We start from the raw sequence: 71,868 nt of genomic DNA, 5'->3' as shown, positions 1-71,868 counted from the left end.
TCGAGTGGGAGGCGAGGATTTGTCTGTGAGCACTGCAAAGTCGCCCTTGAGGTGTAGTAGTAGTACTACTAATCAGGTGTGCAGTGGATCAATCGGAATCCAGCTGATGAATTTGACAGTTCGTTTCGTTGTAACCTCGCAGGCATCAAATGCACGGTCCTAGAGAGAAGCATGGAGTTCACTCGGCACCCCCGAGCGCATTTCATCAACAACCGCACCATGGAGGTGTGTCGTCTGTCGAATGCACCCCAACATTGCCAATTCCGCCTTCTGTGTGTACCGTGGATGGTGATTTAATAGGTGGGGTGTTGTTGTCAGATCTTCCGCAAGTTCGACGGCCTGGCCGGGGACATCGAGAGGGCTCAGCCGCCGGTGGATCTGTGGAGGAAGTTCATATACTGTACATCGCTCTCCGGATCCATTCTCGGTTCGGTTGATCACATGAAGCAGGAAGGCATGTCAAGTGTGTGATGTTTTTGCATATCGCTGCATACGTCGAACGGCTGACAATTGTTTTGTGCAGATTTTGACAAGGTTGTTAGTCCTATATCGGTTGCACACTTCTCGCAGTACAAGCTAGTGGATTTGCTACTCAAGAAACTGGATGGCGTTGGCTTTCAGACGTGCTTTCCTGACGAGCTAGGTGGTAGCTCTGCTCAAGATTTGCTGCTGGAAAACAAGATACTGATGGGACACGAGTGTAGCTCCATTGAGCTGACCGATGATGGTATTTTGGTTGGAGCATCGTTTAACAATGGGGGGAGGATGCAGGAGAGGAAGCTTCACTGTGGCCTTCTTCTAGGGGCAGATGGCGCTAGAAGCAAAGTGCGTGAGTTGGCTGGTATATCTATGAAAGGTGAAAGGGACTTGCAGAAATTGGTCAGTGTTCATTTTGTGAGCAGGGATCTTGGAAAGTATTTATCTAGTGAGAGGCCTGGCATGCTGTTCTTTATTTTCAACCCTGATGCAATTGGTGTGCTGGTGGCACATGACCTGGAGCATGGGGAATTTGTGTTGCAGGTATATCAAAATAGCAGACTGTTGTGCGTCAGATGCCCTTTATGCTGAAGGAAGTAGGATGATTAGTTATCTAGCTGTTAAATTATCTTCTGTTTCATGTTCAGGTTCCATTTTATCCGCCTCAGCAGATGTTTGAGGATTTTAGTGCAAAGGTGAATATTTTTCTCAATTTCTAGTTTTTGGCATTTCCCACCTCATTCACCTGTGAACGTCTACTAAAAATTATCTCGGCACCCAGTCTGTATAGCCTTGTCTTTGTGAAATGCTTGTTCTGTGAAATTCTTTCAAGAAGTTATTTGCAGTCCTTACAGTTCTGAAATACTTGTTATGTAGATTTCTAGTCTGCAGAGTAAATTTTATGCCAATATTTACCAGCCTCCTTACTCTTTTCCTCCGTATGTATTTCCCCTTTGGTTCTAGGTGTGCGAGCAAATTATTGTCAAATTGGTTGGATGGGAGCCAGCAGATATTCAGGTTTTAGACATAAAACCATGGGCAATGCATGCTGAAGTTGCAGAGAAGTATGTTGGCTGCGACAATCGTGTAATCCTAGTTGGTGATGCTGCTCACCGCTTTCCTCCTGCTGGTGGTTTTGGTTAGTAGTTATTTTCAAATTTGATACTGCAATATTACCATGTTGAGCTCTTTATTATGTGTCTGAAGTTCAAATGTATAAAGAAATGTGAACTTCCTGATTTCTTTTCGCAGGAATGAACACTGGTGTTCAGGATGCACATAATTTGGCTTGGAAATTGTGTTTACTTCTGAATGGCATCGCTGACCCATCAATTATACAAACTTATGAGTCAGAGCGTAAACCTGTTAGATTCTTCTTGCATGCCTTCTGTTCGTTCAATGTTAACATCTCTGCTACAAATATACTGAAATAGCATTCATGCTTCTTTATGACAGGTTGCCACTTTTAACACAGAACTTAGTTTGGAAAACTTCAAGGCAGCAATGTCTATTCCTGCTACCCTTGGCCTTGATCCAACAATTGCAAACTCAGGTAAAGTACCCTGCTCCTGCAAGAAGGCTGTGCACAATTTATTGCTATTCTCTTTGAAAAGTAAATATTGACAACATGTACAACTATGGTTAAGTTACAGTTGAATGTTTGTAACTTGCCCCTTATACGCATCCCTCACATGTTTCTATCAGTGCACAGAGTAATCAACAGCAGCCTAGGATCAATCATTCCAAGAAATTTACAGAAGGTGGTTCTGGAAGGATTATTTTCCATTGGTCGGACACAAGTCTCGGACTACATTTTGAGTGAGAACAATCCCCTTGGATCCTTGAGACTGGCAAGATTGAGAAGTATTCTTGATGAAGGAAAAAGTCTACAGCTGCAGTTCCCTGCAGAGGATCTTGGCTTCCGGTTAGCCTCCTTACTGTGAATGATTCTTCAAAAGAACTTTAGAATTTATCTTCCTTTTCAGTTTAGTTGATGGAATACATGAGTAGATCCCTTCGGGCAATAATGCTATATTCTCACCAAGTATAATCAAATAGGCAAGTTTCTGACCTAGATCTAATCTGTGCACTTTCAGATATGGAAAAGGAGCCCTAGTTGCTGAAGATTGTGCTGAGAGCACTTATCAAGCAGAAGACCTGAAGCATTCTAAGAGGTCATCAGGAGAGTACATCCCTTCTGCTAAGGTTGGTTCACGGCTACCACACATGCTGGTGAGACCACTGTCCGCTTCGAGTGAGGTTCGACCCTTTGACACCTAATTGACAGCACATTCTTTTTTAGCCATTCCTGTACCTTCGTGTAAACCGTGTGCGTGATGACTCCTTACAGGGCGTGTTCTCAACACTGGACCTAGTAAGTGGGGATAAAATTGAGTTTGTTATCATCATCGCACCACTGAAAGAGTCATATAAGCTTGCCCAGGCTATGCTGAGGATAGCAGATGAATTCGAGCTATCAGCCAAAGTTTGTGTCATGTGGCCACAAGGTTCAAGGGACGTGGAAGCGAAAGGGAGCATATCTGAGTTGGCACCCTGGACAAACTATGTCGATGTCGAGGAAATACCAAGGGCAACTGTGAACTCATCATGGTGGGAGATGTGTCAGGTAAGTAACAGAAGTGTTATTTTGGTTAGGCCTGATGAGCACATAGCATGGAGAACAGAACCTGACATGGTGAGAGATGCTTATTCAGACGTTAGGAGAGTCTTTTCTCAGATTTTGAGTTTAAATAGGCCCCAGGTGTAAGAATGCCCAGATATACATTCAGTAACTGACTGGGTTCCAGTGCCAAACTTAGAACTTCGGCCACTAGACGTGGACATTAACCGTTCCATGCTGCATTATTTGCATGTACATGACCGTCAGGTTTGTTTCTTGATATCTTCTCACACATGTTGGTTACATTATCATACATTTGACATGAACTTCCCGGAGATGTTACATCAATGTGAATAAAATTATCTTTGTTCCATCAGGCTTTAGATATGTTGGCTGTCCAGCTTCATGTACAAATCAACAGGGAGTGTTTGGACCAAGTGTTTTTGTTGTGATTTGTTTGTTACACTGTACACTGAACCCCAAGAATCGGGATACAGATCCATATCTTCCCCCAAAAAAGGTGAGTTTTATTATGCACTAAACCCCATGAATTCTAACCCGAGCCATCCCTATCTAAACAGGCGTAAAGAACAAAATTAGCGAGACATTATAACTAGTGACGCATCCACTTTCTAGCTTTCACCAGAGCAATGAAGTTATCGAATAGATATTCTGTACATCAAGCCTGAGAACATCACCTGAACATACAATTAGGTGCTATCAAAACTTGATTCTCAACAGCACTACAGCACAACATTACACATCGAACCGATACCTAAGTCACAGAAACACCAGAGAAGCTTCTTCTTCTCAGGTCTCTGCAAACACTAGCAATTCTCCTGCACCTTGAGACACGGCAAGCATCATACAACACTTGTCACTGCAATGATAATTTGCCCTGCAATACCTATCATACACCCAAGCACCGCACCGGCGACAACCTGTGAGCAAAGTTGAGTGAGCGATAAGTTTTTTGTTATGATCATGGAAGGGCAAACCTCCCAGAACGGGCAATAAGCTCAGCTGGCGACCGGGCGATCGCGGTAAAAATATGGCATCGCTTTCAAACTGCCAAACTATACGAAAAATGGAGAATGAAAAGGACACTTGAGCAGACCTGGGTCGGGGTATGGCCTAAAAGTTCACGCAATGGTCTTGTTTCAGCCAAGGGATGTTCAGCCGGTAGTTCACAGACTATTTGGTTCAACACCTAAAGAATGGAGAAAATGAGGAAAAAGCTCAGCATAGTTGCAAAACTCAGAACATCAAAGCATATATAATCACAGAAATCAGAGCAGTTGTTACATACCGCTGCTTGCTTTCCAGCATGCAATCTGACACCAGAAGCATCGTACATCACCTGCCAATCATCATGAATTAGCACAGAGGAATTAAGTATAAAATCTTACAGGATGCTTGCACTCAACATTTTAATGTCCAACTCATGGTAGAACTCTTATGTCCAAGAAGAGGCAACATCGTTTTTTTTCATAAACAAACAGGTGATGCGTGATGAGATGAGATGGATAACCTACCACACTTGCGAATATCGTTGATGTGGCAAAGAGGGCACTGCCGAAGCCCTCTTGGAAGCCAATGGCTACTGATAATGCTGTAACGGTCGCGGAATGCGACGACGGCATGCCACCGGAGCCGATAAGCCGCTTAGGATCCCATCTCTTCTCCTTATACCTTCATCAGTCAAGAAGTAATGCACATCAAACCTATTGCAGCAGCATTTGTCTATGAAAACTTGCTGCAACAATTAACAAGCACAGAAGTGTTCAATGGGGAATTAATCACAAAATCCATTGCTTATGTCAGATCAAGCTAACGCCCAAATTTATTGAATTTCTCGCTTGTTTTTGTCTAGTATGAATATCTTCTTTTTTGGATGATCAAGGTTAAGGGCCTCTTAATGAAAGTGAAACGAAACACGCAGTATGAGAACATGTGGATTGCAACGTTTGTTTAGATGTGTGAAGTGCAATATAGCAATGCATTCAAGCTGAAGAAATGCAAATTTCACCCCATAACAGGCACGGACCCACCAAATCTCATGCTTAATTTGAAGAGATCACGGCGATTTCTCTTATTATGCTCCCAGACCAAAAAAAAAAGAATCCCCTGAGATAAGATGGAAGTAAATAATTCCACAGGGAATCGCATTCTCCAGCCTAGCCTAGCATCCCCAGCGAGCAGAGCAGAGCAGAATCAGAGGATGGGAGGGAACCAGATCGGAGTGGCTCAACGATTCCCCACGCTGAGCGAGCGTAACAAGCGAGTGAAGACCAGCTTTGACCCGGGCCCGCGATTCGGCGGTCAAACACCACCAGACCACGCGCGAGGAAGGCGCTGCTATGGCCAGGGGAGGAGGAAGCAGAAGGCCAAATGGGGAGGAGGAGGAGTGAATGATTGATTGATTGGTTTACCTGGTGAGGAAGAACTTGATGGACTGCGCGATGGCGAAGCCGAGCAGCGCGGCGACGAGGGGGAAGTTGTGGAAGACGGCGAGGTAGGAGAACCCCGGGGCGGCCGCGGCGGCCGGCGGCGACGAGGAGGCGGCGGCGCCATCACCACCACCACCGTCCCCCATGGCTGGTTTCTTTCCTCCCGGACGGACGGTCGGTCGGACGGCCGGCTATTCCCGGTATAGAGCGTTTACTTATAGCGATTCCCCTATATACTCGCAGCACTAAATTTATAGCCTTCCCTCCCTCCCTCCCTCCTACTATTCCAAAAAGTTATGTGCGCCAATGGGCGGCGATTCACCCTACTTATACTTCTCTTTCCCCCTATCTCGCTCTAGAAAAAAAAGGAAACTATTATAACTCTCTTGGATCCCCCCCCCCCCCCCCTCTCTCTCTCCTAATTAAACTTGCTCTGCTATATTTTTTAACTGGGGAGGTGATGCTGACGCTGCCGGAGATGATTGGGGGGTCGGGGGTGGCATCGCAGGGGAAGCCGCCGCAGCTGATGCCGATGCCGATGCGATGCCGGTTGGGGGATCAGGGGTGGGGTGGAGGCGAATATGCTGGGGGCCGATCGTTGCCGCCAATTAACAAACAATCAGCTCAAGGTTTTGTCCGATTAATTAGCTCCCTGCCTTTTGTTTGGAAAAAAAAGGCAGGCAGGCGCGCTTTGCGTGACTTGGAAAATGACTCAACGGAACGGCGACGGCGACTGACCTCAGCCGACGGCGACGGTGCCAAGGTGATGATGGCCCGCCCCGCCCCAATCATGAGATCGGCAGCGTCGGCATGGCAACTGCATGAGCGGCTGCTGTGAGAGCCGGCCAGGAACGCGTGCCCCTATCTTCACTCGGTTCAGGTCCATGGCCCATGGGCACAAAACGAGTACGATGATTTGGTTGGGTCACGGGCTATGTTTTTTTTTAAGGGAAAACCAAGTTTTATTACCACAGAATGTGGGATACATCGTTGTTCATGGGAGTGGTCAAACCAAATGTGCCGTCCCGGACCACGAGTAAGAGAATACTTGGCTAGTTTATGAGCCTCAACATTAACCCTACGACTTTCAAAAATAAAATTACAGTTGAAAAGAGTTGCTTGGAGCTTGACCTCCTTAATGATCGCTCCATATCTTCCTGCCGAATCGCTCTTTATGTCCATGATCACTTGCTTGCAATCCGAAGATACCACCAAGTTATGAATATGCATATCCGCCGCAAGTGATAGAGCTTCCCTCACAGCGATGGCTTCAAGTGTTGCTGGATCCTGAACACCTACTATCACCAGAGCTGAACTGCCAACGAAGTTGCCGTTGCCATCTCTACAAACAGCTGAAACGGCTCCACCTCTGCCTTGGCGTGTTGTTGCATCCACATGGATTTTATGAAAGCCCGTAGGTGGTCGCCTGGGTCTCGGCGCTCGTCCCTGCACTGGAGGTTCAGTTGGCCTCATCTCTTCCTTTCCAAAAATCATTCCTAGTTCTTCAATATACCTATTGACAAAGGAGTATGTAGCGTGAGGGCTTTGAAATATGCCTTCATGTATAGCCTTCCGACGGGTTGTCCAGATCGCCCATAATGTAACTGAAAGTTTGACAAACATTTCATGTGACAAAAGCTCCATCAATGTGAACAGCCAGTTCTTGGCGCTGGGCTCCGTGGTTGATATCAATTGTTGTGCCATCTCATCATCAACCAGGGCCCAAATGCAACGTGACATCGTACAATTGATCAGTGAATGTCTCCATGAATCTGGCGAGCCACAGATACCGCAAGCAGGGGAGTCTGTCATGTGCCTATGAGCTCTCACGTCATTTGTGGGTAGCGATTGCTTGGACAAGCGCCACAAGAACATTCTGACCTTTCCAGGCACCTTAATCTTCCACAGGTTTTTTCATGAGTTCTCCTCCACAGCCGTCCTAGAGGGACCGGCGTTACCGTCGAGCCACGCCTCTCTCCTCTGTTTAATAGTCACCAACATTCTGTATGCCGATTTCACCGTGAAATTACCCTTCTTTTCAAAGTTCCAGCTCCAGAAGTCCGGAATGTTTCTTGTACAGAGGGGGATCCCAAGAATAATTGGGACATCCATTGGCATGAACACCTCCTCCACTCGTTCTCTGATCCAGCTAGCAGAAGTAGGGTCGATGAGCTCAAAGACAAAAGTAGGGGGGTTTGGAGACACGCTGCCATAAGGACGCAGCATTTCATCACGGGGAAGCCAATTATCTGTCCAGATGTTTGTTGATTGTCCATTCCCTATGCGCTTGATCAGGCCAAGTTTCAGGGTATCCCTTCCATCTATCATGGCCCTCCAGATCTGGCTCGGGTGTGTACCCAGCTCGGCTTCCAATATGGTGCTGTTAGGGAAGTAAACTCCCTTTAATATTCGGCCGCTTAGGGAGTCTGGGTTAAGCAAGAGTCGCCATGCCTGGCGAGCTAACATAGCAAGATTAAACAACTCAAAATCCTTGAAACCTAACCCACCCATACCTTTTGGTTGCGTCATAGAATTCCATGAAACCCAATGCGGTTTGCGCTGGCCATCTTTGCTTCCCCACCAGAACTTTCTGATCAACTTATTCAGATGCTCACATAAACCTCTGGGGAGTTTGAAACACGACATGGAAAAAACAGGGACTGCTTGAGCAACCGATTTTACTAGTACCTCTTTGTCGGCTGATGACAAAGCTTTAGCTATCCAGCCCTGTATTTTGCTCCAGAGACGATCTTTGAGATATTTAAAAGCACCATTTTTGGAACCCCCGATGTCAGATGGCATACCAAGATACTTCTCATTCAAAGTTTCGTTCTGTACATTCAGCAAGTTCTTTATGTCTTGCCTCGTACTATCTGGCACCCCTTTGCTGAAGAAGATAGATGATTTTGCATTATTAACTCGCTGCCCCGACGCTTGACAATATTGGTCCAAAACCAGGTTCACCTCATTAGCTCCCTCACCGTTTGCCTTGAAGAACAGCAGGCTGTCATCAGCGAATAGCAAATGGTTCACCGGTGGCGCTGAGGGTGCCACCTGTAGACCTTGCAAGTTGGATGACTCTCTTCTGGATTTTAATAGGCACGAAAGGCCCTCTGCTGCTATCAAGAACAAATATGGAGAGATTGGGTCCCCTTGTCTTATCCCCCTTGATGGTTCAAACTCTTCAAGTTTCTTACCATTGAACATCATTGAAAATTTAACTGTGGTAACCAGACTCATAACGATGTCCACCCACCTATTGGTGAAGCTAAGTTTAAGCATAATCGCCCTCAGATAAGTCCATTCCAGTCTATCATAGGCTTTCATCATATCAAGCTTCAACGCACAGGACTGGTGCTTTTTCGCCTTGTTCCTCTTCATAAAGTGTAGGCACTCGTAGGCAGTGATAATGTTATCAGTTATTAACCTTCCTGGGACGAAAGCTGACTGCTCCTCAGATATGATGTCAGGCAAGACTACTTTCAGATGGTTAGCGACCACCTTAGAAGCAATCTTATATAGAACATTACACAAGCTTATAGGACGAAACTGTGTGAGTAGCGTAGGGTTTTTTACCTTCGGGATCAGAACCAAGACTGTCTCATTGATAGACTCAGCCGATTCGTGTCCTTCCACAATTTTCAACACCACATTTGTCACTTCATCCTTGCAAATTTCCCAATGTCTCTGGAAGAAGTGAGCTGAAAAACCATCTGGGCCAGGTGCCTTGGTTGGAAACATCTGGAATAAAGCATTTTTGACCTCCTCTTGACTATAAGGTGCATTTAAGGCTAAGTTCATATCTGGGGTTACCTTACGAGGAACTGTCGCTAGCACCTGTTCCATGTTATGAGTACCTTCTGTAGTGTATAACTCCTTATAAAAAGCTGTGGTTATGGTCTCCATCTCATTAGCGTCCTCGGTTAGCTGTCCATCTAGACGCTGTAATGCTTTAATTTGATTCTTTCTTCTGCGCCTACTAGCTCTTAGATGAAAAAATAGGTGTTTTTGTCCCATGCACTAGCCAGTCGATTCTCGCCCGTTGGCGCCAAAGAATCTCTTCTCTGTGAAAAAGTTCGACAAGCCTATCAGTCACTTTCAACTCTGCATGGCTCTGACCTGCACGTCCTGGCATCTGTCGCATCAACTCGAGCTGCCGCTTTAGCTGGCCAATTTCCCGCCTGACGCTACCAAAATGATTGCGATCCCAGTGTGTCAAGTCATCAGCCAACCCATTCAGCTTTGCATGGATTGATTCGACCGAATCTCCCGGGATCTGTGCCCATGCACTCTCCACTACTGCATGTAACACCGGATCTCTTTCCACAATTCGTATTTAAAAGGGCGTGGACCCCTTCTGCATGCATGCACGTCGCGCAGCTGCAGTAGTATGGGACTGTGATCCGACGACGCCGCGCTCTTGTGCTCAACGTTGGCACTGGGAAAAGCTGAGATAAATGAAGAATTTGCAACTCCTCTATCAAGCCGTACTCTGGTATAGGTCCCTCCCGCTACCTTTTTCTCAAAAGTCCAACTTGTGCCCGTGTATCCAATGTCAGTTAGCCCGCAGGTGTCAAGAGCGTCCCGGAATAAATCCATCTGGGCCTGACTTCTGTTTCCCACCCCGTCGTGTTCATGGGCGTAGATGACCTCATTGAAATCACCCAATGCTACCCATGGTAATGAGCTTACTCCTGTAATCCCTCGGAGCATATCCCATGTTTTATATCTCTGGTTCACCTGTGCCTCACCATAGACAAAAGTTACTCGTATCTGTGACTCAACAAGATCCTCAACAGAAACGTCAATATGGTACTCAGAGTAACCCAGAACTTCAACTTTTATTGCATCATTCCAAAAAAATCCTAAACCTCCGCTTCTACCAGAACTGCTAACTGCATAGCTATTATTAAAACCAAGATTACCTACCAAGCTCTCAACACGAGATCCCTCTATTTGAGTTTCTAAGATACATAATATAGAGGGGGCATACTGCTTCGTTAGATCACGAAGCTCTCGAACTGTCGCGGGTTTGCCAGCCCCACGACAGTTCCAACAAAGTATACTCATTGCGCTAGGCGCGACTCCCCTTGGGAGCCCGCCAAAAGCGCATTTGTTGGTTTGTTTGCTGCAGGATTCTTCTCCTTTGGCTTGACAGGGATCTGTGGTGTTGACTTGTTTCTCTTTGCCTCCTGCTTTGAAGAGGGGCTCTCCGGCATTGTTGGCGGCGGGAGGGCAAGGAGCTTGCTACCTCCCGGAGTTTGGTTGCTACCTGGCACTGACGCTACCGTAGCTTGGGAGGCTACACGCTTTCTGTTTCGATCCACCTCTTCCATCTCCGCATCTGCAGAGTTTCCCATAGCCGGTTCATCGTCATATAATGGGCGATCTTGATTATTCCCCCTGCCTCGTCCTCTACCTGAACCCGAACGGCCTCTGCCTCGTCCACCACCAGATTCCCTGCCTTCACCTGGACCACGCCCTGGTCCTCTGAACCATGCTGCCTGAAGGTCTTTGTATACCAGAGCTCCCGGAAGGTGGATTCCATCACCACATTCCTTGTATTTGTGGCCCAAGTGACCACACACAGCGCACCAGTCCGGCAATCTTTCATACTTAACCCTGAAGATCAATCTGACAAACTCCTTCTGCTTCTTGATGACAAGCGAGACAACATTCTTGAGGGGCTTTGTGACATCTATCTTGATACGCACTCTAAAGAAGTTACCTTCAAAGTCTTGGGATTTTGGCTCAGCATAGATAAATTCACCCACAGTAGAGGACAGCGATTTTATCTTGCAGAAGTAGCCCTCAGGCAAGTCATGGATTTGGATCCATATATCCACTTTGTTTAGCTCAATTGCAGATGGTTTTGTGAAGCCATCATATGGTGCAATCACCACTGTTTTACCCTTGAAGGTCCAGGGGCCCTCCTCCATTACACGTTCCCAGTCGCCGAGGCACGAGAATTGGAGGGTGTAAAGATTCTCTTCTAGTGGACGAAATTTCACCTCTTGTGCAAGATCCCACGCCACGCGCATGTTACGGAAGAACCAATATTGGCTATAGGGCTTATCTGTGTGGACACGGGCCAGCGCCATCCACCTGGTGGCATCCTCTGGTAGCTCATCTTCCTCGATCACCACATCTTCTAGGTCATCCTCCTTCAGACCTAATTCCTTCATCATCGCCTCCATATCGCTCATGGCCGTAGCCGAGCTTGAAGACGGATCTGACATCTGTTGTTTCTCTTGCCCGAAGAAAGACACGGTTTCCGCGAGCGGGGGTTCCCTAGCGTCTCCGTCAGCCTCGTCGCCCCGCAGCAAAGCCCCGGAGATCGACGGCCGGCAAGGAGGGCAGGGGAGCGAAATTCTCCAAGGCGGCCGTCGTCGCCTGGAGGAGGGGAACCCTAACGTGAGGGGATAGAAAACCCTAACGTGAGGGGACGGTCACGGGCTATGTGAAACCGCACCTCACATGCTGGACATGTAACGGTCCTGGTAAACGACTTGGGTCAAGCATCAGGGACAGGGACGCCGTACAAGCGCCCATTCTTTTTTTTTTGAAACGGAGGCAAAAGCTTTGCCTCATCCATTAATTAAGAGAGAAAAGAGTTTGTTACAAGTCACTGGCATGAGATCACTCTCGCAAAATAAGAGACCCTAATTTTTTTGCACCGGCGATGACCCAAAGGTGGGCCTCAGTATTGATGGAGTCAAGCAATGCAGGTGGAGGGGCGCTCTTGTGCTTGAAGACCCTTGCGTTTCGCTCATTCCAGACGGTCCACGTAACAAGCATGGTGAGAGACGCCTTGGCTTGGCGGTTTGGCGTGCCATTGTCGCAAGCGCCCATTCTTGCGAGCACAAGCATTTGCATGCACGCACACACGGAGACGGAACGTCATACGCCCGCACCAAGCTTCACGCATGAACCAACAAACATCTTCTGGCGGCCGTCTCGTTATTATATTAAATTAAAAATAATAACAATGTGAGCGTACCTAACCCGTCTGGTTGATTTTCTAAAAAGGGCCTCAAAATGCAGCCTGGTCACAACACCGGATCGCTCTCTCTTTGCTCATGGCTACTCTACAAAACCAACCAACCAACCATTTCTTATACTAGTACTACCAGAGCAGAGGCAGGGTTTGATCCATTCCAAACCAGGTAAGGTTCGCCTGCTTTGACCTGGAACTGTCCCTTCCTAAATTCCCCTTTGCATTTGATCAGAAAAGTCACCATAGGCACGCACGGCACAACCGTACAATTGAGTGCCAAACCATAGCTTTATCACAGACACGAAGCTACCAAATATTCACAACTCTCGCACACAACAGAACAACAACTACTACACCTAAAATCTCTACGCCACGCCATCTTTTCATTTCGTGATGTAGAACCGGTTGTGCGGGGCGCGGGGGTCGGTCATCTTCTCGAAGTCGAGGTCCATGTCGTCGTCGTACTCCTCCTCCTCCTGCGGCTCCGCCGCCCTCCTCCGCCGCTCCCGGGACTCGGCGGCCTCCCGCAGCGCCTTCTTCCGGACGTAGTCCTCGTACGACGTCTCGCACCACTTCTTGGCGTCCCCGATGATCTGCTGGTTGTGCCGCTCCACGTCCCGCTCCAGCTTCACCTTCTCCGTGTTGCGCGGCTCGCCCCAGTAGTCGTACCGGTACATCGGCTTCGACGGGTCGTAGTAGTCCTTGCCGTACACCACCGTCTCGTCCACGTCGTACCGCCCCGGCTCCTCGATGGGGAGGCCCAGGGCCTTCCGGCTGCCGGTTTATATAGATGTTAGTAATGAGAGCGTGTGTGTTGAGTGTGATGAAACCTGTTGTTCAGTTGCAGTTACCAGCATATGTCTCTGAGCAGAGCCTCCCTCTCTTCGTAGGAGCGACGCCACTGCAGCAGATCGTACTCGTCCATTTCTATGTTCCGTCGCATCTTCCCGATTTTGTACTCCTCTCCTCTTTCTTGTGCTTCCGCTTTGAGCCTTTTAATCTCCTGCGTCAGTTAAGTTTCAGCATCAGTAAAGGAATGGCAGAGTGGCTAAACAAAATCCAGCTAAAGATGGAAGAAACGGTACCTCACGCTCAGCACGAGCAGCCTTCATATCGAGTTCTTTGATGTTTACATTCTACAACAGAGAAAGTTCAGAACCACAATGGGCATATCATTAAGGGATCGCTGTACTGTGAAATAAACACCCAACGATGATCAAAGTAATCACGACACACAAATGCGTACCACAACTTTCTTTTTAAGCACTGTTTCTTTGACACGCCCTTCAGTGTATTGAATCCTATTTTCTTCGTCGAACGAGGATGTATCAACTGTTGACTCGTACGTCACATCCCTGAATTTATCTGGATTTTCATCCTCGTGGTCTAAAATCATCTGCTCCGCATTATGCCATTCCCAAAGCTGCAAGCAAATAAAAAACATTCCTGTTAAACCTATCGAATGGGAACTAAGTGTAAACACTAGGAGGGAGCAAGAGACATAAGCATGTTAGCGGTAGATATATGGCTACCGTTTCAACAAAGGGGTGGTCTGACACCAAAGGTTCTGTTTCCATGTCTGTCAAAGGCTTTTTCCTAGGAATGGGCGGCCTTCCACCTTCGCGCTGTCAGTGCATATAAAGGTAAGAAGCACACACAAGCACATAGCACTGATGAAGTAAGAACAAAAATAATGTGAAAATACTTGAGGGAATTACTAGATTTAACGAAGTAGCAGAAAACAGAATCAAGAGAGCAAATGTTAAATCAATTGAAAAGTCGTACCCACAGCTGCTCTTCGTTTGTATCCTCCTTACGGTGAAATATTGGTGGGAAGTCAAACCTATTAAATCTGCAGCAAGGAAGAAGATAGACAACCCTGAGTCAAAAGAGACTGAAGGTAAATCGAAGCAATGCATAACACAACGGACATTAAAGCCGTCACACAATCAGGACTCGTCAGAGTGACCGAGGATAAGGATAGTGAGTTAGTGACGGCACTCACACTAGGTGATCAATGTTAGGATAGACAAGGCGCATTTCAAGTGGGAAACGAAACCGATATGGGTCTCGTTTGGCCTGCAAAATAATAGATAGTTATAATTCACTAGTAAGGCATATCTACGAAAGTTACTGAAATTCCAGGGTCCAGGTTGCAAAGAAAAATATATATATCTTATAAAAAAAAACTACTCCCGATCCATATTACTTGTCGCAGCTTAGTATAAAGTTGTACTAAAGCTGTGACAAGTAATATGGATCAGAGGGAGTAACAAAATTGTACTTGAAAGTGCTCATTTGATCCCGAGCTCACATGCTCTCTGATGAACAGTAAAATCATAAAAAAAATCTGATTTTTTTTGTGATAAACATTGATGAAAGTTTTAACATCCTGCAAAATATCGTGATGAAATAACATTCGTGGAGGTCTGGACAAAAAAAATCAATGCTTCCAACAATAGTCTTTTCAGAGCATCGATTTTGATTATTTTTTTTGGCCCAGACCCACATGAATGTCATTTCATCACAAAAAATTGCAGGCGGTAAAAACATTCATCAATGTTTATCACAAAAAAAACAGATTTTTTTTATTTTGCTTACTATTTTTTCGGATGTTACTGTTCATCAGGGACATGCGAGCTCGGGTTCAAATACTCGAGGTCCAATTGTACTTTGGTAATGCCAAAGCACCACTAACATATCATAATGCAATGTGGATAACCAGGCATTCCTCCACTACATATTGTTTACCATTAGATATCTTCAGAAGCAGCAACAGAAATTGGAAAATGAACTTCAAGGATAACTAACCAGAATTTCCACATAGACATTCATGCCAGGTTTGATATGGTGGCGGATCCAATACCAATCGTTTCCTTTTATTGGCACCCACCTAAACATATAAAGAGATGCAGCCACACAAATTAAATATTTTCTTTACTATAACAAGTTATGTAAAAACAGTAGAATATTCTAAGAAGGCAAAGTTAGGCCTGAGTGCCATTCATTAATCATCATTCAACATAATGCTATTGGTAGAATATTGTGATGCAGTTTCGTGCCAACATGCAGATGCCCTTAATATTTCCATGTAGTATTATTCACCGTAGCTAACAGGTCACATTTGAAAGCAAGACAACAACAAAATGTTACTAAAATATCAGCCATGGTAACTCCACAATTGCGCAGAAGATTTAGAGGAGTACATACCCATCATGTGTGCCACCAATATCCACAAAAGCTCCTTGATGGAGGTGAATAGAGATCACTTTACCGTAACATATCTGCATGTGGTAGATTGAACCATTTATCAAAGGTTAAAATGGTAACAGTCAGCAAGTTACTGAAGAGGGAAGGTACAATCAAAAGTTTAAGTGGAACCTGTCCAGGGTAGAAGAATGGAAGTTCCAGCTGCACAAAAGCAATCAACAAATCAGCAATTAACAGGACCAGGAAAAATAGAACTAAATTAGGCAGCAAATTCAAGAGCAAATGGACATACCATATCTTCTCGGTAGTCCTTACCTCTTTTTCGTCTACCAGGGTAGTAATCCTGATCAAACTGCATAACAAAAATAGCCAAGTAGAATATTACTGCTCAGTCCTGAAATGATGAGAATGGCTACAAACACTTGAGGAGATGACAAGCCAGACTCAAAATCATTGTGATAATCCAAGTATATGAAGAAACCAGAACATTTGAAGGAACCAAAACCAGTTGACTAGCTTGCAGGGCTATCATTAAAAGGCTGTGTTTCTTAAGTGAAATGCAACCATCGCTAGCCTGGATAGTAATAATGGCAAAATACAATCATTATTAGCTGTATAGCTTATAGGAAATCATAGTGCTATGTCCACAATAGTAACGTCCATAACCCGACAAATAACAATTTAGGCTAGTGGCTCCAAAGTTCAGTTACTGGGGAAAGTATGAAGTTAACACTTATTGAATATTTTGCAGTCCAGGGCAAATGCAAAACAGATATCTTAAGTTCATCTCAAAATAAATAATAATGCACCGCCAGCCAACACCAATCACAAGAGTTGAAAGTCGAAACAAAGGTGTACACGGAATGCGGAGCAACATTGTTCACAACCAATGTGCAACTAAACAGGCACATAACAGGTTACTGAATAGTGTATACCAACATGATACCATGTTACTGCATTTGAGCATTTCTACAGCCTACTTGAACAAGGAAATATATCATGGAACAACTATCACAATGCATCACTATGATCATTCTACAAGGGTCCTCTTGAACTAATTAATAACCATTGAAATAATACTACAGGTCCTTTTTGAACTAATCGCGAGAAGGCACTTCCTTTTGAAATTATCAAGGGTGATAAAATACTGGGGAGCAGTGATCAAACACATTTCATGACAATTATGTGGCTCAAGAAGCTCCCCTGTATGTGGGCTGCAGACTTGCAGTCCACAACAATCATTTAACTACAAGCAGACCGGAAAATTATAAAGCCACCTTCGATTGCATCATAGCAGAACAAATTCACAATGCTCTGCTGCAATGACAGAACTATTTTCTCATAGAATCATCATGGCCAGTGCGGATTTGCGAGTACTGGACACGGATAATCGATTGAGTTATAGTGATATGTACTACCTTGTAGGACTCCTCCTCAAGCCTGTCCCTGTTGGTATCCACCCACTCCTTGTACTGCTTCAGGAACACCTTGTACCGCTCCAGCGCCAGATCCTGCGGCGCGTCCTCCACCTTCTCCACGTTGGTCACCCCCTTGGCGGCCGCCGCCTCCATGTCCACCCGCTCCGACGCCGCCCTGTGAGCCTCCCGTATGAACGCCAGCTCGTCCTGGTCCACCTCCCAGCCGGGCGGCGGCCAGTCCCGAGGCGGGATGAGCCGCAGCGGGAGCTGGCCGGCCCACGCGGTCTCGAGGGGCTCGGGCGTCTCGCGCATGGAGAAGAGGCGCTCCAGGTACCCCGGCTCGGACTCCACCTTCTCGCGGTAGGCCGGGGTGAGCATGCGGAACGCCTCGACGGACTCCGGCGAGGTGAGCGGCACCTCCTCGCCCTCGTTGAGGCTGTGGCGCGCGAAGGCCACCTCGGGGCTCATCGCCTCCTCCCAGGGCGCCCAGCCGTGCTCGACCCAGCTCCGGCGGCGCGCCACGTCCTCGGGCTCGGTGTTCTTGACGAGGATGGAGGGGAGCACGGGCGGGTCGTCGGCGGGGATCTCGTCGGGGCCCGAGGGGGAGACGGACAGGGCGAGGCGGCGGAGGCGGGGCCGGAGTACGGGCTTGGGGCGGAGGCCCGGAGGGGCGAGGAGGTGGAGGAAGGTGGCGCTGGTCGCCATTTTCTGCGGGGTTTGGGAGGACGGCGCGGCGGTCGGTCGGTCGTCCCGCCGAGGGGTTTAAGACGCCGGGAGGATAAGGTGCGGCTGCTGGGAGCCACCTGTCAGCGAGCGATCCAGCTCCATTATTACCAGTTATTTTTATTTCAGAATCTCGCCTTTTCTTTTCCAAACTCCCGTTACTCTCACTCACTCGTTCCTGCTACCTCCGTCCTGGTTTACAGTTCGCTTACATTTTGGATCATATTTTAATTAATAAAATATAAGTTATACGTAGCAAATCATTATAAACTATTGCATTTGAATACTACCAATCTAATAATATATAATTTTGTGACATGTGTTAACATTTTGCTAGTCAAATATAATGTCAGACTTTGATCGAAAATAATAAGATTCCCCCGCAAATATATATGATAGAGATTAATAAACCCAGATGAAGGTGATAATAGAGTAGTGAGAGTAGTGCATATGATATATTAACCTCGAGAAGTATTTATTTTTAAAAGTCAATCTTTGTCAAAGATTGTCTTTTCATATATACGCATTTATATTTTGAAACGGATGGAAAAAGTGTTGTTAGAATTGATCCACACGTCGATCTACCGAGGACCAAACAATCACACGAGTACGAACCGAGATTTGTTAACGAGGTTCGCCGATATGGCTACATCCCCGGCCCTGACTACGGGCGCTCTTCCCCATGACACCGCTACAATACCGCACTCCAGTCGCCCGGGCGCTAGCACACGCCGCCGGCTACCCCACGTGCCTGTGCTATTATGTGGCATATGTTACATAGTCTGTCTACCCCCGCACTATATGAGAGGCCTAGGATACAAATGTCCTATTATGACACAACTCTATATCCTGTCTACACGGCGTACGACTCAGAGTTCAATTGTAACCTACCTTACAATAATATTTGACACAACTCTAACAAGTGTTACTTTCACATAATTATATACTTCCTCCACTAGCATCCTTAAGCGTAATTATGTCTCAATTTTCATTTTTCCCGATGGATAAGGCGGACATCATCAGCACGTCTTTGCTTATTGTAGTGCACGTGATAGAGCTGTTGGGGAACGTAGTATTTCAAAAAAATCCTACGACCACGCAAGATCTATTTAGGAGAAGCATAGCAACGAGCGGGGAGAATGTGTCCACGTAACCTCGTAGACCGAAAGCGGAAGCGTTTAGTAACGCGGTTGATGTAGTCGAACGTCTTCGCGATCCAACCAATCAAGTACCGAACGCACGGCACCTCCGTGATCTGCACACGTTCAGCTCGGTGACGTCCCTCAAACTCTTGAACCAGTTGAGGCCGAGGGAGAGTTTCGTCAGCACGACGGCGTGGTGACGGTGATGATGAAGTTACCGACGCAGGGCTTCGCCTAAGCACTACGACAATATGATCGAGGTGGAAAATTGTGGAGGGGGCACCGCACACGGCTAAAGATTAACTTGTGTGTCTATGGGGTGCCCCTCCCCCGTATATAAAGAAGGGGAGGAGGAGGCCGACCGGCCACAAGGGGCGCGCCAAGGGGGGAGGAATCCTACTCCTAGTAGGAGTAGGTTTCCCCCTTTCCTAGTCCAAGAAGGAGAAGAAGGGAAAGAGGAGAGAAGAGAAGGAAGGAGGGGGGGCGCCCCCCTTCCTCTTGTCCAATTCAGACTGGGCAATGGGGGGGCGCCACCTCTGGCCGGCCCTCTCTCTTCTCCACCAAGGCCCATTAATTCCCGGGGGGTTCCGGTAACCTCCCGGTACTCCGGAAAATACCCGAACTTCTCCGGAACCATTCCGGTGTCCGAATATAGCCTTCCAATATATCAATCTTTATGTCTCGACCATTTCGAGACTCCTCGTCATGTCCGTGATCTCATCCGGGACTCCGAACAACCTTCGGTACATCAAATCACATAACTCATAATACAAATCGTCATCGAACGTTAAGCGTGCGGACCCTACGGGTTCGAGAACTATGTAGACATGACCGAGACACTTCTCCGGTCAATAACCAATAGCGGAACCTGGATGCTCATATTGGTTCCTACATATTCTACGAAGATCTTTATCGGTCAAACCGCACAACAACATACGTTGTTCCCTTTGTCATCGGTATGTTACTTGCCCGAGATTCGATCGTCGGTATCATCATACCTAGTTCAATCTCGTTACCGGCAAGTCTCTTTACTCGTTCCGTAATGCATCATCCCGTGACTAACTCATTAGTCACATTGCTTGCAAGGCTTATAGTGAGGTGCATTACCGAGAGAGCCCAGAGATACCTCTCCGAAACACGGAGTGACAAATCCTAATCTCAATCTATGCCAACCCAACAAACACCATCGGAGACACTTGTAGAGCATATTTATAATCACCCAGTTACGTTGTGACGTTTGATAGCACACTAAGTGTTCCTCCGGTATTCGGGAGTTGCATAATCTCATAGTCATAGAAACATGTATAAGTCATGAAGAAACCAATAGCAATAAATTAAACGATCATAGTGCTAAGCTAACGGATGGGTCTTGTCCATCACATCATTCTCTAATGATGTGATCCCGTTCATCAAATGACAACACATGTCTATGGCTAGGAAACTTAACCATCTTTGATTAACGAGCTAGTCAAGTAGAGGCATAATGGGGACACTCTGTTTGTCTATGTATTCACACATGTATCAAGTTTTCGGTTAATACAATTCTAGCATGAATAATAAACATTTACCATGATATAAGGAAATATAAATAACAACTTTATTATTGCCTCTAGGGCATATTTCCTTCAGTCTCCCACTTGCACAAGAGTCAATAATCTAGATTACATTGTAATGATTCTAACACACATGGAGTCTTGGTGTTGATCATGTTTTGCTCGTGAGAGAGGCTTAGTCAACGGGTCTGCAACATTCAGATCCGTATGTATCTTGCAAATCTCTATGTCCCCTTCCGACACTTGATGACGAATGGAATTGAAGCGTGTCTTGATGTGCTTGGTTCTCTTGTGAAATCTGGATTCCTTCGCCAAGGCAATTGCTCCAGTATTGTCACAAAAGATTTTCATTGGACCCGATGCACTAGGTATGACACCTAGCTCGGATATGAACTCCTTCATACAGACTCCTTCATTTGCTGCTTCTGAAGCAGCTATGTATTCCGCTTCACACGTAGATCCCGCCACGATGCTCTGCTTAGAACTGCACCAACTGACAGCTCCACCATTCAATATAAACACGTATCCGGTTTGTGACTTAGAGTCATCCGAATCAGTGTCAAAGCTTGCATCGACGTAATCATTTATGACGAGCTCTTTGTCACCTCCATAAACGAGAAACATATGCTTAGTCCTTTTCAGGTATTTCGGGATGTTCTTGACCGTTGTCCAGTGATCCACTCTTGGATTACTTTGGTACCTCCCTACTATACTTATAGCAAGGCACACATCAGGTCTGGTACACAGCATTGCATACATGATAGAACCTATGGCTGAAGCATAGGGAATGACTTTCATTTTCTCTCTATCTTCTGTAGTGGTCGGGCATTGAGTCTCACTCAACTTCACACCTTGTAACACAGGCAAGAACCCTTTCTTTGACTGGTCCATTTTGAACTTCTTCAAAATCTTATCAAGGTATGTGCTTTGTGAAAGTCCAATTAAGCGTCTTGATCTATCTCTATAGATCTTGATGCCCAATATATAAGCAGCTTCACCGAGATCTTTCATTGAAAAATTCTCATTCAAGTATCCTTTTATGCTATCCAGAAATACTGTATCATTTCCAATCAACAATATGTCATCCACATATAATATTAGAAATGCTATAGAGCTCCCACTCACTTTCTTGTAAATACAAGCTTCTCCAAAAGTCTGTATAAAACCATATGCTTTGATCACACTATCAAAACGTTTATTCCAACTCCGAGAGGCTTGCACCAGTCCATAAATGGGTCACTGGAGCTTGCACACTTTGTTAGCATCCTTTGGATCGATAAAACCTTCGGGTTGCATCATATACAACTCTTCTTCCAGAAATCCATTCAGGAATGCAGTTTTGACATCCATTTGCCAAATTTCATAACCATAAAATGCGGCAATTGCTAACATGATTCGGACAGACTTAAGCATCGCTACGGGTGAGAAAGTCTCATCGTAGTCAATCCCTTGAACTTGTCGAAAACCTTTTGCAACAAGTCGAGCTTTATAGACAGTAACATTGCCATCAGCGTCAGTCTTCTTCTTGAAGATCCATTTATTCTCGATGGCTTGCCGATCATCAGGCAAGTCAACCAAAGTCCACACTTTGTTCTCAAACATGGATCCCATCTCAGATTTCATGGCCTCAAGCCATTTTGCGGAATCTGGGCTCATCATCGCTTCCTCATAGTTCGTAGGTTCGTGGTCTAGTAACATGACATCCAGAACAGGATTACCGTACCACTCTGGTGCGGATCTTACTCTGGTTGACCTACGAGGTTCGGTAGTAACTTGATCTGAAGTTTCATGATCACTGTCATTAGCTTCCTCACTAATTGGTGTAGGAATCACTGGAACTGATTTCTGTGATGAACTACTCTCCAATAAGGGAGCAGGTACAATTACCTCATCCAGTTCTACTTTCCTCCCACTCACATCTTTCGAGAGAAACTCCTTCTCTAGAAAGGATTCATTTTTAGCAACGAACATCTTGCCTTCGGATCTGTGATAGAAGGTGTACCCAACAGTCTCCTTTGGGTATCCTATGAAGACACATTTCTCCTATTTGGGTTCGAGCTTATCAGGTTGAAGCTTTTTCACATAAGCATTGCAGCCCCAAACTTTAAGAAACGACAACTTGGGTTTCTTGCCAAACCACAGTTCATAAGGTGTCATCTCAACGGATTTAGATGGTGCCCAATTTGATGTGAATGCAGTCGTCTCTAAAGCACAACACCAAAACGATAGCGGTAAATCAGTAAGAGACATCATAGATCGCACCATATCTAATAAAGTGCGGTTACGACGTTCGGACACACCATTACGCTGTGGTGTTCCAGGTGGCGTGAGTTGCGAAACTATTCCATATTGTTTCAAATGAAGACCAAACTCGTAACTCAAATATTCTCCTCCACGATCAGATCGTAGATACTTTATTTTCTTATTACGATGATTTTCCACTTCACTCTGAAATTCTTTGAACTTTTCAAATGTTTCAGGCTTATGTTTCATCAAGTAGATATACCCATATCTACTCAAATCATCTGCGATGGTAAAAAAAAACCGATACCCGCTGCGAGCCTCAACACTCATCGGACCACATACATCAGTATGTATTATTTCCAACAAGTCTGTTGCTCGCTCCATTGTTTCGAAGAACGTAGTCTTAGTCATCTTGCCCATGAGGCATGGTTCGCAAGCATCAAGTGATTCATAAACAAGTGATTCCAAAAGTCCATCAGCATGGAGTTTCTTCATGCGCTTTACACCAATATGACCTAAATGGCAGTGCCACAAATAAGTTGCACTATCATTATTAAACTTACATCTTTTGGCTTCAATACTATGAATATGTGTATCACTACTATCGAGATTCAACAGAAATAGACCACTCATCAAGGGTGCATGACCATAAAAGATATTACTCATATACATAGAACAACCATTATTCTCTGATTTAAATGAATAAACGTCTCGCATCAAACAAGATCCAGATATAATGTTCATGCTCAACGCTGGCACCAAATAACAATTATTTAGGTCTAAAACTAATCCCGAAGGTAGATGTAGAGGTAGCGTGCCGACCGCGATCACATCGACTTTGGAACCATTTCCCACGCGCATCGTCACCTCATCCTTAGCCAATCTTCGCTTAATCCGTAGCCCCTGTTTCGAGTTGCAAATATGAGCAACATAACCAGTATCAAATACCCAGGCGCTACTGCGAGCATTAGTAAGGTACACATGAATAATATGTATATCAAATATACCTTTCACTTTGCCATCCTTCTTATCCGCCAAATACTTGGGGCAGTTCCGTTTCCAGTGACCAGTCCCTTTGCAGTAGAAGCACTCAGTCTCAGGCTTAGGTCCAGACTTGGGTTTCTTGACTTGAGCAGCAACTTGCTTGCCGTTCTTCTTGAAGTTTCCCTTCTTCCCTTTGCCCTTCTTATTGAAACTAGTGGTCTTGTTGACCATCAACACTTGATGCTCCTTCTTGATTTCTACCTCCGCAGCTTTTAGCATTGCGAAGAGCTCGGGAATTGTCTTATCCATCCCTTGCATATTATAGTTCATCACGAAGCTTTTGTAGCTTGGTGGCAGTGATTGAAGAACTCTGTCAATGACACTATCATCAGGAAGATTAACTCCCAGTTGAGGTAGTTTTCAATGGTGAACATCACTATGTTGATCATATCTACTATATGATTCACGCTCGACCTTTCAGTCTCAGTGTTCCGAGGCCATATCTGCATATGCTAGGCTCGCCAAGTTTAACCCGAGTATTCTATGTGTGCAAATCTGGCTTGCACCCGTTGTATATGAACGTAGAGCTTATCACAACCGATCATCACGCGGTGTCTCGGCACGACGAACTGTAGCAACGATGCATACTCAGGGAGAACACTTATACCTTGAAATTTAATGAGAGGTCATCTTATAATGCTACCGCCGTACTAAGAAAAATAAGATGCATAAAGGATAAACATCACATGCAATCAATATAAGTGATATGATATGGCCATCGTCATCTTGCGCCTTTGATCTCCATCTCCAAAGCACCGTCATGATCACCATCGTCACCGGCTTGACACCTTGATCTCCATCGTAGCATCATTGTCGTCTCGCCAACTATTGCTTCTACGACTATCGCTACCGCTTAGTGATGAAGTAAATCAATTACATGGCGATTGCATTTCATGCAATAAAGCGACAACCATATGGCTCCTGCCAGTTGCCGATAACTGTTACAATACATGATCATCTCATACAACAATTTATATATCATCACGTCTTGACCATATATATCACATCACAGCAAGCCCTGCAAAAACAAGTTAGACGTCCTCTACTTTGTTGTTGCAAATTTTACGTGGCTGCTACGGGCTTGCAAGAACCGTTCTTACCTACGCATCAAAACCACAATGATTTTTCGTCAAGTGTGCTGTTTTAACCTTCAACAAGGACCGGGCGTAGTCACACTCGATTCAACTAAAGTTGGAGAAACAGACACCCACTAGCCACCTGTGTGCAAAGCACGGCGGTAGAACCAGTCTCATGAACACGGTCATGTAATGTCGGTCTGGGCCGCTTCATCCAACAATACTGCCGAATCAAAATATGACATGCTGGTAAGCAGTATGACAATTATCGCCCACAACTCTTTGTGTTCTACTCGTGCATATAACATCTACGCATAGACCTGACTCGGATGCCACTGTTGGGGAACGTAGTATTTCAAAAAAATTCCTACGATCACGCAAGATCTATCTAGGAGAAGCATAGCAACGAGCGGGGAGAGTGTGTCCACGTACCCTCGTAGACCGAAAGTGGAAGCGTTTAGTAACGCGGTTGATGTAGTCGAACGTCTTCGCGATCCAACCAATCAAGTACCGAACGCACGGCACCTCCGTGATCTGCACACGTTCAGCTCGGTGACGTCCCTCAAACTCTTGATCCAGTTGAGGCCGAGGGAGAGTTTCGTCAGCACGACGGCGTTGTGATGGTGATGATGAAGTTACCGACGCAGGGCTTCGCCTAAGCACTATGACAATATGACCGAGGTGGAAAACTGTGGAGGGGGGCACCGCACACGGCTAAAGATCAACTTGTGTGTCTGTGGGGTGCCCCCTCCCCCGTATATAAAGAAGGGGAGGAGGAGGCCGGCCGGCCACAAGGGGCGCGCCAAGGGGGGAGGAATCCTACTCCTAGTAGGAGTAGGTTTCCCCCTTTCCTAGTCCAAGAAGGAGAAGAAGGGAAAGAGGAGAGAAGAGAAGGAAGGAGGGGGGCGCCCCCCTTCCCCTTGTCCAATTTAGATTGTGCAAGGGGGGGGGGCGCCACCTCTGGCCGGCCCTCTCTCTTCTCCACTAAGGCCCATTAATTCCCGGGGGGTTCCGGTAACCTCCCGGTACTCCGGAAAATACCCGAACTTCTCCGGAACCATTCCGGTGTCCGAATATAGCCTTCCAATATATCAATCTTTATGTCTCAACCATTTCGAGACTCCTCGTCATGTCCGTGATCTCATCCGGGACTCCGAACAACCTTCGGTACATCAAATCACATAACTCATAATACAAATCGCCATCGAACGTTAAGCGTGCGGACCCTACGGGTTTGAGAACTATGTAGACATGACCGAGACACTTCTCCGGTCAATAACCAATAGCGGAACCTAGATGCTCATATTGGTTCCTACATATTCTACGAAGATCTTTATCGGTCAAACCGCACAACAACATACGTTGTTCCCTTTGTCATCGGTATGTTACTTGCCCGAGATTCGATCGTCGGTATCATCATACCTAGTTCAATCTCGTTACCGGCAAGTCTCTTTACTCGTTCCGTAATGCATCATCCCGTGACTAACTCATTAGTCACATTGCTTGCAAGGCTTATAGTGAGGTGCATTACCGAGAGAGCCCAGAGATACCTCTCCGAAACACGGAGTGACAAATCCTAATCTCGATCTATGCCAACCCAACAAACACCATCGGAGACACCTGTAGAGCATCTTTATAATCACCCAGTTACGTTGTGACATTTGATAGCACACTAAGTGTTCCTCCGGTATTCGGGAGTTGCATAATCTCATAGTCATAGAAACATGTATAAGTCATGAAGAAAGCAATAGCAATAAACTAAATGATCATAGTGCTAAGCTAACAGATGGGTCTTGTCCATCACATCATTCTCTAATGACGTGATCCCGTTCATCAAATGACAACACATGTCTATGGCTAGGAAACTTAACCATCTTTGATTAACGAGCTAGTCAAGCATACTAGGGACACTCTGTTTGTCTATGTATTCACACATGTATCAAGTTTCCGGTTAATACAATTCTAGTATGAATAATAAACATTTATCATGATATAAGGAAATATAAATAACAACTTTATTATTGCCTCTAGGGCATATTTCCTTCAAGAGCATCTATCCCCATAGGTAAATATGTCCCTCCAAATATCTGCATAAGTTTTAGACAGTGTTTAGGTGTGTCCGGTATACGTTCTCACTTTTTCTGTCACATAATTACACCCCCTGTACTTCCCATTCCAACTCATTTCGACGAGTATGTTGTGTGTGACACCTCGAGAGCACGCATGAACAACAACATATGATGGCCGGCACAAGGCCCTCCGAGGTGACCTCCCGTGCGGCGTCTCCGACCAAGGAGGCGGCAACCAAGAGCAGCATGGGCCGCATGCGGCGAGTCGGCGCCAGGCCGACGAGGTTGGGAACAACAGTAGGGCGGGTGGGACATGGTCAACGACGGGTAAAGGGAGACGATGTGTTCGGGCATTTTTTTTAAGAAGACAAGGGAGTGGCTGACATGTGGGTCTAGATGGGCTGGGCTGACATGACAAACGTGCTCGTGCCTATCCAGATGATCCTCTTCCCCGCACAGGTCGGGAAATAGCGATCAAACGCGTACCCCCCACACGCATCGTCCTCTGTATGGGCCGTCCAATCCGGATTTTTGCCCATCGGTGGTCCTTGGATAGGTTTTCCTTTTTCTCCTTTCTTTTCTTCTTTTGGTTTTCTTTTTTCTATGTTTCAAGTTTTTCCTGTTTTGTTTTTTTTCCTTTTTTTCTTTTGGTTATTCGTTTTTAAAATTCGCAATTTTAAAAAAAATCATGAAACAGTTTATGAATTCATGTACTTTTTGAAATTAGGAACAAATTTAATTTTTGCATAATTTTTTGAACTTGAGAATTTTTCTTTATTTTTGAACATTTTTTCAAACACAGGAATATTTTTTGTAAGTCGTGAACATTTTTTAAACTGACAAACATTTTTGAAAGTTATGAAGATTTTTTTTAAATTAGCGAACATTTTTTGAAATTAGTGAATTTTTTTGAAAGTTATGATTTTTTTACAAACTCACAAACATTTATGAAATTCATGCACATTTTTTAAAATTGATGAGTTTTTTGAATCTGTGAACATTTTTTGAATCAGATTTTTTTGAAATCATGAACATATTTTGTATTTACGAAGATATTGTGAATCTGCGAACATTTTTCAAACCATTGAACATTTTATGAATTCATGATTTGTTTTAATCTGCGAACATTTTTCAAAATTCTTAACATTGTTTCAAATTTATTAACCCTTTTCAATTCTTAAACATTCTATGAATTTTATTAGTAAAGAAGGAACAATAGAAAAAAATTATACATGAGCTACCTCACTGATCGAGACGCCCCTATATTGCCATCCATATATGAGCCGAGTTTGGCAGGTTGAATGCTTTTTTTTCTCTCATGTCTCGGACGGGCTTTACGGAGTCCGATTGTAGATGCCGGTTAACGCCTATTTCCCTTCATCTTCCTAGAGCTAGAATTAGTTCACGGGCACATGTTCCTGAGCATGGTTGGAGACGAAAAATGGAGCGTGCGGTGCATTCTTCCACCATCCATTACCGCACTTTTTTGTAGTCCATAAGTGAGGCAAGGCTAAGAGCGAGGAGGTGGCGGCGTTCGGCGGCGAGTTCATGGTCGTGGTGTGGTGCAAGGCACGCTCGGTGGTGGGTCCATGGTCATGGACCAGCACTCGCTCGATGACGAGAGCATGGTCGTGGAGCATGGGGAACGCGGTCTCCAGTCTATGGACTCTAGCGATGAGGGTGTGTGCAAGTTGGCCGGGCTCGGCATGGTGGAAGTTGACTGTCGACACCATTACCGGCTTGGAGGACGGGAATATCGTCTTTGATGCCGCGGCCGGAGAGGCCTAGAAGCCTGGACTCACCGCGCCGACAGTACTCGCCCATTCGTGGAACCTCATCGCATATTTCCTTTATTATTGCTTCTAGGGCATATTTCCTTCAGTCTCCCACTTGCAGTAGAGTCAATAATCTAGACTACACAGTGATGATTCTAACACCCATGGAGTCTTTGTGCTGATCATGTTTTGCTCGTGGAAAAGGCTTAGTCAACGAGTCTGCAACATTCAGATCCGTATGTATCTTGCAAATCTCTATGTCTCCCACCTGGACTTGATCCCGGATGGAATTGAAGCGTCTCTTGATGTGCTTGGTTCTCTTGTGAAATCTGGATTCCTTTGCCAAGGCAATTGCACCAGTATTGTTACAAAAGATTTTCATTGGACCCGATGCACTAGGTATGACACCTAGATCGGATATGGACTCCTTCATCCAGACTCCTTCATTTGCTGCTTCCGAAGCAGCTATGTACTCTGCTTCACACGTAGATCTTGCCATGACGCTTTGTTTAGAACTGCACCAACTGACAGCTCCACCGTTCAATAAAAACACGTATCCGGTTTGTGATTTAGAATCGCCCAGATCAGTGTCAAAGCTTGCATCGACGTAACCATTTACGACGAGCTCTTTGTCACCTCCATAAACGAGAAACATATCCTTAGTCCTTTTCAGGTATTTCAGGATATTCTTGACCGCTGTCCAGTGATCCACTCCTGGATTACTTTGGTACCTCCCTGCTAAACTAATAGCAAGGCTCACATCAGGTCTGGTACACAACATTGCATACATGATAGAGCCTATGGCTGAAGCATAGGGAACACTTTTCATTTTCTCTCTATCTTCTGTAGTGGTCGGGCATTGAGTCCGACTCAACTTCACACCTTGTAACACAGGCAAGAACCCTTTCTTTGCTTGATCCATTTTGAACCTTTTCAAAACTTTATCAAGGTATGTGCTTTGTGAAAGTCCAATTAAGCGTCTTGATCAATCTCTATAGATCTTGATGCCCAATATATAAGCAGCTTCACCGAGGTCTTTCATTCAAAAACTCTTATTCAAGTATCTTTTTATGCTATCCAGAAATTCTATATCATTTTCAATCAACAATATGTCATCCACATATAATATTAGAAATGCTACTGAGCTCCCACTCACTTTCTTATAAATACAGGCTTCTCCAAAAGTATGTATAAAACCATAGGCTTTGATCACACTATCAAAATGTTTATTCCAACTCCGAGAGGCTTGCACCAGTCCATAAATGGATCGCTGGAGCTTGCACACTTTGTTAGCACCCTTTGGATCGACAAAACCTTCGGGTTGCATCATATACAACTCTTCTTCCAGAAATCCATTCAGGAATGCAATTTTGACATCCATTTGCCAAATTTCATAATCATAAAATGCGGCAATTGCTAACATGATTCGGACAGACTTAAGCATCGCTACGGGTGAGAAAGTCTCATCGTAGTCAACCCCTTGAACTTGCCGAAAACCTTTCGCAACAAGTCGAGCTTTGTAGACAGTAACATTACCGTCAGCGTCAGTCTTCTTCTTCTTGAAAATTCATTTATTCTCTATGGCTTGCCGATCATCGGGCAAGTCAACCAAAGTCCACACTTTGTTCTCATACATGGATCCCATCTCAGATTTCATGGCCTCAAGCCGTTTTGCGGAATCTGGGCTCACCATCGCTTCTTCATAGTTCGTAGGTTCGCCATGGTCAAGTAACATGACTTCCAGAATAGGATTACCGTACCACTCTGGTGCGGATCTTACTCTGGTTGACCTACGAGGTTCGGTAGTAACTTGATCTCAAGTTTCATGATCAATATTATTAGCTTCCTCACTAATTGGTGTAGGTGTCACAGGAACCGTTTCTGTGATGAACTACTTTCCAATAAGGGAGCAGGTACAGTTACCTCATCAAGTTCTACTTTCCTCCCACTCACTTCTTTCGAGAGAAACTCCCTCTCTAGAAAGGATCCATTCTTAGCAACAAATGTTTTGCCTTCGGATCTGTGATAGAAGGTGTACCCAAAAGTTTCCTTTGGGTATCCTATGAAGACACATTTGTCCGATTTGGGTTCGAGCTTATCAGGTTGAAGCTTTTTCACATAAGCATCGCAGCCCCAAACTTTAAGAAACGACAACTTTGGTTTCTTGCCAAACCACAGTTCATAAGGCGTCGTCTCAACGGATTTTGATGGTGCCCTATTTAACGTGAATGCAGCCGTCTCTAAAGCATAACCCCAAAACGATAATGGTAAATCAGTAAGAGACATCATAGATCGCACCATATCTAGTAAAGTACGATTACGACGTTCGGACACACCATTACGCTGTGGTGTTCCGGGTGGCGTGAGTTGCGAAACTATTCCGCATTGTTTCAAATGAAGACCAAACTCGTAACTCAAATATTCTCCTCCACGATCAGATCGTAGAAAACTTTATTTTCTTGTTACGATGATTTTCCACTTCACTCTGAAATTCTTTGAACTTTTCAAATGTTTCAGACTTGTGTTTGATTAAGTAGATTGTGACGCCCGGATACTTAGGCTACAGTAATCCCCCGTTGATGATGCCACGTCACCTCTGTCACTGTAGTTAATCTCGCGTTAATTTAAAACCAATTCAAATTCAAATTTGAATTTAAGTCAAATAATAAAAGTTTCCAAACATTAAAACTAAAATGCTCTAAACGTGCCAGGTAATTCATGAGTAATTATGATGAAGAAACCACACTTTATAATATGTTTAAATAATCTAAAATGAATAAAACTTGGGCTAAATCAATTATTTATATGCTTTTAAAATAGTAAACAAATACAAGCTAATTAATTAATGTGCCAAATTAATTGTGACAGTGAAATGCTTGGAAACACTATTTTAGGTGCTACGGTGGCATTTTATAAAACTAAGTTTATTGGAACATAAATAGAAAACGGTAAAAGTAAATAAAAGAAAAAGGAGAAATAGAAAAAAGGAGACCCCTTGGCCAATTGGGCCAACAGGCCCAGCTGGCCACCCACGCGGCCCAGTCGGCCCGCCCCGTCCTCCCTTATCCCCCCGACGCCCCCACAATATCTGCAGATCGCCCTACTCCCCCCACGATCTCCTCTCCTCCCGTCTGGATCGAGATCGAGGCAGCGAGCCCCGACCACCTCGCCGTCGCCCCTCGCCACCTCACAGGCGCCCGCCTCCCCGTCTCCTCCCGCACGGCGCGCCCCGACCCTGCGCCTGCCCCTGACGTCGCCGCCTCCCCGATTCCGTCGTCAGACTGCCCCGCCCCGCCTCTCCATCATCGGTCGTCGCCTCGTCCTCGCCCCGCCGTTGCCGGACCACCCCAAGCCGCCTCGAGCCCACTGCCCCTCCCTACAGCTTCGCGGTGAGCCGCCGCGCCGGTTGCGCCTCCCCTCTCCTCCCCCCTCTCTGCTCCCGTACTCCGCCATGCGCACCGCGCGACCCGGCCACGCTCGATGCGCACGCCCGCGCAACGCCGTCCCCGCCCTGGTGCCGTGCCACTCCTGCGCCGCTCGCCCGAGACCCCCCTGCTGCTGCTCTGCACAGCCCCCTGGCCGCGCTCACGCCCCCTCTGCTCCGCCCGCCACGGATCCGTTCGCCCCGTCGGTGCCCTCGCCCGCCCCGCGCGCTGTACCCCCCTCGCCGGAGCTCCCCTGCCGCCCCGCAGCGCCCGGTCGGGTGCACCTCTGTTCGGGCTGGCGCCCGTGCGCCCGCTGCCCGGCACCCGTGCACCCAGCGCCCGTTAAGGCCATGAGCCTATGACAAGTAGGCCCCACCCCCCAGAACGTTAAAAGAAAAAAGATTTAAAATATATATATAATAATTAATTAATTAATTAAATTAATTAAGTTAATTAATCATGTTTAATTAATCTAATTAACTAGTTAGTTTAATTAAATAGTAATTAGATTAGTTAAATCCTAATTAGACTAAACAGTCAATGACGAGCGGGACCCACACGTCTGTTGACCCAGTCAACAGACGGTTGACTGATGACATCACGCTGACATCATAATTACATTTTATAATTAATTTATTTCTGTTAATTACTGGAAATGAATTAAATGTTTAAAAATTAATATAAAATAATCTATAAGTCGGATGAAAATACTTTGTACATGAAAGTTGCTCACAACGACGAGACGAATCCGAATACGCAGCCCGTTCGTCCGCCACACATCCCTAGCATAGCAAACACACAACTTTCCCCCTCCGGTTCATCTGTCCGAAAACGCGAAACACCGGGAATATCTTCCCGGATGTTTTCCCCTTCGTCGGTATCACCTACTACCGCGTTAGGGCACACCTAGCACCGCATATTGCCATGTTACGCTTTGTGTTGCTTTGATTGCTCTGTTATTTATTGTGTTTCCCCTTCGTTACTTCTTTCCGGTAGACCCCGAGACTGCCGGCGACCCCCAGTTCGACTACGGAGTTGACGACCCCTCCTTCTTACCAGAGCAATCAGGCAAGCCCCCCCCTTGATCACCAGATATCGCCTATTATTCTCTATACTGCTTGCATTAGAAGAGCGTATCATGTTACTGCTTTCGGTTAATCCTATTCTGCTGCATAGTCTGTCATTGTTGCTACAGTTGTTACCCTTACCTGCTATTCTACTGCTTAGTATAGGATGCTAGTGTTCCATCAGTGGCCCTACACTCTTGTCCGTCTGCCATGCTATACTATCGGGCCGTGATCCCTAGGGAGGTGATCACGAGTATATACTATATACTTTATATACATGACACATGTGGTGACTAAAGTCGGGTCAGCTCGTTGAGTACCCGCAAGTGATTCTGATGAGGGGGCTGAAAGGACAGGTGGCTCCATCCCGGTAGAGGTGGGCCTGGGTTCCTGACGGCCCCCGACTGTTACTTTGTGGCGGAGCGACAGGGCAGGTTGAGACCACCTAGGAGAGAGGTGGGCCTGGCCATGGTCGGCGTTCGCGGATACTTAAAAATAACACGCTTAATGAGTTCTTGGTATTTGATCTGAGTCTGGCCATTTGGTCTATACGCACTAACCAACTATGCGGGAACAGTTATGGGCACTCGACGTCGTGGTATCAGCCGAAGCTCTTTTTGACGCGAGCGACGGAGCGGCGCGCCGGATTGGACTGGAACGCCTGCTAGGCTAGGTCTGCTTCCGACCGCCCTTGCAACGTGCAGGTGTGCAATGGGCGATGGGCCCAGACCCCTGCGCGCATAGGATTTAGACCGGCGTGCTGACCTCTCTGTTGAGCCTAGGTGGGGCTGCGACGTGTTGATCTTCCGAGGCCGGGCATGACCCAGGAAAGTGTGTCCGGCCAAATGGGATCAAGCGTGTTGGGTTATGTGGTGCACCCCTGCAGGGAAGTTTATCTATTCGAATAGCCGTGTCCCTCGGTAAAAGGATGACCCGGAGTTGTACCTTGACCTTATGACAACTAGAACCGGATACTTAATAAAACACACCCTTCCAAGTGCCAGATATAACCCGGTGATCGCTCTCTAACAGGGCGACGAGGAGGGGATCGCCGGGTAGGATTATGCTATGCGATGCTACTTGGTGGACTTACCATCTACTCTCTCCTACATGCTGCAAGATGGAGGTGGCCAGAAGCGTAGTCTTCGACAGGATTAGCTATCCCCCTCTTATTCTGGCATTCTGCAGTGCAGTCCACCGATATGGCCCTTTACACATATACCCATGCATATTTAGTGTAGCTCCTTGCTTGCGAGTACTTTGGATGAGTACTCACGGTTGCTTTTCTCCCTCTTTTCCCCTTTCTATACCTGGTTGTCGCAACCAGATGCTGGAGCCCAGGAGCCAGATGCCACCGTCGACGACGACTCCTACTACACCGGAGGTGCCTACTACTACGTGCAGCCCGCTGACGACGACCAGGAGTGGTTAGGAGGATCCCAGGCAGGAGGCCTGCGCCTCTTTCGATCTGTATCCCAGTTTGTGCTAGCCTTCTTAAGGCAAATTTGTTTAACTTATGTCTGTACTCAGATATTGTTGCTTCCGCTGACTCGTCTATGATCGAGCACTTGTATTCGAGCCCTCGAGGCCCTGGGCTTGTATTATGATGCTTGTATGACTTATTTATGTTTTAGAGTTGTGTTGTGATATCTTCCCGTGAGTCCCTGATCTTGATCGTACACGTTTGCGTGCATGATTAGTGTACGATTGAATCGGGGGCGTCACAAGTTGGTATCAGAGCCAACTGCCTGTAGGAATCCCCCTTCCACACCCCTTGGCCGAAGTTGAGTCTAGTCATTGCTAAACTTTTACTAACATGGTTGTGTGGCTTACGGGCCCACGTCGCCATTGGGTGGTACTAGGATCTTTTACTCCTCGACCTTTACTCTGGGACCCTGAGCTCTCTTCTATTCGGGTTAAATGATTTTGCTAAAAACAAAACTAACTTTAGGTTCTCGAAAATACTTTCTCCCGGAGAGCCCCTCACTCCAGATGATCGCTTGCTGCACCAGAAGATTTCGAAGATACTCTCCGATATTATCCCGAGAACTTGTGCTCATTGCGTTTGCAATCCCCTACCCCCGATAACATCCCTATGGATAAATACTTGTTGGAAATATGCCCTAGAGGCAATAATAAATGGTTATTATTATATTTCTTTGTTCATGGTAATTGTCTATTATTCATGCTATAATTGTATTGTCCGGAAATCATAATACATGTGTGAATACATAGACCACAACATGTCCCTAGTAAGCCTCTAGTTGACTAGCTCGTTGATCAACAGATAGTCATGGTTTCCTGACTATGGACATTGGATGTCATTGATAACGGGATCACATCATTAGGAGAATGATGTGATGGACAAGACCCAATCCTAAGCATAGCATAAAAGATCGTGTAGTTTCGTTTGCTAGAGCTTTTCCAATGTCAAGTATCTTTTCCTTAGACCATGAGATCGTGCAACTCCCGGATACCGTAGGAGTGCTTTGGGTGTGCCAAACGTCACAACGTAACTGGGTGACTATAAAGGTGCACTACGGGTATCTCCGAAAGTGTCTGTTGGGTCGGCACGGATCGAGACTGGGATTTGTCACTCCGTATGACGGAGAGGTATCTCTGGCCCACTCGGTACTGCATCATCATAATGAGCTCAATGTGACTAAGGCGTTAGTCACGGGATCATGCATTGCGGTACGAGTAAAGAGACTTGTCGGTAACGAGATTGAACAAGGTATTGGGATACCGACGATCGAATCTCGGGCAAGTAACATACCGATTGACAAAGGGAATTGTATACGGGATTGATTGAATCCTCGACACCGTGGTTCATCCGATGAGATCATCCTGGAACATGTGGGAGCCAACATGGGTATCCAGATCCCGCTGTTGGTTATTGACCGGAGAGGCGTCTCGGTCATGTCTGCATGTCTCCCGAACCCGTAGGGTCTACACACTTAAGGTCCGGTGACGCTAGGGTTGTAGAGATATATGTATGCGGAAACCCGAAAGTTGTTCGGAGTCCCGGATGAGATCCCGGACGTCACGAGAGGTTCCGGAATGGTCCGGAGGTGAAGAATTATATATAGGAAGTCCAGTTTCGGCCACCGGGAAAGTTTCGGGGGTTATCGGTATTGTACCGAGACCACCGGAAGGGTCCCGGGGGTCCACCGGGTGGGGCCACCTGTCCCGGAGGGCCCCGTGGGCTGAAAGTGGAAGGGAACCAGCTCCTAGTGGGCTGGGGCGCCCCCCTTGGGCCTCCCCCCATGCGCCTAGGGTTGGGAACCCTAGGGGGAGTTCCCCCTTGCCTTGGGGGGCAAGGCAACCCCTTCCCCCCCTTGTGGCCGCCGCCCCCCTTGAGATCCCATCTCTTGGGGCTGGCGCACCCCCCCAGGGGCCTATATAAAGGGGGGGAGGGCAGCAATGACACAGCCTTGGGCGCCTCCCTCCTCCCCTGCAACACCTCTCTCTCTCTCGTAGAAGCTTAGCGAAGCCCTGCCGAGACCCGCTACATCCACCACCACGCCGTCGTGCTGCTGGATCTCCATCAACCTCTCCTTTCCCCTTGCTGGATCAAGAAGGAGGAGACGTCGCTGCACCGTACGTGTGTTGAACGCGGAGGTGCCGTCCGTTCGGCACTCGGTCATCGGTGATTTGGATCACGGCGAGTACGACTCCGTCATCCACGTTCATTGGAACGCTTCCGCTCGCGATCTACAAGGGTATGTAGATGCACTCCCTTCCCCTCGTTGCTAGTACACTCCATAGATGCATCTTGGTGAACGTAGGAAAATTTTAAAATTATGCTACGATTCCCAACAGTGGCATCATGAGCCAGGCCTATGCGTAGTTACTATGCACGAGTAGAACACAAAGCAGTTGTGGGCGTTGAGTTTGCCAATTCTTCTTGCCGCTACTAGTCGTTTCTTGTTTCGGCGGCATTGTAGGATGAAGCGGCCCGGACCGACCTTACACGTACGCTTACGTGAGACTGGTTCCACCGACTGACATGCACAAGTTGCATAAGGTGGCTAGCGGGTGTCTGTCTCTCCTACTTTAGTCGGAACGGATTCGATGAAAAGGGTCCTTATGAAGGGTAAATAGAAATTGGCAAATCACGTTGTGGTCATACGTAGGTAAGAAACGTTCTTGCTAGAAACCTACAAACCACGTAAAAACTTGCAACAACAATTAGAGGACGTCTAACTTGTTTTTGCAGCAAGTGCTATGTGATGTGATATGGCCAGAAGATGTGATGAATGATATATGTGATGTATGAGATTGATCATATTCTTGTAATAGGAATCACGACTTGCATGTCGATGAGTATGACAACCGGCAGGAGCCATAGGAGTTGTCTTTATTATTTTGTATGACCTGCGTGTCATTAAATAAACGCCATGTAAATTACTTTACTTTATTGCTAAACGCGTTAGCCATAGAAGTAGAAGTAATCGTTGGCGTGACGACTTCATGAAGACACAATGATGGAGATCATGATGATGGAGATCATGGTGTCATGCCGGTGACAAAGATGATCATGGTGCCCCGAAGATGGAGATCAAAGGAGCATGATGATATTGGCCATATCATGTCACTATTTGATTGCATGTGATGTTTATCATGTTTTTGCATCTTATTTGCTTAGAACGACGGTAGCAAGTAGGATGATCCCTTATAATAATTTCAAGAAAGTGTTCACCCTAACTGTGCACCGTTGCGAAGGTTCGTTGTTTCGAAGCACCACGTGATGATCGGGTGTGATAGATTCTAACGTTCGAATACAACGGGTGTTGACGAGCCTAACATGTACAGACATGGCCTCGGAACACACGCAATACACTTAGGTTCACTTGACGAGCCCAGCATGTACAGACATGGCCTCGGAACATGGAGGACCGAAAGGTCGAGCATGATTCGTATAGAAGATACGATCAACATGGAGATGTTCACCGATCTTGACTAGTCCGTCTCACGTGATGATCGGACACGGCCTAGTCGAATTCGGATCATGTTTCACTTAGATGACTAGAGGGATGTCTATCTGAGTGGGAGTTCATTAAATAATTTGATTATATGAACTTAATTATCATGAACTTAGTCTAAATCTTTACACTATGTATTGTAGATCAAATGGCCCACGTTGTCCTCAATTTCAACGCGTTCCTAGAGAAAACCAAGCTGAAAGATGATGGCAGCAACTATACGGACTGGGTCCGGAACCTGAGGATCATCCTCATAGCAGCCAAGAAAGATTATGTCTTAGAAGCACCGCTAGGTGAAGCACCAATCCCTGAGAACCAAGACGTTATGAATGCTTGGCAGCAGCGTGCTGATGATTACTCCCTCGTTCAGTGCGGCATGCTTTACAGCTTAGAACCGGGTCTCCAAAAGCGTTTTGAGAAACATGGAGCATATGAGATGTTCGAGGAGCTGAAACTGGTTTTTCAAGCTCATGCCCGGGTCGAGAGATATGATGTCTCCGACAAGTTCTTCAGCTGTAAAATGGAGGAGAACAGTTCTGTTAGTGAGCACATACTCAGAATGTCTGGGTTGCACAACCGCTTGTCTCAGCTGGGAGTTAATCTCCCGGATGACGCGGTCATTGACAGAATCCTCCAGTCGCTTCCACCAAGCTACAAGAGCTTTGTGATGAACTACAATATGCAGGGGATGGAAAAGACCATTCCCGAGGTATATTCAATGCTGAAATCAGCTGAGGTAGAGATCAGAAAAGAACATCAAGTGTTGATGGTGAATAAAACCACTAAGTTCAAGAAGGGCAAGGGTAAGAAGAACTTCAAGAAGGACGGCAAGGGAGTTGCCGCGCCCGGTAAGCCAGTTACCGGGAAGAATTCAAAGAATGGACCCCAAGCCCGAGACTGAGTGCTTTTATTGCAAGGGAAGTGGTCACTGGAAGCGGAACTGCCCCAAATACTTAGCGAACAAGAAGAAGGCCGGCAACACCCAAGGTATATGTGATATACTAGTAATTGATGTGTACCTTACCAGTACTCGTAGTAGCTCCTGGGTATTTGATACCGGTGCGGTTGCTCATATTTGTAACTCAAAACAGGAACTACGGAATAAACGGAGACTGGCGAAGGACGAGGTGACGATGCGCGTCGGGAATGGTTCCAAGGTCGATGTGATCGCCGTCGGCACGCTACCTCTGCATCTCCCTACGGGATTAGTTTTAAACCTCAATAATTGTTATTTAGTGCCAGCTTTGAGCATGAACATTGTATCTGGATCTCGTTTAATTCGAGATGGCTACTCATTTAAATCCGAGAATAATGGTTGTTCTATTTATTTGAGAGATATGTTTTATGGTCATGCCCCGCTGGTCAATGGTTTATTTTTGATGAATCTCGAACGTGATGTTACACATGTTCATAGTGTGAATACCAAAAGATGTAAAGTTGATGACGATAGTCCCACATACTTGTGGCACTGCCGCCTTGGTCACATTGGTGTCAAGCGCATGAAGAAGCTCCATGCAGATGGACTTTTGGAGTCTCTTGATTACGAATCATTTGACACGTGCGAACCATGCCTCATGGGTAAGATGACCAAGACCCCGTCCTCCGGAACAATGGAGCAAGCAACCAACTTATTGGAAATCATACATACCGATGTGTGCGGTCCAATGAGTGTTGAGGCTCGCGGAGGATATCGTTATGTTCTCACTCTCACTGATGATTTAAGTAGATATGGATATGTCTACCTAATGAAACACAAGTCTGAAACCTTTGAAAAGTTCAAGGAATTTCAGAGTGAAGTCGAGAATCAACGTGACAGGAAAATAAAATTCTTACGATCAGATCGTGGTGGAGAATATTTAAGTCACGAGTTTGGTGCACACTTAAGGAAATGTGGAATAGTTTCACAACTCACGCCGCCTGGAACACCTCAGAGAAATGGTGTGTCCGAACGTCGTAATCGCACTCTATTGGATATGGTGCGATCTATGATGTCTCTTACCGATTTACCGCTCTCATTTTGGGGCTATGCTTTAGAGACTGCCGCATTCACTTTAAATAGGGCACCGTCTAAATCCGTTGAGACGACACCGTATGAATTATGGTTTGGGAAGAAACCTAAGCTGTCGTTTCTAAAAGTTTGGGGATGCGATGCTTATGTCAAGAAACTTCAACCTGAAAAGCTCGAACCCAAATCGGAAAAATGCGTCTTCATAGGATACCCTAAGGAAACTATTGGGTATACCTTCTACCTCAGATCCGAAGGCAAGATCTTCGTTGCCAAGAACGGGTCCTTTCTAGAGAAGGAGTTTCTCTCGAAAGAATTGAGTGGGAGGAAAGTGGAACTTGATGAGGTGATAGTCACCCCTTCCGAACCGGAAAGTAGCGCAGCGCGGGAAAATGTTCCTGTGGTGCCTACACCGACTGGGGAGGAAGTTAATGATGATGATCATGAAGCTTCAGATCAAGTTGCTGAACTTCGTAGGTCCACAAGGACACGTTCCGCACCAGAGTGGTACGGCAACCCTGTCCTGGAAATCATGTTGTTAGACAACGGTGAACCTTCGAACTATGAAGAAGCGATGGCGGGCCCGGATTCCGACAAATGGCTAGAAGCCATGAAATCCGAGATAGAATCCATGTATGAAAACAAAGTATGGACTTTGACTGACTTGCCCGATGAGCGGCGAGCCATAGAAAACAAATGGATCTTTAAGAAGAAGACGGACGCAGATGGTAATGTGACCATCTACAAAGCTCGACTTGTCGCTAAGGGTTATCGACAAGTTCAAGGGGTTGACTACGATGAGACTTTCTCACCCGTAGCGAAGCTGAAGTCCGTCCGAATCATGTTAGCAATTGCCGCATACTATGATTATGAGATATGGCAGATGGACGTCAAAACGGCATTCCTTAATGGCTTCCTTAAGGAAGAGTTGTATATGATGCAGCCGGAAGGTTTTGTCGATCCTAAGAATGCTAACAAAGTGTGCAAGCTCCAGCGCTCAATCTATGGGCTGGTGCAAGCATCTCGGAGTTGGAACATTCGCTTTGATGAGATGATCAAAGCGTTTGGGTTTACACAGACTTATGGAGAAGCCTGTGTTTACAAGAAAGTGAGTGGGAGCTCTGTAGCATTTCTCATATTATATGTGGATGACATATTATTGATGGGAAATGATATAGAATTCTTGGAAAGTATAAAGGCCTATTTGAATAAGTGTTTTTCAATGAAGGACCTTGGAGAAGCTGCTTATATATTAGGCATCAAGATCTATAGAGATAGATCAAGACGCCTCATTGGTCTTTCACAGAGTACATACCTTGACAAGATATTGAAGAAGTTCAGTATGGATCAGTCCAAGAAGGGGTTCTTGCCTGTATTGCAAGGTGTGCAATTGAGCACGGCTCAATGCCCGACCACGGCAGAAGATATAGAACAGATGAGTGTCATCCCCTATGCCTCGGCCATAGGGTCTATTATGTATGCCATGCTGTGTACCAGACCTGATATAAACCTTGCCGTAAGTTTGGTAGGAAGGTACCAAAGTAATCCCGGCAAGGAACACTGGACAGCGGTCAAGAATATCCTGAAGTACCTGAAGAGGACTAAGGATATGTTTCTCGTTTATGGAGGTGACGAAGAGCTCGTCGTAAAGGGTTACGTCGACGCTAGCTTCGACACAGATCTGGATGACTCGAAGTCACAGACCGGATACGTGTATATTTTGAATAGAGGAGCAGTAAGCTGGTGCAGTTGCAAGCAAAGCGTCGTGGCGGGATCTACATGTGAAGCGGAGTACATGGCAGCCTCAGAGGCAGCACAGGAAGCAGTCTGGATGAAGGAGTTCATTACCGACCTAGGGGTGATTCCCAATGCGTCGGGCCCAATGACTCTCTTCTGTGACAACACTGGAGCTATTGCCCTTGCGAAGGAGCCCAGGTTTCACAGGAAGACCAGGCATATCAAGCGTCGCTTCAACTCCATTCGTGAAAGTGTTCAAAATGGAGACATAGATATTTGTAAAGTACATACGGACCTGAATGTAGCAGATCCGTTGACTAAACCTCTCCCTAGGGCAAAACATGATCAACACCAGGACGCAATGGGTGTTCGATTCATCACAATGTAACTAGATTATTGACTCTAGTGCAAGTGGGAGACTGTTGGAAATATGCCCTAGAGGCAATAATAAATGGTTATTATTATATTTCTTTGTTCATGGTAATTGTCTATTATTCATGCTATAATTGTATTGTCCGGAAATCGTAATACATGTGTGAATACATAGACCACAACGTGTCCCTAGTAAGCCTCTAGTTGACTAGCTCGTTGATCAACAGATAGTCATGGTTTCCTGACTATGGACATTGGATGTCATTGATAACGGGATCACATCATTAGGAGAATGATGTGATGGACAAGACCCAATCCTAAGCATAGCATAAAAGATCGTGTAGTTTCGTTTGCTAGAGCTTTTCCAATGTCAAGTATCTTTTCCTTAGACCATGAGATCGTGCAACTCCCGGATACCGTAGGAGTGCTTTGGGTGTGCCAAACGTCACAACGTAACTGGGTGACTATAAAGGTGCACTACGGGTATCTCCGAAAGTGTCTGTTGGGTTGGCACGGATCGAGACTGGGATTTGTCACTCCGTATGACGGAGAGGTATCTCTGGGCCCACTCGGTAATGCATCATCATAATGAGCTCAATGTGACTAAGGCGTTAGTCACGGGATCATGCATTGCGGTACGAGTAAAGAGACTTGCCGGTAACGAGATTGAACAAGGTATTGGGATACCGACGATCGAATCTCGGGCAAGTAACATACCGATTGACAAAGGGAATTGTATACGGGATTGATTGAATCCTCGACACCGTGGTTCATCCGATGAGATCATCGTGGAACATGTGGGAGCCAACATGGGTATCCAGATCCCGCTGTTGGTTATTGACCGGAGAGGCGTCTCGGTCATGTCTGCATGTCTCCCGAACCCGTAGGGTCTACACACTTAAGGTCCGGTGACGCTAGGGTTGTAGAGATATATGTATGCGGAAACCCGAAAGTTGTTCGGAGTCCCGGATGAGATCCCGGACGTCACGAGAGGTTCCGGAATGGTCCGGAGGTGAAGAATTATATATAGGAAGTCCAGTTTCGGCCACCGGGAAAGTTTCGGGGGTTATCGGTATTGTACCGGGACCACTGGAAGGGTCCCGGGGGTCCACCGGGTGGGGCCACCTATCCCGGAGGGCCCCGTGGGCTGAAAGTGGAAGGGAACCAGCCCCTAGTGGGCTGGGGCACCCCCCTTGGGCCTCCCCCCATGCGCCTAGGGTTGGGAACCCTAGGGGGGAGTTCCCCCTTGCCTTGGGGGGCAAGGCAACCCCTTCCCCTCCTTGTGGCCGCCGCCCCCCTTGAGATCCCATCCTTGGGGCTGGCGCACCCCCCAGGGGCCTATATAAAGGGGGGGGGAGGGCAGCAATGACACAGCCTTGGGCGCCTCCCTCCTCCCCTGCAACACCTCTCTCTCTCTCGTAGAAGCTTAGCGAAGCCCTGCCGAGACCCGCTACATCCACCACCACGCCGTCGTGCTGCTGGATCTCCATCAACCTCTCCTTTCCCCTTGCTGGATCAAGAAGGAGGAGACGTCGCTGCACCGTACGTGTGTTGAACGCGGAGGTGCCGTCCGTTCGGCACTCGGTCATCGGTGATTTGGATCACGGCGAGTACGACTCCGTCATCCACGTTCATTGGAACGCTTCCGCTCGCGATCTACAAGGGTATGTAGATGCACTCCCTTCCCCTCGTTGCTAGTACACTCCATAGATGCATCTTGGTGAACGTAGGAAAATTTTAAAATTATGCTACGATTCCCAACAATACTTACACCTGTCCTTCCTACTTTCATTCCCAGCTGCTCTTGTTATTACAAGATGCATCAAATTATTCTTCGACTTTTAAGAATCTCTTGAGCCACTGCCTTACAGATCTTTGATGCAAGAATACCCCTACGGATAATTCCTCATACTTATCGAGTATCCGTTCATCCACAGTTGATTCCTGTATTTCACAAAAGTCTTCGAAATACCATTCGTTCTTCTAAAAGTCCTTGACATCCTAATGCTCTTGAAATTCTTGCTTACTAGCATTATGATTAATCCCATAAGTCTCGTAATCTTATTGGCATCCTTTGTCATTGTCATTTTGAGTCCATTGATTCAATATGTTGCGAATGCTCGCAATCCTCGATCAGATCCTAGAATTCATCCTTCTGGCTCAGACGTCATTTTTAACATGAGCTGGATCTCGACCAATCAAATCGTCGTCGTTTGTACCCCTAAGGCTATTCAACTTATCCATCCCTAATCAGAGCATTGCTTCTGATTCCTTGTCTTGGAATTCATAATTCTTTTGCAAATGAGCTTTGAAGTAGTCAGTTGTTTCTATCATCTGATCTCCTTACATGCTTTTTTTTCTTCTGGTTGAGTACCGATGCTCACACCAGATTCCTTATGGACCATCAGAACCTTGTTGGATTTTATCCGACAACGTCCTTCATATTCAATCACTTTGGAAGTTCTTTCCCTGATACATAATGCCTTTGGTAAATCCTATTCCTTGATTTGGCCAACCATGCTCTGCTTTCGAGCTGGTGATATTTACTATTGAAGCTTGTGGTATATGTTTCCACGATGCCCCGATGGGTTGAACCTATGCCTTCCATAATATGTGTGAACTCGAAAGTTTTCATGAGTCATACTCTTCTGGTATTTTGCCAGATAAAATTTCAACACTACAACTTATTTAAAAATGAGAAGTGAATGAAAGGTTATGCATTGGAGAAGTGGGAGTCGACCTTGAACCTTTGTGTTCATGCCCATGGACACGATGTAGATCCTATCATGGAAGCTTCTTATAATAATAACTATTTCCCTGGTATAATATCATCCGGTATCGGTGAATTTTTCCTGGGTTTTGAGTGGTTAATCACTCGAGTACCCCGATAATTGAATCGAGTCCGCACTACGGTTCAACAACTTTTAGTAATGTTCCTTACTTACGAGTTTGTACCTGATCGCGTCATTCCTAGCCTGTTTGGCTATATCATTATCTTGATGATTTTAATTGTGCTACCTAGTCCTTCTTCCCGGAGCAAAAGTTTCGACGGTGAGCTAATCTTACGTCGATCTTCCTCGTCATAGAATTTGTCCTTGAATGACAAGTTTGATTTCGAGTTTGTGTCGTACCCTTGGTTCCAATAACCTTTCGCTTCATCATTCCCGTGACTTGATGTCCTCACCGGTTGATTACATCTTCATGAAATCTCTCAACAAATGTGTCATGGTCATCATCAGCATTCTGAGATCTTCTAGGATATCAATTGAATTCATGATGAGAAATACCATCCTTGCCCTCGATGAATTTTATTATCATCGACCACTTTATTGCCTTCCCACCAACACAACTTGTTCGTGTTTGGTGTTATACCTTGAGTGCCCTGCCATCCAGCAATTGTTCTTCTTTACTCGGAACATTACCATCTCTTATGTCATCAATGTTGTGAGAATTACACCACCTCTTAAGAATTTCTGATACAGTGATGCTTCTCACCATCACCATTCTTTTCTTGGTCCCCGTGTTGAGTGAACTCTGTTGTGCAACTTTAATATCTCCAGCAACCCTATTGCTTCAGAGTTATTGGACAATGATTCCAATTTAGTGTGTTGGTTGCTCAATCGCCATTCCGACGTTGGGCGTGCAACCCAACCCACATTTCGGGTGCACCTTTCAACCCATGTTTAATTGTGTATGTTTTCCTCGAGCATACTTCTTATATCATTTGATCTGGCAAATGTTATCTCCTTGTTCACATAATTGTGGCAATCCATCTCTTGGAAATCCCAATGAATTGTCGCTGAGATCATTAGCCACCTCCTCATCCTCTCCTTGGTTTAATGATGAACACATGATTCGGAACTTGCTTCCATAGATCATTTCTTGAGAATCTTACAATGTCATATCGACAATTTGTGTTGCACCTTTCCTCTCCGGCATCCCGAGTCTGAGTTATCCTGACACCAATCAGATCTGAATCTTGGTCAGATATGATGGTTGGAACATATTTCCAAGAGTTATAACATTGGTCTCTACATAACCCGGTAAGGTGGTGTCTTTGCTTAGCACCCCTAGCCAGAGGACCTTTTGTTATAATTTCCTTTTTAGCAAGGTTAACCATTCTTCCATGAGGAAATTGAAAGACTTATTCTATATGTTGTTCCTGATGAATCCTTTTTGTATCCAAGTCCGACCTTTGCTTGAAGACCATGTCAATGCTATCTCGAAGCATGTCTGTGGTACTCCGATTTTCAACAAGAACACTTATCCCAATGCTAATTGTTTCTTGCTCAATTATCCAAACACCGTTGTATGGGTAATGTCATGAAAATTTCTCTCCCCCTACCTAGAGGGTTTTCTACATTATATCCTGTCACGGATATCATGCCCCGCTTGTCCTTGGGAAGGATATACCCTTGAAATATGTGTTTAAACACATTTTCCTTTCCATTGTTCTGTTTACTCTGATAATCATATTTTCCTTTCCATTGTTTTGTTTAACCTTTCTTGTAATCTGACTTAGCTGAGCAGAGATAATTCCCTGCTTAGTTGAGCACCTCGTTGTACCACTCTCTCAGTAGACCATGTTACTTTTGTTGATGACATTTCGGTAGCCACCGATGGATGAGAACTTTGCCTATTGGTCCGCCTCGTTTCAACGAGCAGGGAAATGGTTCTCTTCGTCCCTCGCCTTTGGTACCAACGTGTTGCCGACATAACTGACAGGGTACTCTCTGACATGCCTTGCTATCATGACCGTGCAAGATGTCACTGCTCCTATAAAAAAACCCACATGGTGGGCCCATAACCCACAGTTCCATAGGATCGAAACCTGACTTTCCTGTACACCCCCTGTTCCCAAAGTATTCCTCGCGCGTGGCCTCTTATGTAATTCACGGGCCACCTTCCTAGTGCTCTATTCTGGTATCAGACGCTATACTTACTCTCGCTGCTCTGAACCCCTTTCTCACTCTGGTTCAGACTTCGAGCAACTATCTATCTGCTAGGAACCTCTCATTGTACCTTCGTACCTCACTCTCGATGTAATTTATATGTTCAACTCGAGAGATAATGTTATGCTCATTCATGGGTTAACCCCAGATTGTTTCCCTCATAGGCATTCTGTCGTAGCCGAGCTGCCCCTTACCTATTCGCAGGTACGTTGAAATTCCCGAAGAAAAGGACGACTTCACCATGATGACCTGAAGCAGAGAAATGAAGACGTCAATGCAAGGGAAAGACCTCTTCGAGAAGAGCAACCTAGGCCGAGAAGACTCGTTAGAATTTCGTAACCAGATCCTTTCCCCATTAGTCCCCCTCTTGAATCTTGGGACGAGATTTCTTGTAGTGGAGGAGAATTGTGACGCCCGGATACTGTAACATCCCAAATTTTCAATTTGGAATGTTATACAAAGATCATCATTGCATAGCATATTTTATTGCATTTTGGCAAATCCTCGATAAATCCTAAGCAACTCAAGGACCCTCGGAGAGAGTTGGGGATTTTCTCGATTTTTCATATTTGATTTTATCAAATAATAAAACAAGGATTTTGGTTTTAATTATTTTCTCTCCGGAAAAATATTTCACATTAAAAATAAATGAGAGGAGAAAATATGACTTCTCCAAAACAATGAAAATATTGGAGGAAAAATATTAAAATCATATATTGGATTTTATTCGGATTTTATTTGCAATTTTAGTTGCATTAAAAAAAGGCACATTTTCAAAACTGCATTTTTGTGTCAAAAAATGTTCACCCTGTTCTAATTATTTTAACTAGACGGGGAAAATTTGCTTTATCTTTTTTGGATTTTTATTTATTTTTCTATGAATTTTTTTCGGCGGAATGTTTTAAAGAAAAAAACGCGTCGCGCCCGACAGGGCCGAGGCCCAGCCGCGCCGTCTCCTCCGCGCGCACGCCAGCGCCGCCGCGCCCGTGTCCGGCTCGGACACGCCGGAGCCCCGCCGCCTTGCCCCCTCCTCCAAGCAGCCCCCCTCTCATATATACCCCGTCGCCGCCCCCTCCTCTCACCCCGAGCCCCGCCTCGACCCGCACCCGCCGCCGCCGCCGGAGGCCGAGGAGCCGCCGCCCCGTTCGCCGTTCGCCGCCCCTCGCCACCCCGTCGCACCCCGCCGCCCCTCACCGACCCCCGCCGGAGCCCCGACCCGACGAGGTACCGAGCCGCCGCCGCCGTTTGCTGTTTTTTTTAAAAAAACCGTTCGTTTTTAAAAAAAAACCTAGATCGGTTTATTTCTTCGGTTCTATTATTTAGTGAACGTTCACCGACCCGTTCGTTTTTAACGAACGTGTTCGTCGGATTTTCTCTGTTAACGAACGTCCGTTCTTTAACCGTTCGTTAGTTTTTCTTTTTCGTCGGATTTTTCCCGATTATTTCAGATCTCGATTTCTGATCGGATCTTCGTTTTCGTTTAACTTTTCACTCGTTTATCGGAATCAGGCGATTCAAGCGCCTAGAGTTTCATCTCGAAATTCTCTTTCCGTTTAACCTACTCAAACAAGTTTTTGCTACTGTAAAATTTGACCTAGATCCAGATTAGTAAACGAAGCTTGTTTCTTTCGCCGTTTGACTTTCGTTGCTTCGTTCGAGTTGATTCTTTTTGCAAACCGGAGTTCTTAAGTTGAACTTTCTGGTTGGATCTTTCATTAGAGTTTTACCTGTGCATTAGATGAGTACTTATTGTTTGCTTGTTTGTTTGCGATAGAGTACCCGGAGTGCGCCGCTTGTTACTTCGAATCGCTAGGTTTCGCGGATCATCAGCAAGGCAAGTAACACTTTGATCATACCCTTCCATACCCAATTTTTATTGCATTAGATCAATCCTCAAACATTGCATGATTAGGATCTAATTAAATTGTGGGTATTGGGAAGTAGTTGAGGTAGTACCTATTGCCCTGTTTATTATCAAACCCTTGGGAGTTACTTCTACGTTGCTATTATATTGCCATGCTATGCTCGTAGACGCGGATTGGGTTTGAGAGAGTTCCATGACAGATGTGAGATTGTTAATTAATGGTTTACCTAAGGTGGCAACTAAAACTCACATCTGGGTGGATTGAGGTACCTGGGTATTCCAGGATTGCCTGTTTTTCTTTTGGACCGCCACCCAGGTTCAAAGGGATCATAAGATTATTCATGCTAGAAACTTCCGTGTGCAGCCGCAAGCTATTATGGGCTCTAGCATAGTTGACTAAGTTGTGTGAACTCTTACAGTGGTAGACTAGCAGATGTAGGGGAAAGTAGGTGTAACTGTCTACCCATACGTAAGGTGCAAACACTTCTGAAAGACTGTGTCTCGGTCATCCGTTACTCAAACACCATGTAGTGCGAGTAATCAAACGGAGGAGATCGAGTCTTGTGGGGAAAAGTGCACAAACCTCTGCAGAGTGTACAAACTAATCATGGTTAGCCGTGTCCCCGGTTATGGACGTCTTGAGTATCTAGTACTTGGATTATCATGTGAATCTCATCATGTTACTTTAATTAATTTTGTTGGGTTAATGATGACTTTTAATTGGGATTGAGATGTTGTCAACCATCTCAATGTTTCACAACCACCATGATAGTTAAATAAAATTTATTCCTTTGCAGTAGGGAAAAATTGGCTTTTCGCAAAACTGTAACCATAGAGCTTTCCACCAGCCATATATGCATGTAGTATAGCATTACCATGTTCATTATTCTCTATGTGTTATTTTGCCAGCATATTCCATGTGCTGACCCGTTTTCGGGCTGCAACGTTTCATGTTGCAGACTTTTCAGACGACGAGTAAGGTGCCTTAGGTCGTGGTCTTATACTCAGTGATGCCGTTGGAGTTGATGGACTCACTTATCTTCCAAGTCTTCCGCTGTTATCGTTTTTAGATGGCCTTAAGCCATATTTATCATACTTATTCTCTTTGGAGATATTCGATGTAATAAGTGTGTGATTGCTACTCTGTTATAAATCCTCCATTTGTACTGTGCGTGTCAGCATTACTGATCCAGGGATGACACTGGTGCACAGCAGCACAGACCATTTGAGGTCTGGTCGCTACAGATACTTAGGCTACAGTAATCCCCCGTTGATGATGCCACGTCACCTCTGTCACTGTAGTTAATCTCGCGTTAGTTTAAAACTGATTAGTCAAATAATCAAAGTTTCCAAACATTAAAACTAAAATGCTCTAAACGTGCCAGGTAATTCATGAGTAATTATGATGAAGAAACCACACTTTTATAATATGTTTAAATAATCTAAAATGAATAAAACTTGGGCTAAATCAATTATTTATATGCTTTTAAAATAGTAAACAAATACAAGCTAATTAATTAATGTGCCAAATTAATTGTGATAGTGGAATGCTTGGAAACACAATTTTAGGTGCTACTGTGGCATTTTATAAAACTAAGTTTATTGGAACATAAATAGAAAACAGTAAAAGTAAATAAAAGAAAAAGGAGAAATAGAAAAAAAAGGAGGCCCCTTGGCCAATTGGGCCAACAGGCCCAGCTGGCCACCCACGCGGCCCAGTCGGCCCGCCGCGTCCTCCCTTATCCCCCCACGCCCCCACAATATCTGCAGATCGCCCCACTCCCCCCACGATCTCCTCTCCTCCCGTCTGGATCGAGATCGAGGCAGCGAGCCCCGACCACCTCGTCGTCGCCTCTCGCCACCTCACAGGCGCCCGCCTCCCCGTCTCCTCCCGCACGGCGCGCCCCGACCCTGCGCCTGCCCCTGACGTCGCCGCCTCCTCGATTCCGTCGCCAGACTGCCCCGCCCCGCCTCTCCATTGTCGGTCGTCGCCTCGTCCTCGCCCCGCCGTTGCCGGACCACCCCAAGCCGCCTCGAGCCCACTGCCCCCTCCCTACAGCTTCGCGGTGAGCCGCCGCGCTGGTTGCGCCTCCCCTCTCCTCCCCCCTCTGCTCCCGTACTCCGCCGTGCGCACCGCGTGACCCGGCCACGCTCGATGCGCACGCCCGCACAACGCCGTCCCCGCCCTGGTGCCGTGCCACTCCTGCGCCGCTCGCCCGAGACCCCCTGCTGCTGCTCTGCACAGCCCCCTGGCCGCGCCCACGCCCCCTCTGCCCCGCCCGCCACGGATCCGTTCGCCCCATCGGTGCCCTCGCCCGCCCCGCGTGCCGTACCCCCCTCGCCGGAGCTCCCCTGCCGCCCCGCAGCGCCCGGTCGAGTGCGCCTCTGTTCGGGCTGGCGCCCGTGCACCCGTTGCCCGGCACCCATGCACCCAGCGCCCGTTAAGGCCATGAGCCTATGACAAGTAGGCCCCACCCCCCAGAACGTTAAAAGAAAAAAAAGATTTAAAAAATATATATATAATAATAAAAATAATTAATTAATTAATTAATTAAATTAATTATGTTAATTATGTTAATTAATCATGTTTAATTAATCTAATTAACTAGTTAGTTTAATTAAATAGTAATTAGATTAGTTAAATCCTAATTAGACTAAACAGTCAATGACGAGCGGGACCCACACGTCTGTTGACCCAGTCAACAGACGGTTGACTGATGACATCACGCTGACATCATAATTGCATTTTATAATTAATTTAATTCTGTTAATTACTGGAAATGAATTAAATCTTTAAAAATTAATATAAAATAATCTATAAGTCCGATGAAAATACTTTGTACATGAAAGTTGCTCAGAACGACGAGACGAATCTGAATACGCAGCCCGTTCGTCCGCCACACATCCCTAGAATAGCAAACACACAACTTTCCCCCTCCGGTTCATCTGTCCGAAAACGCGAAACACTGGGAATACCTTCCCGGATGTTTCCCCCTTCATCGGTATCACCTACTACCGCGTTAGGGCACACCTAGCACCGCGTATTGCCATGTTACGCTTTGTGTTGCTTTGATTGCTCTGTTATTTATTGTGTTCCCCCTTCGTTACTTCTTTCCGGTAGACCCCGAGACTGCCGGCGACCCCCAGTTCGACTACGGAGTTGACGACCCCTGCTTCTTGCCAGAGCAATCAGGCAAGCCCCCCCCCTTGATCACCAGATATCGCCTATTCTTCTCTATACTGCTTGCATTAGAAGAGCGTATCATGTTACTGCTTTCGGTTAATCCTATTCTGCTGCATAGCCTGTCATTGTTGCTATAGTTGTTACCCTTACCTGCTATTTTACTGCTTAGTATAGGATGCTAGTGTTCCATCAGTGGCCCTACACTCTTGTCCGTCTGCCATGCTATACTATCGGGTCGTGATCCCTAGGGAGGTGATCACGGGTATATACTATATACTTTATATACATGACACATGTGGTGACTAAAGTCGGGTCAGCTCGTTGAGTACCCGCAAGTGATTCTGATGAGGGGGCTGAAAGGACAGGTGGCTCCATCCCGGTAGAGGTGGGCCTGGGTTCCTGACGGCCCCCGGCTGTTACTTTGTGGCGGAGCGACAGGGCAGGTTGAGACCACCTAGGAGAGAGGTGGGCCTGGCCCTGGTCAGCGTCCGCGGATACTTAAAAATAACAAGCTTAACGAGTTCTTGGTATTTGATCTGAGTCTGGCCATTTGGTCTATACGCACTAACCAACTACGCGGGAACAGTTATGGGCACTCAACGTCGTGGTATCACCCGAAGCTCTTTTTGACGTCAGCGACGGAGCGGCGCACGCCGGATTGGACTGGAACGCCTGCTAGGCTAGGTCTGCTTCTGGCCGCCCTCGCAACGTGCAGGTGTGCAATGGGCGATGGGCCCGGACCCCTGCGCGCATAGGATTTAGACCGGCGTGCTGACCTCTCTGTTGAGCCTAGGTGGGGCTGCGACGTGTTGATCTTCCGAGGCCGGGCATGACCCAGGAAAGTGTGTCCGGCCAAATGGGATCAAGCGTGTTGGGTTATGTGGTGCACCCCTGCAGAGAAGTTTATCTATTCGAATAGCCGTGTCCCTCGGTAAAAGGACGACCCGGAGTTGTACCTTGACCTTATGACAACTAGAACCGGATACTTAATAAAACACACCCTTCCAAGTGCCAGATATAACCCGGTGATCGCTCTCTAACAGGGCGACGAGGAGGGGATCGCCGGGTAGGATTATGCTATGCGATGCTACTTAGTGGACTTACCATCTACTCTCTCCTACATGCTGCAAGATGGAGGTGGCCAGAAGCGTAGTCTTCGACAGGATTAGCTATCCCCCTCTTATTCTGGCATTCTGCAGTTCAGTCCACCAATATGGCCCTTTACACATATACCCATGCATATGTAGTGTAGCTCCTTGCTTGCGAGTACTTTGGATGAGTACTCACGGTTGCTTTTCTTCCTCTTTTCCCCTTTCTATACCTGGTTGTCGCAACCAGATGCTGGAGCCCAGGAGCCAGATGCCACCGTCGACGACGACTCCTACACCGGAGGTGCCTACTACTACGTGCAGCTCGCTGACGACGACCAGGAGTGGTTAGGAGGATCCCAGGCAGGAGGCCTGCGCCTCTTTCGATCTGTATCCCAGTTTGTGCTAGCCTTCTTAAGGCAAATTTGTTTAACTTATGTCTGTACTCAGATATTGTTGCTTCCGCTGACTCGTCTATGATCGAGCACTTGTATTCGAGCCCTCGAGGCCCCTGGCTTGTATTATGATGCTTGTATGACTTATTTATGTTTTAGAGTTGTGTTGTGATATCTTCCCGTGAGTCCCTGATCTTGATCGTACACGTTTGCGTGCATGATTAGTGTACGATTGAATCGGGGGCGTCACATAGATATACCCATATCTGCTCAAATCATCTATGAAGGTCAGAAAATAATGATACCCATCGCGAGCCTCAATATTCATCGGACCACATACATCAGTATGTATGATTTCCAACAAATCTGTTGCTCGCTCCATTGTTCCGGAGGACGGCGTTTTAGTCATCTTGCCCATGAGGCATGGTTCACAAGTACCAAGTGATTCATAATCAAGTGATTCCAAAAGTCCATCAGTATGGAGTTTCTTCATGCGCTTTACACCAATATGACCCAAACGGCAGTGCCACAAATAAGTTGCACTATCATTATCAACTCTGCATCTTTTGGCTTCAACATTATGAATATGTGTATCACTACTATCGAGATTCAACAAAAATAGACCACTCTTCAAGGGTGCATGACCATAAAAGATATTACTCATATAAATAGAACAACCATTATTCCCAGATTTAAATGAATAACCATTTCGCATCAAACAAGATCCAGATATAATGTTCATGCTCAACGCTGGCGCCAAATAACAATTATTCAGGTCTAAAACTAATCCCGAAGGTAGATGTAGAGGTAGCGTGCCGACGGCGATCACATCGACTTTGGAACCATTTCCCACGCGCATTGTCACCTCGTCCTTAGCCAATCTTTGCTTAATCCATAGTCCCTGTTTCGAGTTGCAAATATTAGCAACAGAACCAGTATCAAATACCCAGGTGCTACTGCGAGCTTTAGTAAGGTACACATCAATAACATGTATATCACATATACCTTTGTTCACCTTGCCATCCTTCTTATCCGCCAAATACTTGGGGCAGTTCTGCTTCCAGTGACCAGTCTATTTGCAGTAGAAGCACTCAGTCTCAGGCTTAGGTCCAGACTTGGGTTTCTTCTCCTGAGCAGCAACTTGTTTGCCGTTCACCTTGAAGTTCCCCTTCTTCTTCCCTTTAACCTTTTTCTTGAAACTGGTGGTCTTGTTGACCATCAACACTTGATGCTCCTTCTTGATTTCTACCTCAGCAGCCTTTAGCATCGCGAAGAGCTCGGGAATTGTCTTATCCATCCCTTGCATATTATAGTTCATCACAAAGCTCTTGTAGCTTATAGTTCATCACTCCATATCTCTCAATTCGGGCATTTGCTTGAAATATTAACTTCAACTCCTGGAACATTTCATATGCTCCATGACGTTCAAAATGTCGTTGAAGTCCCGATTCTAAGCCGTAAAGCATGGCACACTGAACTATTGAGTAGTCATCAACTTTACTCTGCCAGACGTTCTTAACGTCATCAGCAGCAGGCCTGGCACCCAACAGTGCTTCCAGGACGTAATTCTTTTGTGCAGCAATGAGGATAATCCTCAAGTTACGGACCCAGTCCGTGTAATTGCTACCATCATCTTTCAACTTAGCTTTCTCAAGGAACGCATTAAAATTCAATAGAACAACAGCACAGGCCATCTATCTACAACAACATACACAAGCAAAATACTACCAGGTACTAAGTTCATGATAAATTAAAGTTCAATTAATCATATTACTTAAGAACTCCCACTTAGATAGACATCCCTCTAATCATCTAAGTGATCACGTGATCCAAATCAACTAAACCATGTCCGATCATCACGTGAAATGGAGTAGTTTTCAATGGTGAATATCACTATGTTGATCATATCTACTATATGATTCACGCTCGACCTTTCGGTCTCAATGTTCCGAGGCCATATCTGCATATGCTAGGCTCATCAAGTTTAACCTGAGTATTTCTGCGTGTGCAAAACTGGCTTGCACCCGTTGTATGTGAACGTAGAGCTTATCACACCCGATCATCACGTGGTGTCTCGGCACGACGAACTTTGGCAACGGTGCATACTCAGGGAGAACACTTGTACCTTGAAATTTAGTGAGAGATCATCTTATAATGCTACCGTCAATCAAAGCAGAATAAGATGCATAAAGGATAAACATCACATGCAATCAATATAAGTGATATGATATGGCCATCATCATCTTGTGCCTTTGATCTCCATCTCCAAAGCACCGTCATGATCACCATCGTCACCGGCGCGACACCTTGATCTCCATCGTAGCATCATTGTCATCTCGCCAACTATTGCTTCTACGACTATCGCTACCGCTTAGTGATAAAGTGAAGCAATTATAGGGCGATTGCATTGCATACAATAAAGCAACAACCATACGGCTCCTGCTAGTTGCCGATAACTCCGTTACAAAACATGATCGTCTCATACAATAAAATATAGCATCATGCCTTGACCATATCACATCACAACATGCCCTACAAAAACAAGTTAGACGTGCTCTACTTTGTTGTTGCAAGTTTTACGTGGCTGCTACGGGCTGAGCAAGAACCGTTCTTACCTACGCATCAAAACCACAACGATATTTCGTCAAGTTAGTGTTGTTTTAACTTTCAACAAGGACCGGGCATAGTCACACTCGGTTCAACTAAAGTTGGAGAAACTGACACCCGCCAGCCACCTGTGTGCAAAGCACGTCGGTAGAACCAGTCTCGCGTAAGCGTACGCGTAATGTCGGTCCGGGCCGCTTCATCCAACAATACCACCGAACCAAAGTATGACATGCTGGTAAGCAGTATGACTTGTATCGCCCACAACTCACTTGTGTTCTACTCGTGCATATAACATCTATGCATAAACCTGGCTCGGATGCCACTGTTGGGGAACGTAGTAATTTCAAAATTTTCCTACGCACACGCAAGATCATGGTGATGCATAGCAACGAGAGGGGAGAGTGTCGTCTACGTACCCTCGTAGACCGTAAGCAGAAGCATTATAACAACGCGGTTGATGTAGTCGTACGTCTTCACGATCGACCGATCCTCAGTACCGAACGTACGGCACCTCCGCGTTCAGCACACGTTTAGCTCGGTGACGTCCCGCGAACTCACGATCCAGTAGAGCTTCAGGGAAGAGCTTCGTCAGCACGACGGCGTGGTGACGGTGTTGATGAAGTTACCGACGCAGGGCTTCGCCTAAGCACCGCTACGATATGACCGAGGTGGATTATGGTGGAGGGGGGCACCGCACACAGCTAAGAGAGATCAATGATCAACTTGTGTGTCTATGGGGTGCCCCCTCCCCCATATATAAAGGAGTAGAGGAGGGGGAGGGCCGGCCCTCTCTAGGGCGCGCCATAGGGGAGTCCTACTCCCACCGGGAGTAGGATTCGCCCCTTCCAAGTTGGAGTAGGAGAGGTAGAAAAGAGGAGGGAGAGAGGAAGGAAAGGGGGCCCGGCCCGCTCACCCAATTCGGATTGGGCTTGGGGGGGGGGCGCCCCCTCCTAGGCTTCCTCCTCCTCTATTCCACTAAGGCCCAATAAGGCCCATACACTTACCGGGGGGTTCCGGTAACCTCCCGGTACTCCGGTAAAATCCCGATTTCACCCGGAACCATTCCGATGTCCAAATATAGTCGTCCAATATATCGATCTTTATGTCTCGGCCATTTCGAGACTCCTCGTCATGTCCGTGATCATATCCGGTACTCCGAACTACCTTCGGTACATCAAAACACATAAACTCATAATACCGATCATCACCGAACTTTAAGCGTGCGGACCCTACGGGTTCGAGAACTATGTAGACATGACCGAGACACGTTTCCGGTCAATAACCAATAGCGGAACCTGGGTGCTCATATTGGTTCCTACATATTCTACGAAGATCTTTATCTGTCAAACCGCATAACAACATACGTTGTTCCCTTTGTCATCGGTATGTTACTTGCTCGAGATTCGATCGTCGGTATCTCAATACCTAGCTCAATCTCGTTACCGGCAAGTCTCTTTACTCGTTCCGTAGTGCATCGTCCCGTGACTAACTCATTAGTCACATTGCTTGCAAGGCTTCTAGTGATGTGCATTACCGAGAGGGCCCAGAGATACCTCTCCGACAATCGGAGTGACAAATCCTATTCTTGATCTATGCCAACTCAACAAACACCATCGGAGACACCTGTAGAGCATCTTTATAATCACCCAGTTACGTTGTGACGTTTGGTAGCACACAAAGTGTTCCTCCGGTATTCGGGAATTGCATAATCTCATAGTCATAGGAACATGTATAAGTCATGGAGAAAGCAATAGCAGTAAACTAAACGATCAAGTGCTAAGCTAACGAAATGGGTCAAGTCAATCACATCATTCTCCTAATGATGTGATCCCGTTAATCAAATGACAACTCATGTCTATGGCTAGGAAACTTAACCATCTTTGATCAACGAGCTAGTCAAGTAGAGGCATACTAGTGACACTATGTTTGTCTATGTATTCACACATGTATTATGTTTCCGGTTAATACAATTCTAGCATGAATAATAAACATTTATCATGATATGAGGAAATAAATAATAACTTTATTATTGCCTCTAGGGCATATTTCCTTCAGTGTGTGTATCGCTGCCCGACGAGTATATGTGCATGCATGTCAGCGTGGCAGCTGTATGACCGTGTTCCTACTCATCGTCAACATCACATGACAGAAAAACACGCACACCTGCAAAGGAATGTGCGCTACCGGTTGACAACAAAGACACAACATGCAGGCACACCATAAAGACCCATGGAATAAATGCACCACCTTCATTAACCAGTCAGAACGATCTCAAAGAAGGAAAACACAAGTCAAGAGCCTCCATGAACTAGCTAGGCAAACAAAATGAGCCAGCCGATTAAATTCGTAATAGCCCACTAACAAAAAATGTTAATCCACGAAGCAAACGCGCACTCCCGCAGATCGCTCACCCTGATAAGGGTCAGCCCGAATACATGTGCCTATCTTCCACCTATTTTGGGAAGGTTCTAGAACCTTCCTTGAACCGGGTTTTATTTCCTCCGTGTGTGTTGCCATCATGTCGCTCTTCGTCCTTTTCTTCCTCCCCGAAATGAAGAACATTCCCATCAAGGAGATGGCTAAAAGAGTGTGGAAACAACACTGGTTCTGTAAGCAGTTTATGAATGATGGAGGTGACAACCACATCATCAGCGGGGAGGAAACACCTTCGACAATGTCAATATTTAGTTAGTTTGTAGAGAGAAGTGTCATCAACCAGCATAGCTTTATTTGTAAACAAGTCAGAATCGAGGTTTAGCAATCTCTCGTGTCTTACATGCAATGCAAACATATCTTGGTGCTTCAACCGTTTGCTCAGTTATGATTGTATGATAGTCAATGGAGCGCAAATGGCGGGGAGTACACCACAACTTCTTCATTCTCGCCGAAAGAAGTACGAGAGCTTGATGTTGTAATAAAAAGTCACATGAATGAATAAAGTTTGCATAGGATATGAATCTTCATTATTATTATTAGTTTTCCACTTATATATTAAAATACATTTTGAATACCCTATGCCATGTAAATTTCAGGTGCTCCTTGGAAAAGAAATCAAGTGTTGCCACTAAATCACAGTGTTAGATATTTTATACTCGCGGTTAATTGTTCATAGCATGTTGGATATATACTCGGTGTGTATATGAAAATCAGGTTAACAACAACACTAATTTACTTCCCCCATCCCAATTTATTAGTTGCTCTTATTTTTTTGGGTCAAAATTTGACTGTAGATCTAACTAGCAAAATATAAGTGATATGCCACATATTGTTAGATTCTTAATTGAAAGAACTTTCCAATGGTATTTTTTTTACATACAACTCATATTTTATTAGTTGAATCTCTACTACTTAAAAAGAACGTAAGGTTTTCATTTCATCTTTCTCTCCACCATCCCTTCGTCCAACCTTCCATGTATATGATAATCAATCACCTTAATTTACTTACCTTCTAAACCAATTCCACTTTAATTTACTTACCAAATTTATATAAAAATATAAGGTAATTCGTGGTTAGAATTTGATTAATATTTATTTACACAGTTACATTATTATTGACAAGTAAATCACAAGCTAACGTACTAGAATATTTATATCCTGTTGCAACGCACGGGTATTGTTCTAGTGATGATCAAAATGTGACTCAAAATATGAAGGGATGAATAAACTCATTTGGAGCGAGTAGATTGAACCACATTTTCACAATCGTTTTTGGCTAGCTCCATTAATACGCAAAATATGAAGGGATGAATAACTCATTTGGAGGGAGTAGATTGAACACCATTTTCACAATCGTTTTTGGCTAGCTCCATTAATACGCAGAGAGGGACTGAACCAACCAACACACACGAACTAATTTCCAAAAGAAAAACACCTGAACAATTCTCTCATATACAAAACTTGCCTAACCAGTCTCCGACAGCATGAGGGCAGCAGAAGGGACTGTCAAACAAGCTCTAGTTGCATGGACAAATGTAATCACGTCCGCATAGCTGTCTTCCTCGCCTCTTTACTCTTTTCTTTCCATAGAGGTTTGGTGATGGCCTGCTGCATGTCTTTGTGCAGCGTTAACATCGTCTTCATGTAAATGACTTTGGTCATCTGGGCATTTTTACCCGTTTTAAATGCATAAGGTAGAAAATGACCTACCTTTTTGTTCCAAAAAAAGTCTCCAACAGCATCACCACAACTGCTTAAAGGAGATTTACCTTGCAAGATAATGCAGGTGGAACGCCGAGGTCACTGGAGACCAAGAGACTATGAAATGTTTGAGGCCTCCATGAAAAGTTCCCGTTCTTGGAAAATCCCACATACAACCATATTCTTAAACCGACGCCATAATTTGAAACATGACGACGAAATCACAAATAAACTGGCTTGAACTAAACCCATTTTCTAGTGTTTCAGGACTTGTAACTAAAAAATGAAGAAATGCAAAATATTAAATTGTTGCATTTCATATCATATAATTGATGCATCAAGAAATTGGAAGAAATTCATATGCTGACCTACAAAAGTACTATAACTTCAGAAAACATACTATCTGCTTTTCGAATTTTAAAGTTTCTACACTGGTTGATAACTAGTAAAAATCGAGTGTTCCACACAATTTAAAATAGTTTCGCCGTAATTGTCCTGTTTCTCAAACGATTTACCAAAATCAGTCTTGATGCTTCTCATAAATTGGAAATATTCCACACCTATCACAAGAAATAACCAAGATTAAGCACATTTTCATGTCGGCTCCATGTATTTAGAAAAACATGCATATTTCACCAGTTGGGAAAAGATGAGGATCATACATGATCATTGAAAGCACATTAATTTAGTGCCCCAGGTAGGGTTTGATCATTAAACGTACATGATTGAGGCGTGTTATTAAGTGTAGACAAGTGTTGGTTTAAACCATCCCTTAATAAGTTGTGACAGAAAAAATAAATACAGTAATTTTGGTTGCAAAAATGGCATTAGCAACGATAATGTCATTCATTAGTGCAAATTATAAGTAAAGTTATCAGAAAAAATAGATGCTTGTTTAACATATCAAGGTGCCGGTTCAAAAGGCATAATTACGATCCACATGGAGCGCAAAACCGCCTCTCCTGTGTAACAAATAGAACCTCGACATCGGCAAAGACAAAATTGTTAGGGCTCGATACGTTCCCCACAACCCAGGACACGCAATCCTTGCTCAAGATGGGTGTTGGGAGTAGGCATGAAAAATGAGGGAACCATAGGGAGTAGGTGATCCACACAATCGTCAGATATAAAATCGTTACCACACAATTCATTCCCAGCTATCTAACAATTAAGGAATTTTGCAAAGTTCTATCGGAACTCAGCTAACCAAACCTGAATGGCACAACATGGTAAATTAAGGGCAACCATGCTGCAATTTAATCTTAATAAGTCCAATGTAGAAAAGTTACAGAATATATTACCTATCTACCCAGATGATCTATGCTTTATGTCGCCTCTATAACTTGTCCCAGCAATTCAATTCACTGCATAGCGGCGATTTATGATTTCGGTCAATTTGATCTGTTCTTTCAGAAGCCTCTCCAGCTGCTGGGTCCAGCTCCCTTCATTGGTACTCTAGCCAGTATACAAGAATTTACAGCACGCATGTTGTATGGAAATATCATTTACTCCCTCCGTTCCAAAATAGATGACTCAACTTTGGTTAGTACAAAGTCGAGTCATCTATTTTGGAACGGAGGGAGTATATATCTGGGGTAAATTCACTTGCCCCAAATATATAAATTCATGTGTGTATGTCGTGACCCTTCAATGATTTGATGATGCTCACCAAGAACTGCTTTTCGCCACGGTATCTGCTCGAGAAACAAGCCATGTCAGGATGATTAATAATACTCCCTACGTTCCATAATATAGTGCGCATTGGTTTTCTCAAAAGTCAAGCTTCATAAACTTTGACCAGAGTTTATAGAGAAAAGTATCTATATCTACAGTACATGGAAATATATTTCATGATGAATCTAGTGGTATGGATTTGGTATTCTAAATGTTGTTAAATTACATGTAATTTGGTCAAAGCTTACAAAGTTTTTAAAAAAAATCTACAATCCACTAACAGTATGGAGCGAAGGGAGTATCTGAACAGAGCAAGTATCATTCTGTGGTGATGTAGTGCTTACATCTCAAGCAATGAGAAGCCCAGGCACATGATGCCTATCACCATGTGAATGGGAAGGGTCTGCTTGAACCTATTTCTATTCAGAAACATCCTCTCGGAGAAAGCTGTGGTCAGACCAGAAATGAGCAGAACGCCCCAGCCCGCTGGCAAGCAGCGGTAGAAGGAGAATGAGCCCTGTAAATATGTCATCAGGTTTTTTTTTTTTACAAATGCAATCCTTATACAAGGAAAAAATCCCAAGGTGGAACATTCAAGAAACTTTACCTTAAAATACTCATTGATGAATACTGCAGAATATGAGATTCGCAGTAGCATATCTTTACAGACAGTCAAGGCGCAAAGGAAGTTCTCCCAGGAAAAGATTGATTTGAAGAAAACAAGGATAGCATAGTCATTACTGAAGGATACTGACAGAATTTGCAGCAATCAACCCAACAGCTCCGGCAGATTTAATAAAAGCAACATTTAGAACAGTATAAATTGCTGAGAAGAGGAGCAACATATTGTTTGACTGCTTAAGCTGGCTTTCATTGGCAACAGAATGAAGGAAAGCTTCAGAAGTGCCTGAAAATATCGAAGGACATAAGTCATTCATGCGGAACTTCATTGATATGCACATTTAACCAAATACTCTACTAAATAGCCAAGGTATATCTAACAATCAGCACCACCAGTAGCATATTTCTTGTTCGTAAAATATACTCTACTACAAATCTGACGTCAGATTTTTGACCATGGCAAATTATGTTCGTCAAGGATGGCAAGTTTAGTTGGCGAGCATGGTAAATCCGTCTCAGTTTATTTTTTGGCCAGGAATCGCCGTGCTTGCAAACTAAATTTGCCATCATCGTGACAATATAAATTGCCATGAAAAACGTCAGATTTGCCATGCCTAAAAATTTGACGTCAGATTTTTAGCTTTTCCGTAAAATATTAATACAGAAAAGGTCAAAATCTTGTCGAGAGAATGCATAGTATAGTTAGTTTTCATTCAATAAAGATTTTTTTTCAGCTATATTGTTGTGCAGGATGAGATATAAAAGAACAACTGATAGCTTTCAAAGGAGAGACCAAGTCATAACTTGGACGAACGTAACTGCTAATTAAATGGCTGGAAAGAAATTATAACTGTTCCACATATCAAGTTGGATATATTACTGTGCTACATGCATCATAACTGAAGAAAAATCTAAAAACAGAAAGGGCGAAACTGGGACTGTTATGCCTTCCGGGTTTGCAAAAACTAGTTTAATATCAAATACACAATTTAGATTTGACAGGTACCAGTGCAGAGTTACTATTCATCAATGAAATATTCTTAACATTATTTAAAAAAACTACTTTGCAAGATTATAGAATGAATATATGCAGAGCTGCTGCATATAAGTTCTAAATACAAACCATTCATTGCTAAGAAGATTATGTAAACACAATAGAAACGGAGGACAGCTGTAGCTTCGCCATCACTATATCTTCTTCCATATAATAGATTCAGAAGGGTGTATGAATAACTTGGACCAAAAGAAATGACCACGAGACCTGCATTGTTAGAGGATGATCATATTCAAGGGCTGTTAACGTATCTAATATCCATAGAAAACTAGGAGGTTGAAGTTGACAGCAATTAAAACATGTAGATAAATAGATTAATATACGCATTACAGCATTCAGTATTGGACAGCATACCTATCAGCGTAATAAGTTTAAGAGCTCCGAGCAAAGAACCTTCCAGATTGGATACATTCTCAGGAGTTTGCCCTGTGGATAAGGATCCATCATTAGCTCTTTCAGAGAAATATAAATCCAAAGATAATGCACACAACATATTGTTTTAGTAATTTTGCTAAGAGTTCAATGGCCAACTATAATTGTAAGGACGAGTTATTAAACAGCAGCACCAAACTAAAAATATGCCAAAACTAATAATTTCAGATAGCTTGAGATATAGGAATGGTCATATCTAAATTCTAACAACTGGACAGCAGCAGCGTTATAAGCCGGAATTGTGTTAAACATTACAATTTAAGATAGCAAGGAATACGCAAAAGGTAATCTTGTTTTGTGCATTGGCAGCAATGCTTATCTTAGCAATAATAATAATTCATAATACTTGTAAGAGTCTTACTTCCTGTGAGACAGGTCATGAGTAATTTAAATACTGAACAATGAGAATAACAAACATGCAGAAAGTGGGCAGAAATATCAAATGACCAGTAGCCAATACACAAAGCAGTCACTTCACAAGAACATAATCAATTCAGCTAACCAAATGGATTTGGAAGGAAAACTATATTTCATGAGCATTATTGTTTAGCAGATACCAGCACAACATAGGTTAACCTCCTTTGACTAATCAAGTACAGAGATGCTCAATAGGCAAAACTTACAGACGGATTCTCCAGATCAGTAGACCGCAATGATGCAAATGCATGAAATTCAATCTTTCAGGCCAAACAGATGATAAGCAATTGTACTTAGCTATCATAGTAAAATGAAACTTTATATTCATGCAAAAGAGCAACCTGATGCTAATTGGGTGAATGTAGCATAAGAACTCTCCTCAAATGGCAGGAAAATTATTCGAACAACCAGACTTCCTGTAAACAATTACAAGATCATTAGAGATTTTTCAGAAGGTGGTTAAGTCAGTAGTTTGGATAGCTTTGTCATATTTTTAGTTAGTTAATTTGTTATTTTTTGTTGGAGATATTCTAGCAAGGTGAGAGAAGGAGGTGGGAGGCATTGATGAACCACACCTCGCCAACTGCCATTTATCTAAAGAAAAGCACTTGAAACAGAAGGTGCTTGACATACTTGCCTAATTTATCCACAAGACCGTATGCAGCCTGGTTAAATGGAGTATCAAACCAAACAAGAACAAATTTTTCGCCTTCTTGGAGGATCAGTTTCCTGATAGTCTGGCCTGTAAACAATATGCACATGTGCAATAACTGTTTATCGTAGACCATCAGGGTTGACAACCTGACAATGTGTGTGTGTTTTGGCATCAACAAGGAAATATAATTTACTTGTGATAACTCATGCCTAATTATATACAAGTAAAAACACAAATAAAGAAGAAACCTGAATGGAAGGAGATCAAAAGTTCTGATATTAGCAAATAAAAGAAAATATGCCCAATATCCAATGAAAATGCAGGCCGCATAGACAACCTGAGACAAAGCAAATACGACCAGCTTCTCCTACAAAAAAATCACTATTATAGTACTGTATTGATCAACAAACGTAATACAAATTAAAATTACATGGGAAAGCATGAATGGGTACGTGAACAGAAGTGGAGCAGAGAATATTATCAATTGGATATGTCACTTGGCAAAATTATACTGTGTATCCTGCAAAGCTCTATCATTTTTTAAGATAAACTTAAGATGGATGAGTACAACACAGGACAAAGGAATGACGAAGGAAACTGTTCCCGATATTTTTATCTTATTATAATTAGGAAAGTTGTATTTGTTAGCCAACCACAAAAATACAGTAGTTGAAATCTTCTAATATATACAAATATTATCCTTGGTACACATACCAAAAAAATACAATATACAGTACGGACTGGCTATTGGAACGTCATGGATTATTAGTTTGTCACAAAGTTGGATGTATAACCATGTAGATGGTTGCACTAACTTTGTTTTAGTTTTGATAATGAGATGGTTTCACTGAAAACAAAATAGATAATTGGATTGAGGTAGTTGCACTAAATGGTCATTTTTTCAGAATGATTCATTGATTGGTGACCATTTCAAGTATAATTACAAGGCAATTGTGTGCAACGTAGATTCCCGAATATGAGGTGTAAACAACGAGAACATTGTGGGCGTATGCATTTTATGCGATCGGTAATAAACTGGAGTAGAAGGCTATGTGGCATTACCACTTTAATATGTCCTTTTATGAAGATATAAGTTGTTAGGCAACGTAGCAGAGTAGCTGCAGGTTCCGTATACACTCTTATTATGTAGTATTTCTTCGTCTGGGAAAGAATATACAAAGGTTCTGCCAGTAGCTCCAAGATACACGCAAATCCTGCCATTTTGGACCAGATAAAAACATCAGATCTCAATGTGAGGGAAGTGGACAAAACATTGAAATGAGAAGGCACTCTAGTTTAGGAGTAATAGTAGGATATCTATATGGGATGTGTTGAAGTATAAATGCATAACCCACCTTTCCCCATCAGCTTGGGATATTGGGAGAACTGGTTAGTGCATGCAATTCTACATGGTATTAGAGCCAAGAGATCTTGAGCTCAAGAACTGTCTGGCGCAATTTAAAAAATAAAAATTGCAGCCCACTTTCAGTCCACATTTAGGCTTGAAGTATAAATGCATAGCCCACCTTTTCCCATCAGCTTGAGCTTTTGGGAGAACTGGTTGGTGCATTCAATTCTACAAGATGCTCCATTTAGCTGCATGACAGCATGAAATGCAATTCTAAAAGATGCTCCATTTAGCTGCATGACAGCATGAAATACTTGTCCATTTTATAGATCAAGAGCTCGGTGTTCAGCATTTGCATTTAATCTAAGACAGAAAAAAAAACACTCTCAACCCTGAACTCCAAAACCATTTGAGCTACAACCTAGAACTACTGCAACAATCCACTTTTCACCCTCAGGTGGCTTCACAAGTGATTTGGAGTGACATTTATGATGCATGTGTCCAGCATGTCACTGCCATTATAACAAACAAACATGCCAAGAAGAAACCCTGCCATTCAGATCATTTTTTATATTGGGAACAGACAAGAAGTCAAATTTGGTGGCACAGCAGAGAGATGGTAGACACATCTCCCTAAACTACTTGTGAGATCACAACAGGTGAAACTGGAGCAATTCAAATGGTACTCCCTCCGTCCCAAAATAAGTGTCTCAACTTTGTACAACTTTAGTGAAAAGTTGTACTAAAGTTGAGACACTTATTTTGGGACCGAGGGAGTATTATAGTTCACAGTTGAAAAGCGAACTTCTGCAATAAATCAGGGTCGAAAAGTGAACTTTTTCTATAAAGATATAATATCGCAGTGCCTCTAATAATTTAATGAGGCTTGTTATTTTGTCGTACTCAATCGAACTGAATCAACTAACTGACAAATTAATTCTTGGAGAGGTATCCTTAATGAAATATCAATTATCTTGCTCGGGATAAATATACAAATAACTTAGTACTAGTAAATTTGGGTTCATGGAAGACTTACCGATGATTAACGTAGCTTTTGCATAAGGGTCAGATAACTTCAGTTTCTTTATTCTGAACACAAATAGACTGCCAATAAAAGTCACAAACAAGCCAAACGGGATGATCATCCAAGCTACCTTCAGTATCTCTTCGTCACTCAACACATCACCACTGTAATATAAGTATTAGGTCATCAGTTGAGAAATACTCCAACGCAGCAAGTTAAAATATTACAAGATCAGAGAAAGTTTTCCTAAAAATCACGTGGTTCAGAACTGAAAGAGATTTTAATGTGAATATAACAACAGAGTTTAACAAACACAGAATATGGGAATTATTCCGCAATTTTGCAATACCTCCCAGAATTAGTACAAAAGATAATTTATTTTCAATTGTGTCTTCCATTTAATCACAGTACATGGATGAACCTCAAAAGTTTGTAAATTTTGCAATACCTCCCAGAATTATTACGCAAGCAAGCACGCCGAAACCCCTCTCGGCTTAAAAATAAGACACAATTGATGAAAAGTGGAAGCTGCAATGCATATGCCTGCCAGATAAATGACAAACATATTAGAAAATATTAACAACAAGAAACATCTGGATCCGTCTTAAAAAAATAGCATGAAATTCAATATAATGTTCACCAAAATGAAAAGATCCTGCAACTCCTAGCTAGTAAAGAAACCAAACAATAGCAAGGGAGCCATTACAATGCACATACATGAACGACTCAAATAACTGAAAACGACCACTATGATTATTACAGTATGCGATCGACCAGATGCATCATTTCGCTTCAGTAGCTCAAAGAACAAGGTTGGGATGCCGTCAGTAATCACGAATTTTCACAAAGAAACAAACACACGCTGCAACTAGAATCAGAACTTCACTTCAGACAGATCCCATCCCAGGCATCCACTTTATGACAGACCCAGAGTTTCAGTCCCAACCATGTATGTAATGGCCAGGATTCAAAACTGCAGGCATGAACTGCGGACACTATCATACTTAACCACAATAAAGACTAGAATCCACATGGAATGGGCACCACTGATGCTAACTAAGCTTGACGCTGCATTTCAACTCCAAAGCACCAAATGTCATCATGGAACTAGCTAGCTCCACATCGAGGAATGAAATCAAACAAATCGATTGCTCGCTGCACTGAACTGAGGAGGAAGAAAAGAGGGAGCAGGGGAGATCGGCACCGCGCAGTCGTCGGCGCTGAGCTGGCGCACGAACCAGCCGTTGTACAAGAAGGGGATGATCCTCGAAAGGAACTGCGCCGCTACACACACACACACACACACGAGCACTGAGCTTTAGATTTAGATCCCCAAAACCAAGCACCCAGACCCTCCATCGGAGGTGGGCGGGAAAGGGAGGCGAGAGGGGCGCACCGAAGTTGTACTTGAATACAGCCATCACAGCACCTGCGTCGGAGTCAGGCTGAGGGGACGCCACGGCTCCGGCAGTCCCCGCGGCGCTGGCGAGCAGCGCCATAGCCATCATAGCGGCGCGGGGGCGAAGAGTCCAGCGGCGGCGAGGGGTGCTGCCTAGGGCTCTCCAAGCTTCTGAAAATCCTCAAATTCAGCTTCCAAACGCAGCTTCTAACTCCAAGTGGCGATTTCAGAAACGTTCGGCACCGAAGTAGCTTCTCCCAGCGAGGCAGCCCAGCTGGGGAGGCTGCTGGCCGGCTGGAAGCAGCCCAGTTCGGCCTAGGGTTTATGGCGTCGGAGAGGGGGCTCAGAGGTTGAGGCGGGATCCGTCGAGGTGACCACCGGCCGGCAGCGGGGTGGAGCTGGCCGTCGGGGTGGGGATGCTGGTGAGGATGCTGCGTCGAGGTGTGTCCTGGAAGGGAACTGGGGGGAATGGCCCTGGAAGTGCCGGGTCTCGCGGTGGAGGAGAGCGCCGGCCGGCGGCGGGGTGGAGCCGGCCCTGGCGGCGGCGGGAGGGTTAGGTCGAGGGAGTGCAGGGCTCCTGCTGAAACGTTTTCTTTCGCGGTGGCATCCTCCTTGCTCATGCCCTTTGGATCTCCATCGTGCGCCTCTAAATGAGTGGCCTAGACTTGTCTCGTCTTCAGCTCAAAAGCCTTTTTTTTTTAGTAATGCGTGTCTCATTCATAAACCAGCGAGTAAAGTACAAGTCATGTAGACATCGACTTGACAAACCAGAAAGACAACAGAACACTATCACCTAAACGACTCTCATCCAGAAAAATAAAATCAAGACCGATGAATCCCATAAGCTCGATGTCAACATTCGTCACCCGCCTCCGCCACCACCACATCAGTCGAAGAAAAGGGGGGACAAAACACCTCTTTACCTGAGCTCGACGCGGCTTCCTCGCTGATATGGCTTTTCGAACCACCAAAGTAGCTCGTCAAAAGCGAAGAAATCATCATTGAAAGAATCCGCCCGGGCAAACCCCCGACACGGCATCGAACTTCAGATCTGGCACCCAGCACGACGACATCGGAGGAGAAAACCTAACCCACCAAGCTTCAACCACGAACCCACCGTCTTCCAGCCGCCGCCAACGTAGATAACCATCAGTACCCGCTCCTTAACAACCTCCCATGCTCCGCGCCGATGCCAGAGCCCGAGGACACAAGCTCGCCAAAAGGATGCCTTCGTCGTCACGCCATCCCGACTTGGAAATACTAGTTTTCAAATCCGGCGCCGTAGTGCGCCGAAATCATATTCACGGAGACGTCTCCTGTCGGAGTTCGACGAGGAGCTCACCGAGGACCATGACCGACCCCCTAGGGGGCGGGACAGGCCAATGTGGGAAAACTCAACGACCGGCCACCTCCACGCTGTTATGGCAAGGACCCCGTGGATTACCTTGACCCTCACGACGTTCAACGTCGCATCGAGGAAAACAGGGCACCCCCTCGATCCATCTATGGATCAAGAGGACGCGCGCCCGCTGGTCTTGACGGCTACGGTGCCTGGATGGACAGGAACGGTCGCGCCCGAGATCAAGCCTATACACGGCTCTCACCCGACCTCCGACGGGACACCACCCGAGTCCAAGGTCCAGCCCACCCGATCTGCTTTACAGACAGGGTGATGGAACATCAATTCCCCGAAGGATTCAAGCCCATCAACATCGAATCATATGATGGCACTACCGATCCAGCAGTATGGATCGAGGACTTCCTCCTACATATACACATGGCTAATGGAGATGATCTCCATGCCATCAAATATTTGCCGCTCAAACTAAAGGGGCCGGCTAGGCATTGGCTTAACAACCTGCCTCCTCACTCTATTGGCAGCTGGGAGGCCCTAGATGTCGGTGTCAAAATCGGCGAATCTCGGGTAGGGGGTCCCAAGCTGTGGATCTTGGATCAATGGGGAACAAGAGACGAAGGAGATGATGTTTGCCCAGGTTTGGGCCCTCTCGAAGAGGTAAAACCCTACGTCTTGCTTGATTATATTGAAGTGTATATAATGGTTACAGAGTCGATCTACCACGAGATCAGATGAACTAAACCCTAGGGAAGTAGGATGATGGTTCTTCTTCTGGCCTCTACGGACTAAACCCTCTGGTTTATATAGACACCAGGGGTATTAGGGTTACACACGGTCGGTTACAACAAAGGAAATAACATGTTTGATTCTTCGATCTTGACTTGGAGTACACACCAAGGCTTTGAAGGTTTCCCATCCGAACATGGAGTTGTCTTATAGCTCGGCCTTTCAATAGTAGTCGCATAGTGGCCCTCCTACCCGGCCCATAGGAAGAGGTCGGCGGCCGAGGACCCCTTAGTCCCGGACTCCCTCGGTAGCCCCCGAACTAGTCTTCGAAGCCGAAGTATGAACGGAAATCCTTGGCTTCGTGGACCAGTTCCTTTCTTCATGGCGCTATGGCCAGCCCACGGCCTATCCTTAGCCGAACTTTTTAAAAGGTGGCCCATCCAAGTCTGGTAGTGCTTTCTCCGGATTGTAAATATTACTTAGCCTCAAAGGCCAACCGATCAAGTGTGAATAGTGCCCTTGCCTGGCAACTTTTGGCGAAAGGT

General features: G+C 45.1%; 4 protein-coding genes across 5 annotated transcripts in view; 1 reads left to right on the top strand and 3 right to left on the bottom strand.

Moving 5' to 3' along the window:
• Positions 1-3,473, top strand: part of LOC123080017 (2,4-dichlorophenol 6-monooxygenase) — a 3,848-nt gene extending 375 nt beyond the window's left edge. The window contains exons 2-11 of the mRNA XM_044502873.1: positions 143-225; positions 319-454; positions 524-1,020; positions 1,125-1,172; positions 1,441-1,615; positions 1,729-1,841; positions 1,933-2,029; positions 2,182-2,401; positions 2,574-2,736; positions 2,828-3,473. Coding sequence (XP_044358808.1) covers positions 143-225; positions 319-454; positions 524-1,020; positions 1,125-1,172; positions 1,441-1,615; positions 1,729-1,841; positions 1,933-2,029; positions 2,182-2,401; positions 2,574-2,736; positions 2,828-3,244 — 1,949 coding nt within the window. The 3' untranslated portion in view covers positions 3,245-3,473. The remainder of the gene's footprint in view (positions 1-142; positions 226-318; positions 455-523; positions 1,021-1,124; positions 1,173-1,440; positions 1,616-1,728; positions 1,842-1,932; positions 2,030-2,181; positions 2,402-2,573; positions 2,737-2,827) is intronic.
• Positions 3,474-3,687: 214 nt separating this feature from the next.
• On the bottom strand, positions 3,688-5,827 carry LOC123080018 (uncharacterized membrane protein YuiD). Its single transcript, XM_044502874.1, has 5 exons — positions 5,530-5,827; positions 4,633-4,789; positions 4,407-4,457; positions 4,215-4,307; positions 3,688-4,038 (listed from the first exon to the last, which is right to left on the bottom strand). The coding sequence occupies exons 1-5, from the start codon at positions 5,691-5,693 to the stop codon at positions 3,961-3,963; spliced, it is 543 nt and encodes a 180-aa protein (XP_044358809.1). The 5' UTR covers positions 5,694-5,827; the 3' UTR covers positions 3,688-3,960.
• Positions 5,828-12,747: 6,920 nt separating this feature from the next.
• LOC123080016 (protein PLASTID TRANSCRIPTIONALLY ACTIVE 10) lies at positions 12,748-17,934 on the bottom strand (the record flags this gene model as incomplete). Its single annotated transcript, XM_044502872.1, has 12 exons — positions 12,748-13,318; positions 13,396-13,547; positions 13,630-13,680; positions 13,791-13,967; positions 14,077-14,169; positions 14,330-14,396; positions 14,550-14,623; positions 15,356-15,437; positions 15,755-15,828; positions 15,926-15,955; positions 16,047-16,106; positions 17,173-17,934. Coding segments are annotated over 12 exons (2,013 nt in total), but the record flags the coding sequence as incomplete, so codon positions are not given.
• Positions 17,935-60,274: 42,340 nt separating this feature from the next.
• LOC123080015 (protein RFT1 homolog) lies at positions 60,275-69,860 on the bottom strand. 2 transcript variants are annotated; one of them, XR_006438208.1, is made up of 15 exons: positions 69,238-69,860; positions 69,046-69,125; positions 68,290-68,384; positions 67,854-68,005; positions 66,532-66,683; positions 65,718-65,836; positions 65,452-65,615; positions 65,156-65,230; positions 64,320-64,391; positions 64,035-64,172; positions 63,042-63,197; positions 62,898-62,950; positions 62,635-62,807; positions 61,918-62,310; positions 60,275-61,176 (listed from the first exon to the last, which is right to left on the bottom strand). XR_006438208.1 is itself a non-coding variant. In XM_044502871.1 (14 exons), the coding sequence occupies exons 1-14, from the start codon at positions 69,347-69,349 to the stop codon at positions 62,241-62,243; spliced, it is 1,611 nt and encodes a 536-aa protein (XP_044358806.1). In that variant the 5' UTR covers positions 69,350-69,860; the 3' UTR covers positions 61,851-62,240. The 2 variants fall into 2 exon arrangements, 1 of the variants encoding a protein (XP_044358806.1); XM_044502871.1 differs by lacking the exon at positions 60,275-61,176 and having other exon boundaries at positions 61,851-62,310.
• Between the last annotated feature and the right edge of the window lie 2,008 nt (positions 69,861-71,868).

Source organism: Triticum aestivum, chromosome 3D, assembly GCF_018294505.1.
Source record: "Triticum aestivum cultivar Chinese Spring chromosome 3D, IWGSC CS RefSeq v2.1, whole genome shotgun sequence".
NCBI lineage: Eukaryota > Viridiplantae > Streptophyta > Magnoliopsida > Poales > Poaceae > Triticum > Triticum aestivum.
Note: the sequence above shows the minus strand (reverse complement) of the source record. Positions and strands in the feature narration are given on the sequence as shown.

Coding starts and splice junctions, on each gene's coding strand:
- LOC123080018 (XM_044502874.1), bottom strand. CDS start 5,693: ATGGGGGACGGTGGTGGTGGTGATGGCGCCGCCGCCTCCTCGTCGCCG. Junction 4,458..4,632: donor CAACGATATTCGCAAGTGTG/GTAGGTTATCCA, acceptor GATGATTGGCAG/GTGATGTACGATGCTTCTGG. Junction 4,039..4,214: donor TAGGCCATACCCCGACCCAG/GTCTGCTCAAGT, acceptor CTTTGCTCACAG/GTTGTCGCCGGTGCGGTGCT.
- LOC123080015 (XM_044502871.1), bottom strand. CDS start 69,349: ATGATGGCTATGGCGCTGCTCGCCAGCGCCGCGGGGACTGCCGGAGCC. Junction 66,684..67,853: donor AAAAGCTACGTTAATCATCG/GTAAGTCTTCCA, acceptor CCAAAATGGCAG/GATTTGCGTGTATCTTGGAG. Junction 62,951..63,041: donor GATTGCTGCAAATTCTGTCA/GTATCCTTCAGT, acceptor CTGTCTGTAAAG/ATATGCTACTGCGAATCTCA.